Genomic DNA, 72089 nt, shown 5'->3' on the forward strand with positions numbered 1-72089 from the left:
CAAGGAAGAAGTTAGTTGAGACTGAGTGCATGATGCTGAGAAATACTTCTGGATCATGATACAGATCAGATCTGATGGTACGGTTTACTAGATATATTCACAGTCTGTTAGGTGCAGTATTGTGAATCCTCTTCTGACCCTGACTCAGCTTTTATTTTTACTTTTTATTTTTTCAGTTTTATTTTTATTACGCTACTCAAGTAAATTAATACTAAATTAATGAATCTGGGAAAATGAGAATTAGTTTAAATGAGTAAATAAGAAAATGTGAAATGTTTTTTATTGAAAGCATAGTGTCAAAATTATAGTTTTTAGCAGGGCATTTAAAATACATGCTTTTTAGAAAACCATTTATTTATTTCCTTTACAATCCTGTCTTCCCAGTAACCCACCATACAAATCTTCCCTCCATCACACTTTTCCTGAAATGGCAAAGCTTGTTTCGGGGTGTCAACGCCCATGAATGTTTTTTTTTTTTTCTTGAATTTTTTTTTATTAACTTGAGTATTTCTTATATACATTTTGAGTGTTATTCCCTTTCCCGGTTTCCGGGCAAACATCCCCCCCCCTCCTTCCTTATGGGTGTTCCCCTCCCAACCCTCCCCCCATTGCCGCCCTCCCCCCATAGACTAGTTCACTGGGGGTTCAGTCTTAGCAGGACCCAGGGCTTCCCTTTCCACTGGTGCTCTTACTAGGATATTCATTGCAGAGGCCCCAAGAAACAGTCATTCTGGTGTTGTAGTCCCTGCAGCAGCCCCCCACTATTGAGCACAGGGATCTGCAGTTCATAACTATCAGAAAAGAGGTGCTGTCCTCTGGGGAGTCTGTCTCCAGACCCATAAAAATAAGATGTCAGGAAGAAGCTGGAGAAGCAACAGCAAATGCACCTTGTGCATATGCTAAGCAAGGAGATCCATGAGTTGCAAAACAAGGGGGACGGTAGTGCAGAGGAGACTGACTGCCTGTGGACGCTTATGCTGGAGTGGCAGTTCCAGAAGAGACTTCAGGCCATATTTCTTGCGTTTCTCCCAGGTTCATTTCATAAAAATGTTCAAGAAGCACAACATTTGATGTTTCCATAGTAGAAATTTATAACAACAATGTTTTTGCCCTTCTGGCCTTAGACAGTTCTACAGTGGTGTCTATGGTTAAGTGCCAGGCAGTGAGAACCCAGGAGTGACATTCAGAGGTACACAGGATGACCAGCAGGTGAGGTGCTCCTGGAGCCCAGTGTCCTGAGTGCAGGTCCTCAACCTTACAGCTGCCCACTCCAGCTGTGCCTTGGATGGAGCCAGTGCTACCAACCTAGGAAGCAGCTCAGGGAGTGTGCTTAGTATGTGCCCCATTGCTTCAGTGCATGACAAGGTTAATCTGCAGGAGTAGCATGGATTTTAGCCAGCTCGCGTTCTGTATCTGAGGAAGAACATGTCTTTAAGAACATCAAGATGCTCACCTCTAGCACATATCAGCTTTATATATCAAAGATATCATAATAAAGCTGTTTAAAACATAAAAAGTTATAAGGTAGCTCAAGGGTAGGATTACTGACCCTGAGTATTGTATCTAATTACACACACACACACACACACACACACACACAAACACACACACACACACACACACACAGAAAGAGCTACAAAAGTTGGAAAAATAAACGAATCTTAAAAATATATAAATAAATGTATAATTATTAAAATCTATATGAGAGTCAATGTTTATCACCCAGCATTGAGGAAGGGGCTTAGAGAAATGAATTATCCCCCTCCAACCTCAAAAAACATACGCACACACACAATCAATGACATGTGTAATTATACCAGGAAATACCCGTATTTTATAGAATGCCATAATCGAAAGTAAGAACCATCTTTTTTGTTAAGGGTTGCCAATACATTCTTTTTCCAAGGTGTGTGCAGCTGTGCCAGTCTTGTTCACTATGGGATGGAAGAGGTCCCTGACCTGTGAGCCTAGAGGTGAGCAGGGGATCTTTGCTCCATTCTGAGACTGAGAAAGGCAGGATGCCCACTCAAGGGTCCATAGCAGGGAAGGTTTTCAAGCTATGACAGTGCTGGAAAAGCCTATACAAGGCACACAGTTAGCAGTGATGTGTTTGCAGGGAGTCCGATGAACCAGCTTTGTACTGATGCAGGTGGGCAAGCATTTATCATCCACCTCCCACTATGACAGCAATGAGAGTATTGCTTAAGTTTTATTTCATAGATTTGATCCCTGACCAAAATACCAAAAACTGCACCCTTAATGATGTAGCAAATAGAATAGTGGATGCTAGGCCAGGAACCTTTGACTCTTCTAATACCATTGTGTATTTCCGAGCAAGGAAGGAGAGGTATCAATGGACAGCAGTCTGTTTCCCCACGAGTACTCTACCACTGAGTTAGTAGCCTTAGCCCTCCTCACCTCTAGAAAAAGGGTGTCACTAAGTTGTCCAAGCTGATCTTAAACTCATGATGTAGACCAGGCTAGCCTTGAAGTTCTGATCCCCCTACCTACTGTGTGTCTTGAGTGTCTGGTATTACAGGCCCGTTTCTCTATGGATTAGTAGCCCATGGAAGAGTCCATGAACCCATGACCCTCTAGTTCTCACCCTGTGGAGCTATTGGCCTAAGGGGGAGATGGAGTCCATCTGAAGGGATGGGTCAACAAGACAACTCTGTAGAGCGGGGAACTCATCATTCATATTGGGTCCCTGCTGGGAAGAGGAGAAATCAAGAGGAGGGAGGAGATTGGTGTTGGGAAATCCTCCTCTTCCTCATCTTTCTCCTCCTCCTCCTCCTTCTGCTGCTAATGCTGCTGGTGCTATTGCTGTTTCTCCTGTTGGTGCTGTAGCTTTGCTGGTGTCTTTTCCTTGGCCATGTGTCTGAAATCACCTCTTGTTTATACTCAGGACATGACAGAATTTCAAGATGGCACTGTGAGAGAAAAAAAGTCAATTTATTCTAAGCAAAAATCTTATGCGGTAGAATACTTAGATTACCATTTGGAGCTTTGATTGCCTTATTATTTTATCAAATCTTCTCTTCTACTTCTCAGTTAAGATTTTTGAAAGAAATCATTTAGAAATGTTACATATATATATACATATATATATATCTATATATATATATATATATATCAATTGCTAGGTCTTAGGAATGAAAAAATCAGTATGCAAAACAATATGCATGCATGCAGGATTCTGACCATCAACAATAACCAACAAACTAGGTTGTTGATACTTATTCAGTGACAATCCTTGTTATTAATTTTAAGGCTTACAGGAGTGGGATGTTACATTTGAAAACATAAGACTCTGTTCTGCAGCACTTGTGATTGATGACCACATGTGCTAGAACCAGTAGCCCATGGATGAGTCCATGAGCCCATGAATCTCTAGTCCTCACCCTGTGGGAGCTATTGGCCTAAGGGGGAGCTGGAGTCCATCTGAAGGGAAGGGTCAACAAGAAAACTCTGTAGAGTGGGGAATTCATATTGGGTCCCTGCTGGGAAGAGGAGAAATCAAGAAGAGGGAGAAGGCTTGGTGTTGGGGAAACCTCATAAAAGAACTTAGAGAAGATACAAGGTAAGAATTGTGGGGAAAATGGAAACCAGAGACAGAGGAAGGACCAGCATAGAGCAAACTAGAAAGGACAAAGCACGAAGGTAACTGGGCTGTGCCTGCTGCTTGTTATCTGGACTCTCCCTGTGGCTCATTACTGGGGTGAGATTCTGTTCTGCCCCAGGCGAGGTATCTTTCTCCTTGGCAAGCAGCAACAAAGCTTTATCAGGGCATTTGCTATATTCCTGGTCCACCCCTTAAAACCTCTGTGCCGGACCCTGCTGGAGATGGGCTTATCCTCTAATGGGGCTCTGTGGGAGAGTAGATTATCTTCTTTTATTTCCTTGTTGCTACTCTTCTCACTGAAGATGCTTGTTGTTTGAATGTATGGGACACTCATGGCACATTTGTGATAGTGGTCCTGTGTAGGTGTCATCGGTAGTGGCCTGAGACGACCAGCCACAGTGGACCTTCTTCCTCCTTTTGTATGAACCTTCTGGCCATAATGAGATACGTGACCTTGGGAGAATGACACCTGCAAGGTGTCAAGGACTGGCAGGCTTCCACTCCTCTTTCTTTGTAATCTAAAAGCAGCAGCAGGATCAAGGCTAGGAAATGGGGCTGCAATGGGACTCACTTGCTGTGCCTGGGCTGTGCAGCCATACCCCGGGAGAGCCTGCTGTTGTAGGAAGCAATAAGTTGCCATTTCCTCATTCTATTTTCTTTTTATTAGGGAGTATTTTATTACAGAGGCTTGAAATCCCATGCATTTCATCGCACCCAAAATTTCAGGGTCTGGCCTGAGGGGAAGCATTTCTTCACAACGAACTGTGAACCCCTTCCCGTGTTCTTTGATCCAGGCGTGTTTCATCACCTCGCTGGCTGTTGGTCTATACATTGGATTTACTGTTAGTAATTGACTAAGGAGGTTCTCCAGTTCTTCTGAAACCCCACAGTGGGCAGGATACACCCCTGCAACAACTTGTTTTTGTAATTCTTGGATGATCACAGAATCAAATGGGAGCTTTCCCACTACCATATAATACAAGACCACTCCTATTGTCCACATATCATTCTTCATCCCGTCATACAGAAGTCCAAGGAAGCGTTCCGGGAAACCAAAAGAATACGCACCGCAGTGCTGGTTTAGCATTTGTCCAGGTTGTGTTTCGGTGCTAAGCCCAAAGTCGATGACTTTGACCTTTTTGTTTTTATCAATCATTATATTGTCCACTTTCAGGTCTCGGTGAACAATCCCCTTTCCATGGCAGTAGCTCACTGCTGACAATATCTGTTCAAATATTTGCCGGGCCTCATCCTCCTCTATGTGCCCTGACTCTCTGATGTACTGGTGGAGTTGTTGGCCTTCCACCAGCTCCATTATGAGGTATATTCTAGTTTTGTTTTCAATGACTTGTAAGAGAGAAACAATGTTGGGGTGGTTGATCTTTCTCATTATGTTTTCTTCTGTCATGGCTGGCTGGAACCACTGCTTGTTCTTTCGGAGAACTTTGACCGCCACTGGGGTTCCTGTGAGCTGGTGGTGGGCCAGGAGGACCTTGGCATGGCTTCCTTTTCCAATAGTCTTCAGTACTTTATATTGGGAATGAAAGGTTCCCTCCTGAGAGATACTGGGATCGGGCCTAGAAGGTGGTAACTCCTCCTCAGTCTCTGTAGGCATTTTATTAGTACTAATGCTACCTAAAAATAACAAACAAATGGAATCAAATAATGAAAAAGATGGAGCAATTCAGGAACTAAAATTACACATGTGGAACCTAAAAGAAACAAATGAAACAAAAAGAAAAAAATAATAACAAAGAAAAGACTAGACTAGAAAAATAGAGTAAAATTATGAACAGGGGGAAATATGAGGAATCATAAGTAAAAGCCACCCAAATAACCATTCCCAAAAGAGAAAGCCAAGAGCACACAAATACTAAACGTAATGATGAAAATAAAAATCGTTATACTACAATAGGATTGGGCGGCCAAAGCTGATCAATACTGTGAATGGATTGTTTGAAGAAAAAGGTCAGATGAAAGAAATGAGAGGAGAAAGACTGAGTATAAGACAAAACAAACAAATGTAAAAAGCCAACACTTAAGGGAAAACTCCATTGAATTTCGGGACCTAGTGGTCCACAAAAATCCACAACTCTCCAGAGCAAAATACTGAAAATTAAAATTAACCAACCACAAGGAATAAGGCAGTTAAATATCAGTGAATAGTAAACCTTAAACAAAGGCCGAAGAGTCAAAGTGTCACAAAGGGCAAATTTGTATCAAGTCTAAGCCAATGATTGCTTGTACTCAATAAATAGAGAAACAGGAATAATGTAAAAGGATGAAACCGCAGGGCATTGAAAATGGAGATAGAGTTAATCATCCGACTGCAGAACCGTAAATAATCAAAGCAGTAATATAGCATGTGAGAACATAGAAACCACCACCAAAATGAATCCAGCAATCCATAATAAATAAATAAATAAATAAATAAATAAATAAATAAATAAATAAATAAATAAATAAATAAAACAAAACCACAATAAGGAAATAGCCAGTGGTCTTGAGAATATATGGCCTAATTCTATCTCTTAAACACATAGAAAAAAAAATCAATCCATAAATAAGCAGCCAGCAGTCTACGTAGGCCTTTAATCTGATATTATGGGGTTGGCATATCAAATTCCTGGGAACCACTGGAGAGCCAAGACAGGTACTTGGGCAGCTGCAGGCCAGTGAGAGAGCCTGTCTTGAAAATGAGGTTGAGGACCTGCCTCAGGAACAGGAGCCAGGGTGACTTTTAGCCTCTACACTCTTTTGCACTGAGGTGCAGGTAATATAGATACAAGGGGCAAAAGGGGATGGGCACGTGCGTGCACACACAAACACACACACACACACACACACACAGGCACACACACAGACAAACACCCAGATTCATACAAAACACACTCACGTAGGAACAGGCACACACATACTTACACACAAGTAAACCTGGAAAAATGCACATCACAGACACACACACACACACACACACACACACACAGGGACACACACACACAAAAGAGGTGGTACACACATACAAACATACACACAAACAAACCTGTAAACTCACACACTCTACATATACTGACAAACACACAAGCGAAAGTGTACACACACTCACACACAGGCAAATCTGTCAGCACACACTCTCTTACACACACTGATACATACACATATACACAGTACAGTAAAATCCAATACAACCACACACAGCTCACAAGATACAAACAAGTCGCAGAGGGCTCCACTCCACACCTCCTCTCAAAGCACTCAAAGAAATCCAGGCCTGGCAACAGCTTAACATCTGTTGGCTGAGACACCTCACAGTCGCTCCTCATTAGGTCACAATAGGACCTGTCATGACATGGTTGGGAAGGGCTTCAAGGCTCTGGCTTCTGTGGGCTGTGGAGAGATTTAAGGCTTTTAGAAATCAAAGCCTGTAAGATGTTTACCTCTCCTCGGTTCTCTGTTTTGAATGTTTTCTATGCCTCCTGCTTCAAAGTTGTCATGTCTACACTCAGGGTGTCACTTTTTCATTGAATTCTGAATGATTAGCCTCAAACTGATGGTACACTGTTAAAAAAAATAAAAAAAAACAAAGCTGTGTTTCTAAACTGACCCATCAAGATGACACTGATTTCATAAATCCTCAGAAAGGCTCTAGGTTATCATCAAACACCTGAGACAAAGATGCAGGGATAGGCAGAGCACTTGCCTCCCAAGGGTAAGGAATTGAGTTTCAATCCCCCAAAACCCCCACGAATGTTGGGTGCATCAGAAAAGCCCATAAGCTCAGCATCTGTGGAGTGGGGAGGGATTGGGGCTTGAAGACAGGTGGTCTGACATGCAGGCGTGAGGACCTGTCAGAGGATGGCCTCTGACAGGACATGGGGTAGTGGTATGCATGGACACCTAGGCACATAAGGGGGTATGCATATACAGGCAGACACTTCCTATCACACAGAGGTTGGCATGATGTATAGAAAACCAAGTCCATCCTGAGTGTAGGGCTCACTTTAAATATTAAGGTCCAGTGATGGAACAGGCATGTATGAGGACAAGGAGCTCTGTGCAACCTGGGACCAGAAGGAACAGAGTGGCTATGCTGACACAGTTGAAATGAATTCTCAATCACAGTCTGTGACAGCCAGGTCACAGGACCCAGTCTGCTGTGTTATTTGTGAGCAGCCAGTGCAGCCAGAAGCTAACTATTGAGCACTGACTGGCCCAAGCCCAGAAAGGGTCTCTGTTTCTCAGAGTGCTGGGGGCAGTGCAGTGTGTAGCGCTTTCCTTCTGAAGACTCTTCTGGAGTTTGGAGTCCCCTGTAGAGGACTCTCATGGCTGCAGACACTAAGCCTGGGAGGAAAGATCCTCATCTGTAGAGTTCACTGAAAGGCCTGAGAGCAGAAAAGGAAAGAAACAGCAAAATGTGCCACCTCTGCTCACTGTGGTTCAGCTTCTGCCTTTGCAGCTGAGCTCAGGTGCCCTGGAGTCCTCCCTAGCCTGAGTCAGTGATCTCAAGTTTAAGTCCCTACACCCTAGTTTGTAGTATCAAACAAAGCACAGTTTCAGGCAAGAAAAGCTGTGAACACCATCTAGACATTGTTGTCTACATTTGAGGGGGACTGTTGAGCCCCAAAGGGAGCAAGGGTTACAAGGTCAGGTATTATAGGAATGGCCAGGGTTGGAATCCAAGTTCCAATCTCCCTTTGCTCTGGGCAGAGGGTAGGCCTGGCAATTGGTTCCTGCTGTGTACATGGGGAGAATCAAAGGGTCTTATGGGATCGCTGGCACAGACCTGCCCAAGCATGGCTTAGGGAGCCTCACACCAACTCAATATTTGATGTGTTCCCAGTTTTGTCTACCACCCTCAGCTGTCTGCCATTTTCCCTGCCTCCTGCAAGGGACCCTAAATATCTTCCTATAAAAGGCGATCAAGGAGGAGTTGCACAAGGACAGGTGGGGCTCTGTGGGGAGGTTCACATGGGCTAACACATTAGAGGGCCACAGTCCCTGGATTGATGCTGGATGGACACCCTCCTCTGACATCCAACAGAGAGATCTTCACAGAGATCAAGAGAAGGCTTCTCTGAATAGCTGTGCAGAGCACCTCCGATTCATGGACTTAGGACTGACACCCATAGGATGCTTTTGAGGAGCCGATTGTGATTCAAGGGCTCAAATGCCTGGGTCCATGTGCCTCTAGAGATGAGCCCAGGACTTGGCTGTGGCTGGTTATGGGGTCAGATCAGAGGATGGGAGGGGGCTTGTCCTTGGCTCGTGGGAGTAGAGCAATTTTTTTTCCCTGCCCCTACTTTTTTTGCTTTTCTTTCCTTGGCATAAGGAGGGACTGGAAGAAGTCTGTCTATGGGGAGTGAGGCTGGCTGGGAAACTGCTCGCTGTTCTACATTGTCATGCAGCTGGGGGCTTGGGGTTTTTGGCAGGATAACCTCTGCACCATTCCAGTCTGCTTCTCTCCACATTATCCATGCATCCCTGTCCCAGGGCTGGGAGACCTGGATACAAAAGTCCCACCTGTAGCTTCCAGTCCAGGGATGGAGTCCCTCAGTGAATGGATTCCAGATGGTTCTGTGTAAAGCTGCATCGAACAGGGTAGTTACTGAACATGTGGGTACATGGAGGAGGAATCTGCACTGCACCCACCCACATTTCATATAAAACCAATCCTCATGCTCTGGTACTAATTGGTTCTTTTTATACCTTTCACCATTTTTGCTATTCACTGTACTGTTAAGGGTGAATTTTCATTGTTTCACTTCTGCAAAAAGACAGAGTTTAGCATTGGAGACTCCCTACAGCCTGGCTGGAAGGGAGGCCTACACCCATGTGTCCTTCTAGGAAAAAGCTCTTTCATAGGATGCCTCCCTGAGTCCCAGGATGTGTGGAGGGCTCTGTGCCCTACCCAGGGTTGACCTCAGTATATTAACGGGAGCAGAGGCTTCTCTCTGATAGAACAGTACCACCCTCCTGCAAGATGTCTATGATGGTTTGTATATGCTTAGCTCAGGGAGTGGCAATATTAGGAGGCGTGGTCTTGTTAAAGTAGGTGTGTCACTGTGGGCATGGGCTTTAAAACCCTTTTCCTATCCACATGCAAGCCAATCTTCCCCAAGCAGCCTTCAGATGAATATGTAGACCTCTCACTTACTCTGGCACCATGACTGCCTGGATGCTGCCATGCTCCCAGCTTGATGATACTGGACTGAGTCTCTGAACCTGCAATCCTGTGTCCATTAATGTTGTCCTCATAAGAGCTGCATTGGTCATGGTGTGTCTGTTCTCAGCAGTAAACCCCTAACTGAGACAATGTCAATGTTCCCTGCTCCAGCTTCATGGCTATAGAAGCTTCACACATGAGCGGCATTCTCTTGGGATATGGGCCTAATAGGCTCTAGGCTGTCTGCTTGATCTGAGAGTGTTAGGACATCCTGCTCCTAAGGGCATTGTTACTGTTCCCATGCAATACTGTGAAAACATCAGCAGGCTCATGCTTTCTTACCCCCCTGAACACAATGCTGCCTTTTCCAGGAGTGGATCCAACAGCTCTCAGAACCTCCTCAGGAACTATGTGTTACCCAAGGATTACCTGCACTTGCTTACACACCCCTATTCTGTGTCCTGAAAACTTTTCAAAGCCCATTCATCTGAGACTGGTGAGTTCAGGACAGTAGTCCCAAGTGTCTTGTCCTACGCTGACAGTTCATTCTCATGAGGCATCACTTACCCTTGATAGAGGATTTTTCCAAGGGGCACTGGATGTGCAGGAGAATTGTGTGTGCTGACTCCTGTCAGATCAGCACAGGATACCATCAAGGCCCCATTTGCTCTTAATTTTGGAACTCATGGTCTTGGCACTGTCTTGTTGTTATTTAGGTCCCTGTCAGTCCCTAAATGAATTTTAGCTTGGGAACCCAGGGCAGTTGTCTTCAAAGATATTCCTAGTATGGGCCACATCTTCACCTTGCCAGACATAAAGCACAACAAAACACCAGGCAGGCAGAGAACCCTCAGGGGCTGGAACTGGCATGTTCAAACACTCTGGCTTGACCTTGGCCAGCACAGATTCAGAGAACATCTTCTATGTAGGAAGATCTCCTTCCTCCTCTCAGAGTTTAGGACATCTAGAGGTAGGCTAAGGTGCTGGCACAATGTGAGCAGAGGCAGCACTCTGGGCTTGTTCAGTGTCAAAGCCTCCCTGCCACCCCTGTATCACAGTCACAGCAGCCCATCTCATGAGAATTCTAGGGCTGCTGATATCCTGGATGAATAATCCATGTTCTGCTGCTAGTTTCTTTGCTTCCACATGGACAACTGAGAGAAGGGATTGATTAAGTGTAGGTGAGGAAGCCCTGCAAATATCTACTTGGTGTTAATAAAGACAATGGGTTCTGACTGGCAAGATCTTTGAATTAGATTTTGAAAAATGCCACCTAGGAACAGTTAGTAGGTACTCTCAGGAAGGTGCAGCATGGTGGGCACAATGGGACAGGATCCCTGAGGCTGGTGCAGTGGGACAGGGTCGTTGGGGCAGGTAAAACTGAGTAGGAAACGTGAGCCAGGAACAACCGGGCAGGGACCCTGATTCAGTTACAACAGAGCAGGAATCCTGGGGGAGATGGAAGGGGGCATGAGTCCTGGGGAAGGGATCTTGTAGTTGTGGCCCTGTGGCATGTGCAACTGGCAGGGACCCTGGGGCAGGTGCAGTGTGACGTGCACCCAAGCTGGAATGTTCAGACAGCTGTGTGTTTGCTTCATGCAGCTGCTGTCTGAAGTAGAGAACACTGGCAACTGCCCCAGAGGGGATTTTGGGAACTCCTTCCAAGAATCCCTTACCTCCTAACTGAGAAGCTATACATTCCACAGATGGACCTTTATTGAGATGAGCAGATTCTAAGGGAGCTGCCTTGAATGAACAGCCAAAGAAAGCAGAAATGAAGAACAAGCAATTGCAGCAGACATGTTCAGTGTGTTTTCGACCAGAAAAGTAGGACTGGAAGAAACTGATTAAGTCAAATCACTTCTCTGTCTATCCATCCATCCATCCATCCATCCATCCATCCATCCACCCACCCACCCACCCATCCATCCATCCATCCATCCATCCATCCATCCATCCATCCATCCATCCATCCATTTCCCTGAGGGAAGTCAGCTTTTATTTCTGAGAGGGTCAAAGCAGTGCTCCTTTGTGGTGACAATGAGGATTGCAGGCAGTGAGATAAGTGGGTATTCATTTATTTATTTATTTATTTATTTATTTATTTATTTATTTATTTATTTATTTATTTCATGATCTGCGATAGACTGCCACTTGTGGCCAGTCCCATCTGCATCAGCTGTACCATAAACCCAGTCTCAGTGTGACACAGAAAAGGCCTAATTGGAAAGTATGTCCTCTCTCTAAGCGACACTGTATAATAACATACTCTGGACTGCAGGTCAGTCAAGGCCTGTGTTTAGGAGACTTGTGGACAGATGAATGTCTGTGAGTCTGGACTTAGACTCTGTGGAGGGTTCAGGTCACCTGACTGTCCTGAAGCTTCCCACTGTGATTTATTTCCCTCCTACAGAGCCAGACACCTGAGCAACTGCATTTCCTGGTTATCCCCTAATCCTCTTACACTGTGTAGTGTGTTCAATCTCAGGGAGGGCCTGGGAATCTGAGAGACACCACTGAGCCCTCTGGGCCTGGCTGACTCAACCTGAGGCTACTCTGTGTGTCTTCATTTTGCTCACCCTCCAGAGACCTCAAAAGTCAGCGTTGAGCTTGCTGAGAGGTCAGGAACCTCCATATTGGCCCAAGAGCAACTGTCCTCTTTTACAGGTTCATCCACAGAGCTTGTAATTCTGATTGGTGCAACAGTCAGGAAGAGTGAAAGATGTCATCTCCCAAGGACAAGTGCTGTGCTAGTGGACACTGAGGAACTTCAGGGATCAAAGCCTTCCCCATTCTTCTCCAGCCTCTCTTGTTCTTCGTTGAGATGTTTCCTGCAGATCTAAAAGATCCAGGCAATCCATGACATGGGTTTGAACATAATCTCGACATTTTATTCATTGCCTGATAACTAAGACTAGGTAAAATTTATTTATTCATTCATTCATTCATTCATTCATTCAATCAATCATTCGTTATGCATACGTACAGGGTAGCTGTATTTAGAAAGACCAGAGAGGGCATCAGATGTCATTAGAGACATTTGTGAGCCTCCATGTGTTTGCTGGGATTTGAACTCAGGACCTCTGAAAGAGCATTCAGTGCTCTTAGCCACTTATCAATCTTTCCATTTTCCAGGCTAACTTTTTTACTTCCAATAATGTCTTCTTTATTCAGGTTACATCCTGATCCCAGTCACTCTCCCTCTTCCCTTCCCAGTCCCACCTTACAAATCCTTTCTACCATAATGCTCTCCCTTCTCTTTGGACAAGGGGAGAGTCCCTAGGTACCACACCACCCCGGGACATCTAGTCCCAGGTGGCCCGAGCACATTCTGCCCCACAGATTTACAATCAGGCAGTCCGGGTATGGGGAACAGATCCAATGGCAGGCAACACAGACTGAGACAGTCCTGGATCTACTTGTCAGATGACCCACATGGAGACCAACTGCAGATAGCTATCCCGGCTCTGGGGTTGGTTGCACAGGCTCTAGCATACTCCATGGTCCAAGGTATCTGACGGTAGGGGACTTCTTGTAGTGTTTTAACCCAACCAGTTTCCTTGTCACTCTCCCCCCACTCTTCCACAAGACTTCCTGAGCTCCATCTGAGGATTGGCTGTGGCTTTCAGCTGCTGAGTGAAGCCTCTGGAGACAGGTGTGCTACTTTTCTGTCTGCAAGTAAATCAGAAAGAATACCATAAATAGCGTCAGAGGTTGTGTCTGTCACATGAGACAGATCTCACTTTGTGTCAGTCATTGACTGGTTGGTCCCTCAATATCTGCTTTACCTTTATCCCTACACACTTATTGGCAAGACAGATTTCGAGTTGAAGGTTTTGTGAATGTACTGATGTCTCCTTCCTCTTCTAGAAGTGTTTCTTGTTACAGGAGGTGGCCATTTCGTTTTCATGCTCTGGTAAGCCTGCAAGGGAGGCTTTGTGTTGGGTCCAGTAGTTAAAAGCAAGACCTGGGAAGAGGAACGGCAGAGTTGTGATCTAGGACTTCCTGCAGCAGCCAGCTCTGGGTCCTGGGAGCCTAGGCAGGCTTTGCAGTCATAGAGCTCCATCCACTGCCCAAGTCCCATCCTGACACCTTCTCCATCTCTATTACAGACCATTGTAATTCTGGCATAGTCGCTCTGTCCTGGGCCCGATAGGCCATCCTACCCTGGAAGAACAGAGAGTTCAAGGACGGCCAAATTTCACTTAAGCAAACTTGTTCTCAGACTGTGTGGTTGCTCTGTCTTAGCTCTCATAACACACTTTCCTCTACGTTGCCTTAGGCTGTATCCTCCAAGCATCCCACCATGCATCAGCTCCATATCCTGACGAACCTACCTTAGGGTCCCTGATAATTCCAGATACTTTAATGTTCTCCCAGGATGGACTGTGGCCTCTGGTGTGGCTCACATTGATCCTAGAAGTTCTTGGGAGCCTCCATGCGATGGCTTAGGATGTCTCTGAATCCGCACTGGCCTGAGGGATTCCATCTGGCACAGGATTCTCTCCCTATTGTTGAATTTTGGCTCTTATGTTTTTCAGGAATGTGGTCAACACACACTACCCTGGAAGACCATCCATCCATCACTTAAGCAAACTTTTTCACAGAGTGTGTGGGTCCCATCAGCAGAGAGTAGCCTCCACATTGCAATGATGTGCAAACTTCTGCCTTTCAGCCATGATGGACTTTAGGATCTACCCTGAGGACCCTCCACAAGCCACAGGTGGGTGATGTGTAAATTGGGCATGTTATTGGGTCAGGTCTTCAGTGCAGTGCCTTAAGCTGACAGCCTTTTGGGAGGGCATATGCTTCTCTATTAAATGAACTGGTTCCACTGTTGGCCTGGACTCTGCTGTGTCTGCCGCTCATGCTCTCCTCCAAGTCTCTAACTGTCCCTAACTCTCCTTGACTGGCTGGTCAATCAGTCTTCATACCAGTCTAGAGCCATTCTATAAACACAGAGCCCAGACTGTCCTCTGCCGACGTTTAACAGGGCTGCTGGTTTAGTGTCCTGGGTTCCCTATGGGGGTGCAAACTCAAGTTTCTTAGGTCCCTATGTGTCTGACAAAAAGCCTTTAGAACAAGGTAGATGTGAAGAAATCAGGAAATAAACTCCTGCAGTACTTCATGTCTACCACTGGAGGGCTCTACACTTTTCCCTTCCTGGTGTGCTACTCAGCAAACCCTCTCACTGGAAGGCTCTGTGCCTGAAGCAGAGAACCTCTGCTAAACACAATGTTACCAAGAAACTGGCTGTATCTTCATGGCAGCCTGTAGAAGATTCTCCACCACCCTGAGGACCCAATTGGGAAAACTTAGGTAGGCAGGGTGTGGGAGCCACCAGGGCTGTATGGAGACCTTACCCAGAATTTAATCTCCAGCTGTGCATTCCGATTAACATGACCCACACTCCTATGAAGGTCTCTGGGTGGCTCCTGATATGAGTTGGGGGAGGGGGGAGGACAAGGAAGCTGGGTCAAGACAGAAGCACTGTCCTTACTCACTGCGTCTGGGCTTGTTCCTGCCCTAACTGGGAAGCAGGAACCAAACACCCCCTCCTCATGGGACTGTTCGTGATGAGGCCAGCTGAGGATCTGAACCCTCAGCAAGAAAGACAGGAGCTGTATGTGCCACAAACCAGAGCACAGTGTCCCGCATAAGCCCATCTCTCAAATGATGCCATCTCCTCCCCAGAGTGGCTCCAGTCTGGGTTAGGAGTGGGTCATGTATTCCGAGCTCTCTGATACTCCTGCAAACACAGCAATGGTGCCTTCTCATGCTCATCTATACTGAGCCTAGGGAGCAGCCAGAGGTCATACTCATGGGAATTCAGACTCAGTTCAATCTGCTATCCTGTAGCCCATGAGTCTGGACTCAACTTTAGTGGTCAAGGCCAGTGGTTTATTTCCTTGACAAGACTTTGAGAATGTTAGTGACACATTGTATGCCCTTGGCTGGCCTTCACTCTAATAGCCCTGAGTGACCATTCCAGCCTGCCCTCAGGGATTCAGATCAGCTACCTGTTCCTATAGCTCACCTCCACTGTAGTTCCATGTGTCCTGGCTGCTGCAGCTGCTCCAGAAGCTACCAGATGTCTTCCCACAGAATCCTGTAGTCCCTGTGGGCTCATCCACAGACATCTCACACTCTCCCTGCTGGGAGTTAGGCTGGATGCCTGCTGTGTGGGAGCTGCCTTGCCTTGTGGAGCAGAGTCAGAAGCAGTGGAGGAGATGTTGTCTGTTGCTCTTAATGTCCTCAGGGCCCAGGGCTTGCCTGTGGTGTGGTTGTCGTCCAGCTCCAGTTAATCACTGATATAAATTCAGCCCGTAGAAGCTGCGTACCCCATGTGGCACAGGGAGGACCATGACTGAGGGGGAACCATGCAATCCAGGACCCTGTTGGGATCAGGGAATATTCCAGGTCCCCTCTCACGCAGGATGCAAGGCTAGGAGCTCTGTGTGCCCTGACACAGGGGCATGGGACCGTGACTCCCATGAAATGCTCCTTCATACCTATTACATCATCAGCTTTGAGAAGGTCTTCCTCAGTAAGAACATTCCACACTGCTTGCCTCTGCCATCTGGCTCTCTTTTCCAGGGCTGCATGCCCTCAGGAACATTGACATGTCTTCTATGAAAATTAATATTCTGTTAAATCATTTTGATAAACAGTTCTCAGCATGATATCTGTGTCCAGAAGTAGTCATCAGCAATTCTCACGGGGACAGGGAATCAAAATCTTCCCCCTGCTCTTTATCCTCCTCTTTCTCCTCCTCTTCCTTCTCTTCCTCCTCCTCCTCTTCTTTCTCCTCCTCTCTTCATCTTCCTCCTCCTCCTCCTCCTCCTCCTCCTCCTATACTCCTCGTTCTCCTCCTCCTGCTGCTGCTGTGCCTAATGCTGCTTCTGCTATTGTTGCTACTCCTGTTGCTGCTGTAGTTTCTGCTGGTGTCTTTTCCATTGCCATGTGTCTGAAATCACCTACTGTTTATACTGAGGACATGAAAGAATTTCCAGATGACACTGTGAAATAGACAAGACAATTTATTCAAAGCAAAAAAGACAGTGAGGTAGAATTCTTAGCTTACCATTTGGGGCTTTGATTTGCCTTACTATATTATAACTTCTTTTTTCTACTTCTCAGTTGAGGTCTTTGAAAGAAACCATTTAGAACTACTACCTATAAAATTCAATAGATCACTAGGTCTTAGGAACAAAAAAAAAACCAGTATGCAAATCAATATGCATGCATGCAGGATTGTGACCATCAACTATAACCCACAAACTAGGTTGTTGATACTTATTCAATGACAAACCTTGTTAATTAGTTTTGAGGCTTAATGGAATGGGATGTTACATTTGAAAACATAAGACTCTGTTCTGCAGCACTTGTGATTGATGACCACATGTGAAAAGATCAGTAGCCCCTGGAGGAGTCCATGAGCCCATGAACCTCTAGTCCTCACCCTGTGGGAGCTATTGGCCTAAGGGGGAGCTGGAGTCCATCTGAAGGGATGGGCCAACTAGAAAACTCTGTAGAGTGTGGAACTCATCAATCCTATTGGGTCCCTGCTGGGAAGAGGAGAAATCAAGAAGAGGGAGAAGGCTTGGTGTTGGGGAAACCTCATAAAGAACTTAGAGCAGATACAAGGTAAGAATTGTGGGGAAAATGGAAACCAGAGACAGAGGTAGGACCAGCATAGAGCAAACTGAAAAGGACAAAGCACAAAGGTACCTGGGCTATGCCTGCTGCTTGTTCTCTGGACTCTCCCTGTGGCTCATTTCTGGGGGGAGATTCTGTTCTGCCCCAGGCGAGGTTTCTTTCTCCTTGGCATGCAGCAACACAGCTTTATCAGGGCATTTGCTATATTCCTGGTCCACCCCTTAAAACCTCTGTGCCGGACCCTGCTGGGGATGGGCCTATCCTCAAATGGGGCTCTGTGGGAGAGTGGGTTGTCTTCTTTGATTTCCTTATTGCTACTCTTCTCAGTGAAGATGCTTGTTGTTTGAATGCATGGGACACTCACGGCACATTTGTGATAGTGGTCCTGTGTAGGTGTCATCGGTAGAGGCCTGAGACGACCAGCCACAGTGGATCTTTTGCCTCCTTTTGGATGAGCATTCTGGCCATAGTGAGATACGTGACCATGGGAGGATGACACCCGCAAGGTGCCAAGGACTGGCAGGCTTCCACTCCTCTTTGGTTCTAATCTAAAAGCAGCAGCAGGATCAAGGCTAGGGAATGGTGCTGCAACGGGACTCACTTGCTGTGCCTGGGCTGTGCAGCCATCCCCCTGGAGAGCCTGCTTTTGTAGAAAGAAATAAGTTGCCATTTCCTCATTATATTTTCTTTGTTTTAAAGAGTGTTTTACTACAGAGGCTTGGAATCCAATGCTTTTCATGGCATCCAAAATGGCCGGGTCTGGTGTGAGGGGAAGCATTTCTTCATAGGGACCTATCAATCCGTTCCAGTGTTCTTTGAACCAAGGGTGTTTCATCGCCTTTCTTGCTGTTGGTCTAAAGTTGGGATTTACCCTCAGTAATTTACTAAGGAGGTCCTCCAGTTCTTTTGAAACCCCACAGGGAACAGGATATACCCCTGCCACTACTTGTCTTTGCAGTTCTTGGATGATCACTGAATCAAATGGGAGCTTTCCCACTACCATACAGTACAAGACCACTCCTATAATCCACATATCATTCTTCGGCCCGTCATACCGATGGCCAAGGAGGAGTTCAGGGGAACCAAAGAAGTACGTGCCGCAGTGGTGGTTTAGCATTTTTCCAGGTTGAAATTGGGTGCTAAGCCCAAAGTCGATGACTTTGACCTTTTTGTTTTTATCAATCATTATATTGTCCAGTTTGAGGTCTCGGTGAACAATCCCCTTTCCATGGCAGTAGCTCACTGCTGACAATATCTGTTCAAATATTTGCCGGGCCTCATCCTCCTCTATGTGCCCTGACTCTCTGATGTACTGGTAGAGTTCTTGGCCTTCCACCAGCTCCATTATGAGGTATATTCTCGTTTCCTTTTCAATAACTTGTATGAGAGACACTATGTTGGGGTGGTTGATCTTTCTCATTATGTTTGCTTCCATCATGGCTGGCTGGAACCACTGCTTGTCCTTTCGCAGAACTTTGACAGCCACCAGGGTTCCTGTGAGCCGGTGGTGTGCCAGGAGGACTTTGGCGTTGCCCCCTTGCCCAATTGTCCCCAATACTTGGTATTGGGAATGGAAGTTGCCCTCCTCAGAGATACTGGGCTCGGGTGTAGGGGTTGGTAACTCCTCCTCAGTCTCTGTAGGCATTTTATCAGTACTAATGCTACCTAAAAATAACAAAAATGGAATCAAATAATGAAAAAGATGGAGCAATATAGGAGCTAAAATTACACATGTGGAACCTAAAAGAAACAAACAAAAGAAAAAGAAAAAAAATAAAAACAAAGAAAAGACTAGACTAGAAAAATAGAGTAAAATTATGAAAAGGGGGAAAATATGAAGAATCATAAGTAAAAGCCACCCAAATGACCATCCCCAAAAGAGAAAGCCAAGAGCACACACATACTAAATGCAATGATGAAAATAAAAATCGTCATACTACAATAGGATTGGTCGGCCAAAGATGGTCAATACTATGAATAGATGATCATTGAATAAAAAAAAACAGATGAAAGAAACGAGAGGAGAAAGAATTAGTATAAGACAAAACAAACAAATATAAAAAGCCAACACTTAAGGGAAAACTCCATTGAATTTCAGGACCTAGTGATCCACAAAAATCCACAACTCTCCAGAGCAAAATACTGAAAATTAAAATTAACCAACCACAAGGAATAAGGCAGTTAAATATCAGTGAACAGTAAACCTTAAACAAAGGCCGAAGAGTCAAAGTGTCACAAAGGGCAAATTTGTATCAAGTCTAAGCCAATGATTGCTTGTACTCAATAAATAGAGAAACAGGAATAATGTAAAAGGATGAAACCGCAGGACATTGAAAATGGAGATAGAGTTAATCATCCGACTGCAGAACCGTAAATAATCAAAGCAGTAATATAGCATGTGAGAACATAAAAACAACTAAAAAATGAAACCATCAATCCATAATAAATAAATAAATAAATAAAACAAAAAACAAAACCCCAATAAGGAAATAGCCAGTGGCGTGGCAATATGTGACCTAATTCTTTCTCTTGAAGTCATCCAAAAATCAATCAATCAAGAAATAGGCAGCCAGCCATCTACATAGGCCTTTAAACTGATATTATGGGGTTGGCATACCAAATGCCTGGGAGCGACTGGTCAGCCAGCCCAGATACTTGGGCAGCTGCAGGCCAGTGAGAGAGCCTGTCTTGAAAATAAGGTTGAGAACCTACCTCAGGAACAGCAGTCGGGGTGACTTCTGGCCTCTACACTCTCTTGCACTGAGGTGCAGGTAATATAGATACAAGGGGCAAAAGGGGATGGGCACGTGCACACACAGACACAGACACACACACACACACACACACACACACACAGGCACTCACACAGGCACAGGCACACACACAGAAATACACAGAAGTGAACTTATACTCACACAAACTCTTACAAACACCCAGATTCACACAAAACACGCATAGTTACAGACAAGCAAAGCTGGAAAAACACACGTCAGACAAATACACACATACAGACAGGGATACACATACGCACAAGAAGACATACACACATACAAACACATACACACATACAAACCTGTAAACTCACACACTCCTACATATACTGACAAACACACAGGCAAAAGTGTACACGCACTCACACACAGGCCAATCTGTCAACACACACTCTCTTACACACACTGATACATACACATATACACAGTACAGTAAAATTCGACACAACCACACACAGCTCACTAGATACAACCAAGTCGCAGAGGGCTCCACTCCACACCTCCTCTCAAAGCATTCAAAGAATTCCAGGCCTGGCAACAACTTAATATGTGTTTGCTGGGCCGCCTCACAATCGCTCCTCATGAGGTCACAATAGGACCTGTCATGACATCGTTGGGAAGGACTCTGAGACCGTGGCTTCTATGGGCTATGGAAAGACTTTAGGCTGTTAGAAATAAAACCCTGTAAGATGTTTAGCTGTCCATAGTTCTCTGTTTTGAATGTTTACTCTGCATCCTGCTTTAAAGTCCTCATGTCTACACTCAGGGTGTCACGTTATCTTTGAATTCTGAAGGATTAGCCTCAAACTGATGGTATAGTTTTCTTTTTTTAAAGACAAAGCTGTTTCTAAACTGACCCATCAAGAGGACACTGTTCTCATAAGTCCTCAGAAAGGCTCTAGGTTATCATCAAACACCTGAGACAAAGCTGCAGGACTAGTCAGAGACTTGAGTTTGAATCCCCCAAACGCCTAATGGATGCATCAGCAAAGCTCATAAGCTTTCTCTGTGGAGAAGTTAACATGGACCAACAGATTAGAGGGCCAGAGCCCCAACCCATGCTGGGTGGACACTCTCCTCTGACATCCAACACAGAGATCTTTGTACAGAGATCAGGAGAAGGCTTCTCTGAATAGCTGTGCAGAGCACCTCAGGCTCAGGGACTCAGGACTGACACCCATAGAATGCTGTAGTGGAACCCTTTGTGATTCAAGGGCTCATCTGCCTGGGTCCCTGAGCTTCTAGAGATGATCCCAGGACTGGGCTGTGGCTGCTTATGGGCTCAGACAGGGAGGTGCCAGGGGGTTTGCCCTTGGCTCCTGGGAGTAGAGCAGTTTTTCTTTCCCTGTCCCTGCTTTTTGAACTTTTCTTTCCTTGGGAAAATGGAAGGACTGGAAGAAGTCTGGCTATGGAGAGTGAGGCTGGCTGGGATACTGCTCGCTGTTCTCCATTGTCATCCTGCTGGGGGTTTGGAGTTGTTGGCAGGTTAGCCTCTCCACCATTCCAATCTGCTTCTCTCCATTTAATCCATGCATCTCTGTCTCTTCGCTTCGTGACATGGTTGCACAAGTCCTACCTGTAGCTGCCACTCCAGGGCATAAGTCCCTCAGTGAGTGAATTCCAGATGGTTCTGTCTAGAGAGAAATTGTACAGGGTCGTTGCTCAGTATGTAGGTACATGGAAGAGGATACTGCACGGCATCCACACACATTTCATATAACATCAATCCACATACTCTGGTACTCATCGGTTCTATTTACACCTTTCGCGATTACTGCTATTCACTGTACTGTGAAGTGTGAATTTTTATTATGTTTCACTTCTGCAAAGGAAGAGACAGTGTTTAGCACTGGAGATCCAAAGGCCTAGCTGGAAGGGAGGCCTTGACACACAGGTGTGCTCCTGGGAAATAGCTCTTTCATAAAACACCCCATTGAATCCCATGATGTATGGATTGCTCTATGCCCTATCTAGGGTTGACCTCAGTGTATATATATATTAACTTGAGTAATTTTTATATACATTTCCAGTATTCCCTTTCCCAGTTTCCGTGCAAACATCCCCTTCCCTCCTCCCCATCCTCCCCCCATTGTCGCCCTTCTCCCAACAATCTAGTTCACTGGGGGTTCAGTCTTAGCAGGACCCAGGGCTTCCCCTTCCAATGGTGCTCTTACTAGGATATTAATTCTCCATGTTCCCTTCCCCAGCTTCCAGACTTTAGATGACTGGATGCCCTGACTGATTTTTACACAGGATAAAAGTCGGCTACATTTGTGTTTGATTATTAACAGTGCCTCTGGAACTAAACTCAGATCATCAGCTATTCCTTTCACCTCTGAACCATCTCAAAAGCTCACACTATATATTCTGTTCTGTCCTCAGTGTACCATGTATTGCTATAATCACCAGCATTGTTAAAGCAAGCCAAAGGAGATTTATAAAATCTTCAGATTTTGAAATTTACACATAGCTTGTGCTACACATCATTAATCCCCCTTTCATGAGAGAGAAGGTCTCTTTACTGTCCAAACCACCCTTGTGTACAGGGTGAGTTTTAGGACAGCTTCAGTTTGTGGTAACACTCTGTCTCAAATTAAGCACACAACAGCAACAACCCAACCACACTCACACAGAAACACATGCATGGAACATTCAGACACACACGCACACACACACACACACACACACACACACACACACACACACACACACCGAGCACTTTCCAGTTTCTACCCTTCCCATTCCTCAAGTGAGCATTCAGTGTAACTGTACTTTAATCTCACCTACCTCAGTTCCAGTCTGTAGGCTTCTCTTAAACCCTCAGGAATTGGCAACTGACATCAGGCCGGTTTCTGCTTGCTGGTGGGGAAATTGGGTTGTGTTGCTTTGTTAATCTGTACTCCCTTAGCCAACCTCCCCAGGCCCTGAGAAGTTTCCATTAACCTCCTTCAGAGTACTTCAGTGTTTTTAAGTCATACTCAACAAAGTAAGAAACCATTTGCTTTGATTGCAGCATTTAGGATTGTGTTGAGTAGGTACCAGCAGAATGTACACTGTTTATGAAGTAGGTCTGTGAGTAAGGGCTAGGTGTAATTTTATCTGCTGAGTGAGTGAGCGTTTGCTCCATATCGTTACCCATTTTGGCTTCTGTGCTATTTTTATTCCTATAGACTAAACGGTTTGAGTTTGTGTTGGCTTCTTCTGTGATTTCAGTATCCAGCACCTCTGGACTTATCCTATAAGTATGACCAGATTAACAGGGCTGTTGATTTTCCATGGAGATGCTTGTTTACATTTTTACTTAATCCACATCTTATGTTCAAGAGGAGGGAGAGCAGCTTGCTGGCTTTGCAGCAACACACATTGACCCAGAGTGAAGGTTCTCTCTGTTACTGATTCGAATTCCTGAATCAACATGACATTTTGCATGAGCTATCCTCCACTGTCTCGGGCATTTGAGTACTCCTTTCCCAGTTGCTGACTCTGTTTGGGAAGACTCAGGAGGTGTGCCCTTGCTGGAGAAAGAATGCCAGTGGGGCTGGGCTTTGAGGTTTTAGTGCTCTGCACCACTCCCTGTGCACTCTCTGCTTTGTACTTGTGATTCCAGATGTGAGTCCTCTGCTTCCTGCTCCTTCCACCGTGCCCTGTAGTCATAGAACTTAACCTATGATAACAGGTGGTCTGTGAAATAGGATCACTAATCGCCTACATGTTTTATAGTTTGCTGTGCTCATGGCATTTCTGTCACAGAAATACAAAGGTAACTAATGCAGAAGGGGATGTAATAGAGCGGACTCTTGCTCTGTGATACCTGACCATGCCAGTTTGTGCTTGTTACTTGTTTTGGAAAATATGCAAGAATTCAGAACTTTGAACTAGAAGTGGCCCAGTGCTCTAAGAAGAGTTTAATGGGGTATACTGGCAGGAGCTTGGGAGTCAGGAGTGCCAAGACCTATCCAGAATGTGGAAGCCCAGGACAAGGGGATTCAGAAGGCAATAATATTTGTAACTGGTCTGGGATAATTTGTATGATGCTTTTACAAAAATGTGGCTTCCTTCAGCCCACATCGTAAAAACCTACCTGAGGCTAAATTAAAAAGTAATAAACAAATTTCTTCGATGAAAATTTGAAGAGAGCCCAGTATGGCCTCTGTTATACTGAGGTTATAGGACTTCAATGAAAAAGAGCAAATGGGGCAAATAGAAATGCAAAATGTATAGTTTACAGAGAAAAAGACACTGGGAAGATTAATATTATAGCCAATGCCTAGGCCAGAAGAGAGCCTGCAATTACTTAGGAGATTAGAACCTTAATAAGAGGCCATGTCTCCTCAGGTGATGACATCACTCAATTAACCTCGTAATCTGTGGTAGAAAGTGACTTACTTAGGGTTTTCCTGCTATTAACAGACACCATGACCAATGCAAATCTTATAAGAAGAACACTGCTTTGGGTTTGGCTTACAAGTTCAGCAGTTTGGTTCATTATCATCAAGGTGGGAGCATGGCAGCATCTAGGCAGACATGGTACAGGAGGAGCTGGGTGTTCTACATCATCATCTGAAGGCCGCTAATAGAAAACTGATTTTCATGCAGCTAGGACAAGAAACATAAGGGTCACATCAACAGTGACACACTTCCTCAATCAAGGCTACACCTATCCAATGAGGGCTCATCTGCAAATAGTCCCACTCCCTGGGCTGAGCATATTCAAATCAATACAGGAACATTAGGCATTTTCAGTTCCTGAAATCACCTGTGATCAGAAGCTGCTGCTACTGTGGGTCATGGGGCCCAGGGCTTTCCAGAAATCAGGCATCTTCTCATGTACTCTCATCAGTCACTGGGAGTAAGGAAGCTCAGCAAAGGACTGCTGTGTGGGCTGAGAAAACTGAGAAAGTCTGCTTGGGAAGGTGTGTCAATCTTCATCTCCACATGGAGATAGCATGGGGGTTACCTGACCTTACCAAACCAGTTTTCATGTTTGGTACCCCTGGATCATATTCATTGTCAGGTAGGAAAGTATTATTTGGCACCCAGTGTCATGTTGTGCTATCATGTACCCAAAGTTGATAGATGACTTAGGAATGTAGGCTTGAAAGGTATCCAGTTTCTAATCTGGGAAGGAGAACTGCAGGCCTGAGAGGAACAGGCCTCATGTGCAGAGGGATGTACCATCTGTACATGGTTGGGAGAAGCTCAGAGAAGGTTAGTCAAACCTGTCTATCCAGTAGAGGTTAGTTAACTGTGAAACTATCACTAACAGTAAAAGTAACTTTGAACTCTGAGGAAGAGAAAGTTTGTTGCCATTGTTTGTGGACCATGCTTCAGAGGTGATGAGACACAGAGAAACTGTGTCTTGGGTTCATGCGACGAAGCGTGCTAGCTGAGCACTTCACATCTTAAGTTTTGTATGTCGTCAGGGCCCTTACACAAAGGTGATCTAGTGACAGTGTCTTGCTTTATTTGTAGCAATCACATGAATTTAAATTTCCTACTTGTTCTTGTTCTTAAAAACTCACTGATTAGTTTTAGCTGAGACTCCTGGGAGAATTTTCTCTCACATGCTGTAAGTTTTAAAGATTTGGTGATTAACATAAATAACTATTCATAGGTCAACACAGGGCCCACACTGACCTCACCTTGCTATCTGGAACTGTTACTCCTGAGCCAAGGGTCTCAAGGGTCTCTGCCTCAGAAAGAAATGTGGAAAAGTGATTTCATAATCTATTCACATTCCTTGTGTCATCCAGAACATCTGCTAGAATGAGAGGATCCTTCTCTGCTCAGGACAATGTAGCTAATGATTCCCCAGGAGGAAAGAAAGGGCCACTACCTGCCTCTGTGGGGCAGTCCCTGGTGTTCACGGTAATGTCACCCAACAGTCCCACCTTGAATCTGCTGTTCCACTTGAGCATGGAGCCTCCCTTTTATTCTGGGAGATAAACAGGAATCTCCAGCTAGGAACAGTGTTCCAAACATGAGGTTAAGTGAAGGCAGTTAGAATGGGGTATATACATTAAGGGTTTCTGATTGAATGATTCTGAACTTAATGTACTTCCTACTAGAGTCATCTGTAAGTGATATGTAAGCTTTGTATTAAAGTGTACCTTTAGGTCCAAGATTTCATGGTAGGTCAATGCCCTACACTCTCTTAAAGATAATTTAAGAACTGCATAAAGAAGAGAAAATACTGATTAGAAAATGTTCCTAGGTGTACAGGACTGGTTTACATGTGCAAGTCTCTGTGCTCAACTCCAAGAGCACACAATATGCATTAGAAAGTAGATGATAAGAACTCTCTTTCTCTCTCTCTCTCTCTCTACCTCACTTTCGATCTATCACTCTCTCATGGGTGTGTGTGTGTCTGTGTGTGTGTGTGTGTGCATGTGTTTGTGAAGCTGTGTCTGTGTGTCTGTCTGTCTGTCTCTCTCTCTCTTTCTCTCTCTCTCTCTGTCTCTGTGTGTGTGTGTTTGTGTTTGTGTGGGTGTGTGTGTGTGTGTGTGTGTGTGTGTGTGTGTGTGTGTGAAGGTGAGCTGAGGGTCTGCATGCCGAGTTGGAAAAATGATCCCATGTTGATTGACTCCCACCTTGACAAGTATCTTGTTGTTGGGATGACCAGCATGTGACTATTGGGACAAGATAGAAGTATTTACAAAGCCAACAGTTTTGACCGATTTATGCAAATTAGAGCAGATTTGAGAGTACACTTAAGAGTTTTAAACTTTGTTTGAAAAAACTAAACAGTGTTCTTGGAAGAGTTTCTTTGGAGTAGACCGCCAAAGGCCAAATTTTATCTGATTGTTGGTGAGCACCTGTGGGTTTTTGTGTTCCTTATGTAGTATCCCTTAGGTTTGGGTCAGACAATGTAAACCTTATCATTTCCACTGTTTTTAACATCTCAAATGATGTCCAACGTTCTAGGTGCCAATCCACAAATGCCCACTCCTACATCTTCTCCCTCCTCCCTCCATTTTGCCACTATGATGCTGCTCCTAAAATCACCCAACTTTTCGAAACCCACCACTCCAGCCTCCTCCTATGTTCGAGCATCACATCTCCACAGGACCAAGGGCCTTCCATCCCATTGGTTTCAAATAATGCCATCCTCTGATATATATTGGTTGGTGGTCTATTTTCTGGAAGCTCTAGGTCATCAGCCAGCATATATTGTTCTTCCTCTATTGCAGGACCTCCTCTGTCACAGGACATCCACTGTTTAAGCACCACCACTACCTCAGGAAGTCCACTGTCTGTGTGTCAACTCCACTGTTACAGGACCACAAGTGTCTCAGCACTTCAACTATCACAGCACTTCTACTGTTCAGGAGCTCAATAGTCTCAGCATCTCAAGTGTCACAGGACCTCCTTTGTCCAAGAACTGGACTGTCCAAGCAACACTACTATTTCAGGACTTCCACTGTAGGAGCACTACAACTGTCTCAGGACACCCACTGTCCTATAACCTCCACTATCCCAGGAATTCCACTGTCGTAGCACCACCCGTAGCAACTAAAGTGTTTCAGGACATCAACTGAAGCAAGATCTCCCATGATTCTGCAACTTCACTGCCACAGGATCTCTACAGTGACAGGAATACCCCTGTATCAGCAATTCCAATTTTGCAGGACCTCCACTGTAGCAGAACCTTCAATTGTGCAGCAGCTCCCCTGTAAGTAGATTGACCGCCACGATCTCAGTGCCTCCACTTTCAAAGGACCTTCACTGCCACAGAACCGGCGCTATTTCAGTGCCTCCACTGTCACAGGACCTACCTCTTCACAGGATCTGCACTGTTGCAGCAACTGTAATTTCAATTTTTCAAAGTCATTGCTGGTTATTAGATTTGAGGCTGAATGAAATGTGATGCTACTTTTGACAGCATAAGAATTTGTTCTATAGCTCTTGTGATAAATGCCGTGTGTGCTAGGACCAGTAACCTATGGAAGACTTCATGAGCTCATACCACTCTCCACCTCACTTTGTGGAAGCTGGTGTTTTTAGAGTGTGATAAACTTCAGGTGAATGGATTCATTCAGCTGCACCACGCTCTATAGTGTGCTATACAGCAGTCATATTGAGTCCTTGCTGGGAAGAGAAGAAATCCAGAAGAGGGAGAAGGCTTGGGTTGGGGGAAGAATCATCAAATACTTAGAGGATATAAGAAGGTAAGAATTATGGGGAACTGGAAAACAGAGCCAGAGGAAGAATGAGCACAGAGCAAACTGGGAAGGACCAAGTACAAAGGCACGTGGGTTTTGCCATCTGCGTGTTCTCTGGACAATCTCCCTTGGCCTCATTTCTGGGAGAAAACTCTTCCTCCACCCCCTTGTAATGTTTCATTCTTGAAGGAAAGCAGCAACACAACTTCATCAGTGAATTTCCCCATTGTAATTGGTTCATCCTTTAATGCCTCTGGGAAATCCCCAGCTGGGGAATGTCCTGCTCTCTGCTGAGAGACAGCCGGAAAGTAGGTTGTCCTCTGTTTTCTCATTGCTACAGCTCTTCTAAGTGTGGATGATTGTTGAGTGAAGACACAGGACACTTCTGGTGTGTATGTATGCTTTGTTCACTGTGGGTGTTGTCGGGAGTGTCCTGAAAAGAAGAAGGGCATGCCCAATGGCTCTTTGCTTCCTCTTTGACTAGCCTTATGATCATAGAGATACACTAGGCCATTGGAAGATGAGGAGAACAATGTGTCTATGTTGTGTTCACTTCTATTCCTATTTAGTCCTAGAGGGAAATCAGCAAGGGTAGAGAATGGGACCGTAACTGGACAAAGCTGCTGAGCCTGTGTTGTGAAGCAATTCCTGTGTATAACTTGCTGTTACATTAAGCAATAGGATGCCATGTTCTGGTTATACCTTTTTGATGCAATGAATCTATAATATTTTACCTAAAACCTCAATATATTACGTTTCTTCCTCTTTTGGAGTATCTGGTATGGGAGGGATCACTTCTTCATAAGGATTTGTGAACCTCTTCCAGTTTTCATTGACCAGGGGTACATCATCACCTCTGAGACTGTCAGCCCATAGTTTGGATTGACTTTTATTAAGAGACTAAGCTGCCTCTTCTGACACCCCACAGTGAGCAGGGTACACACCTGCTACAACCTGTCTTCTGAACTGTTGTATGCCAACAGAGTCAAATACAACAGTGAAATATAAGCCTACTCCCAAGATCCATACGTTGTTGTTGTTTATTTTTTTTACACCATCATAAAGTTGTCCTAGGAAGAGATCAGGTGCACCAATAGGGTAAGCACCATGCTGCCAGTTCAGCATTTGCCCAGGTTTGTCTTGAGTTGAAGGCCAAAGTCGATGCTTTTGACTTTTCCGTTCTTCTCTAACAGAATATAATCTGGTTTCAGGTCACTGTGAACTTATACAGTGCCCATAGCCATAGATAAAGCCTGCTAACATTTGCCTAAATATTTCCTTGGCTCCTTCCTCCTCTCGGTGGAAAGATTTTCAGATGTATTTGTAAAGCTCTAAAATTTCAACCAGTTTCACGATAAGTTATTAGAATTGTCTCAGACTCAATTGGAGAAGCAAGATGATGTTGGGGTGGATGAAAAACTTCATTATATTTGCCATGGTCATGTTTGGCTGGCACCATTGCTTCTTCTTTGCATGCATTTTGATAACCCCTGTAGCAGAACTTCCACTGTCCCAGCACCTGAACTATCCCAAGACCTCCACAGTCAAAGGACCAATATTGTGGTAGGGCGTCTGTGGTCAGGCAACTCCTCTGTCTCAGACCCTCCAAATTGCAAGACCTTTACACGCACTGGAAGTCACTGTCCATAAACTTCCACTGTTGGAGTACCTCAACTATAACAAGGACCTCTACTATTGTACAACCCCCTTGTCATAGCACGTCTATTGTTACAAAGTAGTCCACTGTCAAAGGACCTCCAGGGTCTCAGCCTCTCCACTGTTACAGGATCTCTACTGTCTTAGGACCACTGCTGTTGGAGGACCTCCTGTCTCTCAGCAACTTCAGTTTGTTGGAGCTCTCCTATCAGAGGACATTTACATTTTCTGTACTTCCAGTGTCACAGCTGTTATAAGAACCTCCATTCTCACAGGACCTCCAGTGCGTCAGTACCTCCACTGTCCAAGGACTTTTATATTGTAGGACCTCTACTGTCCTACAGAATGTCCACTGTCGCTAGATTTCCACTGTCACAACACCGCAACCATTACAAGAACTGCAATTTTGGCATGACCTCCAGTGTTCCAGCCCCTCCAGTGTCATAGGACCTCCACTATCACAGGACGCCCACTGTCTCACCAAGGCCAATTTAAAGGACCTCTACTATAACAGGATATCCACTGTAGCTGGACTTACACTGTTGCAGTACCTCAACTGTTGCAGGACCAACAAGGTTGCAGGACATAGACCCTCTCAGCAGCTAGAATTTGCAGGACCTCTACTGGCACAAAAATTCCACAGTTGCTGGAGCTCCACTGTCACTGCAAATGCACTGTCTCATGATATTCACTGTTGCTGGACCAGTAGTGTGGCAGTACATCCATTTTTGCCAAGCCCCTCCACTGACGCAAGACTTCCACTTTTGTAGCACCTTCACTGTCCAAGCAAACCAACTCCTGCAGGATCTCCATTGTCTCAGGGCATTCACTAATGCCAGCTCTCCAATGTTGTAGGATATCCACTTTCACAACAGCTAGAATCTTGCAGGACCTCTACTGGCAAAGACAGTCCACTGCTGCTGGCTCTCTACGGTCAGTGCCAATGCACTGATTCATGACCTCCATTGTCACAGGACCTCCACTTTTGTAGGACCTTCACTGTCCAGGCAAACTGCAGGATCTCCAGTGTCTCAGGACATTTACTGGTGCAGAGCCTCCCTTTATTCCAGACTTCAACTATTCCAAGGTCATCTACACTGTCTTAGGACCTCCAATATTGCAGGACCTCAAATGTCCCAGGACCTCAGGTGACATAGCACCTCCCTTGTCCCAACACACTTACTGTCCCAGAACCTCAATTTTCCCACGACCTATTCAGTTGCATGACCTCCAAAGTTGGAAGAACTGCACGGTATGAGAGCCTCAACTGTTGTAGGACCTCCAATGTTGTAGGAACACAATATTCCTACACTGGACCTACACTGTCCATCACCTTCACTTTCCTAGCACCTCCACTCTCACAGGACCTACACTGTTGCAGGAACTCCATTGTCTGAGCACCTGCATGTCTCAGGACCTCGAATGATCCAGAACCTCTAATGGTGCAGGACCTCCTCTGTCACCAGACTTCCACTGTCTCAGGACATCCACTCTATCACCAACTAGACTTTTGCAGAACTTCTACTGGAACAGGATCTCCATTGTGGCTGGTCTTACATTGTCTAAGGCCTCCACTATCACAGACTTTCAGATGAATTTGTAAAGCTGTAGAACTTCAAAGAGCTCCATGAGAAGGTAGACGTGTCTCAGACTCAATTCCTTGGTGAAGCAATATGAATTTGGGGTGGATTAATATCTTCATTATATTTGCCATGGTCTGGTCTGGGTGGCATCCTTGCTGCTTCTTTCCATGCATTTTGATAACCATTGTAGCAGTACTTCCACTGTCCCAGAACCTGCACTACCCTAAGAACTCCCTTCTCACAGGACATCCACTGTGGTAGTACCTCGGCTGTCAGGAAACTCCACAGACTCAGTACCTCCAAACTGCAAGATCTCTACTGGCACAGGAATTCTACTGTCCCTGAACATCCACTGTCACAGCACTTCAACTGTTTCAAGGACCTCTATTGTCGCAAGACCTCCTATATCACGGTTATAAGGACCTGCATTGTCAAAAGACCTCCATTGTCTCAGCCCTTCCACTTTCTCAGGACCTCCAAGCTACAGGAACTCTACTGGCACAGGTTATCCATTGACACTGCTTTTCCACTGTTGCAGGACCTCAACTGTTATAAGGACCTCTGCTGTGGCAGGACCTTCAGTGTCTCATCAACTTCACGGTGAGCAACACCAATGTGCAAGACCTCTACTAGCACAGTATATGCACAGTATCTATACTTAGACTGTTGCAGTACCTTAACTGTTGCAGTACCTCCAATTTAGAACATGCACTCTTTTAGTAGCCAGACTTTTGCAGGACCTCTACTGGCACAATAATTCCTCTGTTGTTGGACCTCTACCGTCAGTTCAATGGCACTGACTCATGACATCCACTGTTGCAGGACCTCCAATGTTGAAGGATGTTCACTGTTGCAGGGCATTCCCTGTCAAAGGACCTCTGTTGATGCAGGATCTCCACTTTCACTGTTCTAGCAAACCAACTATTGCAGAACCTACAGTGTTGGAACAACTGCATTGTATCAGGACATTTACTGTTGCATGACCTGTAGTGTGGAAACACCCCCATATTTACCAGATCTCAGCTGTCCCAGGCCCATCTCCACTGACTGAGGACCTCCAATAATGCAGGACATCCAATATTTCAGGACCTCAAATGTGCCAGGACCTCAACTGATGAAGGATCTCCAATATCGCAGCACCAAAACAGTCACAGGACCTCCATTGTCCCATCACCTTTACTGTCCCAGCACCTCCACTCTCACATGACCTACAATGGTGCATAAACTCCAATGTCCGAGCAACTGCACTGTCTCAGGACCTCGATTGTTCCAGAACCTCCAATAGTGCAGGACCTCCACTGTCACCAGATCTCCACTGTCTTAGAACATCCACTCTATCACCAACTCGACTTGTGTAGAACCTCTCCTGGCACAGCATCTCCATTGTGCCTGGTCTGACATTGTATCAAAACTTCAGCTATCACAGGAATTCCACTGTAGCAGGACCTCCTCTGTCTAAAGACAACCCCTATTGCAGGACCTTTACTGTGCAAGGAAGTCCACTGTTGCAGGACATCCATTCTTGCAACACCTGCATTGTCTCAGGACCTCCACTGTACCAATCCCATCTCCAATGTCTCAGGACGCCCACTCTTTCAGGACCTCCACTGTTGCATGATCTTGAATGTAAAAGGACCTTCGCTATCTCAGTGCCTCCACTGTTGCACGAACTACAATGTCTCTCAGTGCCTCCACTGTTGAAGGACCTACAATGTCACGGGTGCTGCACTGTTTTATCAACACCACTATCACTTATTACAAGGCTTTGCTGGTTATTTATTTTGAAGCTTAATGGAGAATGATGTTACTTTTGACAAAATAAGAATTTGTTTCAAACCGCTTGTGATTAATTGCCATATGTGCAAGGATCAGTTGCCCCTAGAAGATTGCATGAATCCATAGGCCTCTAGACCTCACCTTGTGGGAACCGTTTCCTGTTGGTGGTGATACCGTCCTGGTAAAGGCATGGGGTAACAGGACAACTCTGAAGTCTGGGGTACACATCAGTCATATTGAGTCCTTGTTCGGAAGAGGAGAAATCTAGAAGAGGGAGAAGAATTGGCGGAAGAATCATACAGTACTTAAAAAGTTTAGACAGAAACGATTTTGCAGAAATGGATACCAGAGACAGAGCTAAGCAACACAGAGCAAACTGGGTAGAACAAAGCACAAAGGTACCTGTCCTTGCCTGCCTGCCGCTTATTTTTTGGATGCTGTCTCCAGCCCTCATTTCTCAGGAGAGATACTGTCCTGTCCCAGGAGAGTTTTCTTGCTTGATTGAGCACAGGAACACTGCTTCATTTGGATATTCCTAATTTCTTGGACCATCCCTTGAATCCTCTTAGCCAGCCACTGATGGGGACAGACTCGCCCTCTCCTCATGCACAGAGAGATAATAGGTTGTCTTCTGTGTTCTCATTGATGCTTCTGTTCGGCCTGAGGCTGCTTGTTGAATGAAAGAAGAAGACACTCTGGCATGTATGTTTTGTCCAGGTCATCTGTAGTGGCCTGAGAAGAAAGCCAGTCCCAGTGGTTCTTCAGAAAGCTCTATGACTAGAATATGGACAAAGGCATAAATGAGGCCATGGGGTTGACAAGTCCAATGTGTCAATGGTGGGTTGGTTTCCACTCCTCTGCAGTCCAGTCCTAGATGGACGGCAGCATAATCATTAAGGGTAGGGAATGGAGCCATTACTAGTCTCACTGTCTGAGCCTGGGTATGAAGCCCGGCATCAGAATAGCCTGTCCTTCCAGTAAGCAGTTGGATGCCATGATCTGCTTAGACTTTCTTTGATGTAAAGAATCTTTGTCTTGTGTTTTGAATGGAACATGTTGCACTACATCCAAAATTCCAGGGTGTGGCCTGAGAGGTATCATTTCTTCATAGGGATTTGGGAAACACTCCCAATCTTCTTTGAAACAGGGGTGCATTATCATGTCTGAGACTGATATTTCTGGGTTTGACTGTTATTAAATGCTAAGCAGGTCATCTAGCTCTCTTGAAACCCCACAGTGGTCAAGATGCACACCTGCCACAACCTGTCTTTTCAGCTCTTATATTAAAACAGAGGTAACTTTTTCAGCTACCATAAAATGTATGACTAACATTCATATGTGGTTCTTTGGACCATCATAAGTATAACCCAGGAAGAGTTCAGGGGCATCAAAAGTGTTAGCACTGTAGTACAGGTTCAGCATTTGCTCTGGTTTGTCTTGGGTACTAAGCCAATGTCAATGATTTTGACTTTATTGTTCTTATCCACCATTTTATTTGTTTTGAAGTCCTGTATTTATTCTGTGCCCCTGACAGTAGATCCAGGCTGCTAATATCTGCATAAGTATTTCCCATGCCTTGTCTTTCACTATGTAGCCATACTTTCAGATACATTTATGAAGACATTGAGCCTCACACACCTCCATGACAAGGTATCTACTTGTTTTCGTCTCAATTATTGAAGATGATTTTGGAGTGGTTAACCACAATTGTCATCATTGCCATGGTCATTATTGGATGGCATAAGTGCTTCTTCCTCTCAAAGACTTGGAGGCCACTGTAGCAGGACATCCACTGTCTTAGCACTTGCTTTTCCCCACACCTCCACTGTGCTGACTGTCCAAGCCTATTTTCTGCTGTCTTGCCTGGGAACTTCCTGCCTTTGCAGAAGGAAGAAGGATGCCATGGTCTGGTTATAATTTTGTTCAGTTGAAGTTTCCTTAGTTTCCAGCACTTGGAATCCTATATATTCCATTGCTCTTATACTTACAGGGTCTGGCCTGAGGGGGATCAGTTGCTCATAGGGATTTGGGAACTGCGTCTAGCCTTAGTTGAACTAGGGTTGCATCATGACCACAGTGACTTTTGGCCTATATCTAGGGTTAACTGTCATTACGAGGCTAAGTAGGTCCTTCTGACACCACACCAGAGGCACCACACACTCCTGCTACAACCTGTCTTCTCAACTCTAGAATGAAGAGAGAGTCAAATGGAAACTGACTGCCATGAAATATAAAACTCCACCTAAGCGTCAAATTTAGTTCTTTGGAACGTCATAAAATTTGCCAAAGAAGAGTTCAGGAAAACAAAAAGTATAAGTACTGCAGTGCTGGTTCATCATTTACCCTGATTGGAATGGGATACTAAGGCCAAAGTTGGTAATTTTGACTTTCCCATTGATGTACAACACAATATTCTTTTGCTTTAGGTGCCTGTGAAATATTGTGTGCCCAAAGCAGTAGCTCATCACAGCTATTATTTACACAATATTTTGCTGGCCTTGCCTTGCAAGGTAGTCATACTTTTGGGTGTATTTGTAAAGCTGTTGCCCTTCAACCAGCTCCATGATTAAATGTATTGTTTTGGTCTAAATTACTTGAAGAATCGAGATGATGTTGGGGTGATCAACCATCATCATCACTTCCATGGTCATTGCTGGCTGGCATTATTTCTTCTCTAATACAAGGACTTTATGGACACTGTCACAGGAACACCAGTGTGGTAGAAACTCTGTTGTCAAATCAACTCCACATTCTCAGGGCCTCCAAATTGCAGGGCCTCTCCTGGCACAGGACATACACTTTCCCTGTACTTCTACTCTCACAGAGTCTCAACTTCTCAGGACCTGAACTATTGTAGGACCTTCACTGTTGCAGAAAATTGATTCTCTCAGCAACTAGTATGTTGCAGGACCTCAGCTCGCAGAGAAAATCCACTGCTGCAGGACCTGCAATGTCAATGTAAATCTAGAGTCTCAAGACCTCCACTGTTGCAGGAGCTCCAGTGTTGTAGGATGTCCAATTTTGCAGGGCCATCACTGTCAAAGGACCTCCTCTGTCACAGCCTAGACCTTCAGACTTAACCTTAAAACTAGTGGCATTCAAGTAGCACCATGACAAGGTATTATCTTGTCTCAGACTCAATTACTTGTGTAGTGAAATGAAGTTAGAGTGGTCAAAAATCATCATCGTTACAAGCACTTTGATGTGCACTATAGCAGGACATCCACTGTTCCAGTGTGGCTTCTGTCCCAGTACCTCCACTATCACTGGACCTCCAGTGTCATAGGACCTTCTCACTAACAGCGGCTGCATTGTCAGGACCCTCAATTTTCAGGACATCTACTGTCACAGTATGTGTACTGTTGCTGGACTTTCATTGTCACTGCACCTAAACTGTCACAAGGTCATCCAATGTCACAGAGCAGTGTCTCAGCACCTCTACTCTCCCAGGACCCCACAGTCACAGGACCTCCAATAACTCAGGAAATCCAAGTTCCATTACCTCAACTGGCACAGCGTGTCCACCCACTGATGTTGGACTTTCACTGTGGTAGCAACTCAACTATCACATGAAGCCCACTATTGAACGACCTCCACTTTTCAGGACATCTATTTCCTCTGAAACTAGAATTGGCAGGACCTCCTCTGTCACATTACGTCTACTGTCGAAGCACTTCCACTATCACAGGACCTCTAGTGCTGCAAGGCTTTCACTATTATAGCATTTCTATTGTCGCCACACCTCTACTGGCTCTCCTACACCTGTACTGTCCCATCACCTCCTAGGTCAAAGATCCTGACTCGTGCATCAATTGAAGTTTTTCAAGACCTCCACTGTAGCAGCATATCCACTGTCCCAGCTGCTACTCCACTGTCAAAGGACCTGAAATGTCTTAGGAACTCCACTGTTACAGGACCTCAACTGATGAAGCACCTCAACTGTCACAGTACCTCCACTCTTGCAGTACCTCCAAAAACTCAGCCACTCCACTGTCACAAGTCTTCCAATTTGAAGGAACTCGACTGTTGCAGCACCTCCACAGTTGTCGAAGCACCATTGATATGGCACTGGGACCTACATAGCTTCTACTCTATATTCTGAGGACCACAACTGTTGAAGCACATCCACTGTCCCAGGACCTCCATTGACAATGGACCTCATTGTGTCAGGAACACCACTTTTGCTTGGTCTGTCCCTATAACCTCTGGGCTGGCACTAGCTGAGGACAGACTTTCTCCCTACTGAGGCATACCAGGAGAGTAGATTGGCTTCTGTGTTCTTATTGCCATTGTTCTTCTCAGTGAGGCTGATTATTTAGTGTATTCAGGCGACACTGGAGGCATGGATGCATGTTTCTCCAGTGTGGGTGTCATCTGGGGTGGCCTGCAGAGAGAAGGGCAGCACCAGGTGCTCTTATGCCTAATCATGGACCAGTTTATGGCCGCAGGGAAACAGAAAGCCATTGGAGGATGATGAGACCAGTGTGCTTAGGGTGGGGTAGCTTCCACTCCTCTTGAGCCCAAAGGGAATGAATCATTATCATCAAGGGTAGGGAATAACTGAACTCAATGTGTGAGCCTCTGTTGTTCAGCCTTGCACCTGGAGAACTTGCCAGGACAGTAAGCAACATGATCCCATGGGTTGATTATACATTGTAATATCTTAGGCTCTGGACTCAATATGTTCCATGTTGTCCACAATTTCAGGGTCTTGTGTGATGGAGCTCAGTCCTCATAGGGATTTGAGAAAGCCTTCCGGTCTTCCTTTAACCAGCGGTACATCATCACATCAGTGACTGTCATCCTATATTTCATGTTGAGTATCATTAAGAGGCTAAGCAGGTTATCCATCTCTTCTAACACCCAACAGGTGGCAGAATACAATTGCCACAACAAGTCTTTTCAAATCTAGTATGAATACAGAGTAAAGATCTTAACTTTTTAAGTACCATGTAAAACTAAGGTCCAAATGTCATTTTGTGGACTATCATAAAGTTTGCTGGGCAAGAGTTCAGGAGTTCCAAAAGACAAAGCACCACAGTGCCAGTTCAGCATTGCCCTGGTTCAACTTGTGTTCTAAGGCGAAAGAAAGTCTATGATTTTAACTTATCCATTTATGTCCAACATAATCTTATATGGTTTGAGTTCACTGTGTACTATACCGTGCTCATGGCATTAGCTCACAGTTGCTCTAATTTGCCTAAATATTTGCCTGACTTTATCCTCCTCTACCTTACCCCCATTTTCTGGTGTTTTCATAAAACTGTTGTCCTTCAATGAGCTCTTACTTGGGGAAATAAGATGCTGTTCAGGTGGTCGACCATCATCATTGTCTCTGCCTTGGTCATGAGTGGCTGGCACCATTGCTTCTTTAGAAGCAGTTTGATGGTCATGGGGCTGCCAGGGAGCTGATGGTGTGGTATTGGGACCTTGGTGTTGCTCCTGTGTCCCATGGTCCTTAAGTCTTTGTATTGACAGTGGAAGTATACCTCCTCAGAGATTCTGCTCAGGTCTAGGGTGTTGTAACTCCTCCTTACTATGTGTAAGCATTGTAGTTAAAAACTACAAATATTCCCTAGAAATAACTTAATAAGAATAGAATAAAAATGATGAAAAAGATGTAGTGAAATTACTATATGTGTTAACTCAAAATGAGCAAAATGTCTTGTGGATTGCTCTTTGTATTTTTGCTTTCCCAACAAGGTGGACCTGTAGTGCAATAGATCACATATTCAGATGATGTCAGGTGAAATAGTAATTAGCCAAATAAAGGTTACTTCCTCTGATTGGACAATGGAAGGAAAAGGTAGAGCAGAATGCATTGGAAAAGGGAGAGAAAAAAATAGAGATGGAGGATGTGGGCAAGAAGTAGATGGAGGAGGAAGAGGTTGAAAATGGAGCACACCCCTGTGGCCTGGAGGAGCCACAAATAGCTAGAGATTTCATAAATGGGCAACAGAGTAGTGTAGAGGTGTATTTGTCCAATCTAATCGTACACTTTGTCGTTATATTATTGAGTTTTCTGTTCCTTCCATTGGCGTTTTTGGTTTGGAGATTTACCCATGTAAATCTGGTTAGTATAAACCTCTGGTATTTTCATTTCAAATGAAGAAGGCAAGTCCTGTGAGAGGAACTTTACCCAGCATTCTGCAGGCCAGCCAGAGGGTGTGGGTGGGATGAGAAATGCAACAGCACTCCAGGCACTTCAGTTAAAATTTGTTTGGTTAAAGTAGCAAACTAACAGCAGGAACCAAGACAAGATGGCTGCATAGAACTAGCCATGGAGGGTGAACCTAACCACTGATACCAGAGCATAGAATGAATTAGCATGGGTTTAATTTAAAACTACATGCAATAGATGACGTCGAATGTGGTAGTCTACAATCCACTAGGGAGTTAGGATTCTTGTCCTAGGGATGAGAGAATTAGATTCCTGAATGAGCAGAGATGAGTCAAGGGACTCCAGCACATGGGAATCTTAAACACAGGGATAGACAGACCCATATCAGGCTCTGAGTTCTCCTCCTGTAAAAAGAATCAGTATAATGAATGGCTCCAGGGTGAGAGGGAAAGTAAAGGGTACCTGCTTTTAATAAAGTTTGGTTTAGTTGTTGCTAATTTGGTTTAATTGGATAGAAGAGGACACAATTTTGGCCTCAGTCACCTGGGGCATTCCTCCTGAGGTTCAGAGCTAACTCAGGGAAAATGGGCCCAGATTATCTGGGAGCTCCTGCTGTGCAGGGAGAAGCTGAGCTAACAGAAAAACTACAACCTGCAAAGCAGACAACAGAGATTGGATGAGGATAAAATCCTCTAGGAAAGTCTCAGTGTCTCACAGCATGCTCCTGTTCTCTCAAAAGTGGGTTCAATATCCTGGCCTGGCAGATTAGAAAAGGCCGGAAAGAAAGGTTTCTACTGTGCTTGTTTGGTTTAGTTACTTTGTTGAGAAGTTAATTTTAAAAATGTGTGTGATTTTGAATTTTCTGGTTATTTTACTATTTTTCTGGGAAAGATGTCAAGCTAAAAATCTTTCTGGTTACTGGCTAAAGGACATGCTAGTTTGGGAGAAAGACCTTATGTTTCTGCTTATAGGAAAAGTAATTAGGCCCTGGACTCCTTCCAGAGTTCTCTGGATCAGAAAGGGCAGAGGGAGCCACCCTGAAGAACTAGAAAATTCTAGAGAACCAAACAAGAAAGGTAAAGATTCCTTATGCCATCCTTCACAAGGCATGAGCAAAGACTTATGATTGGTTATTATTAAATTTGGCTCATAAAAAGACTATCTTTTCACATGCTCAAACAAAGAGCAATTTCATCTTGAGTAGTCAAGGTATTTTATGTTAAACTGGTTCAAAATCGGTTTAGCAATCGAGCCTTAGGATGCAGAGTAACAAGTGCATAGAAGTAGCCATGGAGGCTGCATGAAACTCTGATGCCTGTGTTTAGCCAGATTTAGTGCTGGGTTATTTTAAAATTGCATGTAGCATAATGTGCTTGAAATGAACTAAAATCAAAGTTAGAAAAATAGAATATATATCATGGAAAGATATCAGGGAAAAGGCTAAAAACAAAAATCCCAAGTAAAATCCAAACAAATAACCAACTTTATAATCTGTTCAGCAGAGTCATGAAGCTCTCTAGAAGGAGACAAGAGAGGATGCAGCTGTTGGGCTATCTCAGGCAAACTCTGCACCAGAGCACCTGTTCAAAGAGATTAGGGCATCATTACTGTATCATGGATGTTTACTGGGAGAATTGAATGAATTAACAGCTGAGTTGTGGAATTCTATAGATCTATAAAATAATCTGCAGTGGATAATACAAAGTTATGAAATATCTTCCAGCTTCTTAATCAGAACTATAAATTTTCAATGTAGCCCATGGATGCTGAGGGTAACTGTGATTTCAAGGTCATTTCCAATCATCTATGTTAAGTGTTTTGACTCAAGGAAAGTGGCATTGCCATAGATGAAATCAGTTAAAGGCATATTTATTTCTGCTTTGCCAAGTAACTGGACAAAAGTCAGTTCAAAAAGTTGCCATTATTGAGTGTACTTTTTTCCTCTCAGTTACTTCATGTATTTTCTCACTTATTTAAATTTCCATACATCTATACAGTAAAATATGGTCTTATCAACCCTAACTTCTCTCCTCCAAATTCTAAAAGATTCCTCTCAGAATCCCCCTTTTGACTCTATAGCCCTGGTTAGTCTGGGACTGGCTGTGTAAATCAGATTAGTCTAGAACTCACAGAGGTCCGCCTGAATCAGATCCTGGGTTAAAAGTCAGCACCACTAAACCACCCCTCTGTGTGTGTGTGTGTGTGTGTGTGTGTGTGTGTGTGTGTGTGTGTGTGTGTACAGAAATACACATAAACACATTTTTTGTATCTCATTAAGCCCTGTTAGACCTGGTCAGGCTTGCATACTGTGTGTACAGCTGTTCACTGGGAGTCGTACCAATGGCCTTCCCCCAAGGAAGAATGAATTTCTATCAGCTGCTGTTAACTGCAGCTCCTCATTTGATGCAAGGACTTATAATTTCTTCTCCCACCCATGCATGATGTGCAGACAAATGCCACATCTGTCACTTTACTCGGTAAACATATACTAATAAAATGTTGTGGTGTTTTCAAATTTATATATATATATATATATATATATATGTATATATATATATTGTGCATGTATAATGACACATCGTATATACTCGTAGTGGCTATTCCTGGTTGTGAACTTGACTATAAGTGGAATGAACTACAACCCAGAATTGTAAAGCTCACCTTTGATCCTGATGTTGAGGCTGGGAGATACAAGTTTCTGAACTGCATCTTGGCATGGAGATCATGAGGCAAAGTGGCTAGGAATCTCAGGAGCTTAAGGCAAGGAGGTCTCTGAATTCAAGGTCACCTGGGACAAAGCAAGTCCCAGATCCAGCTGTGGTTGTATGCACCTTTAACCTGGGACACACCTTCTGCTGGGGATTTACATGAGGACATTGGAAGAAGGAAGAATCTCTCTTTTTCACCTACCTGTCTGCCTGCCTTGTGGGACTGAGCCACTGCTAGATCCTTGGACTCCCATACATACCTGCTGCTGATCATGGTTGGGGAGTTGGACTACAGACTGCAAGTCATCAACAAATTGTCTCTCTGTACAGAGATTACCCATAAGTTCTGTGACTCTAAAGAACCCTATATAAGACAATTCTCTTTTATAATATATAATTTCTATTTATATATTAATGTACAATATAATTTATTATTTTATTCATAATTTTATTACATACATCCATATATTTATATGTAAATAAAACACATGTTGTATGCCTATGAAACAGTAACACACTGCATACTTGATGACTGCTGCCTTGTCCCTACTCCCTACTGCTGGGGAGAAAATGGACCAGTCTCACCAATGAAAAAGGTAAACTAAAATGTTAACTACTGGGTGGAAATACAGATGGTGTGCATATAAAATAACATCTTCTTGATTACTTCTTTAGAAATTTTTCTTCATTTCTTGAAGTCACTTTTTATGATACATTATTATATGATATACTATCTCACAGTTATTATGGTAAGTTATTTTTATTGTTAGTACAAAAGTATACACATAATGTTGTGCTAATTCCAGTAATGTCCGGGTAAGGCTTCATGCACATGACTGCATTGTATAATATTTCCCTATGTGATCCAAAACTCTTTTGTTGTTATATTATGATCTCTAAGCAGAATATTGATGATCCTGAAATTATATACCATACCTAAGATTTTTCTCAAACATTTCATTAGCTTTCCATAGAATGCTATTGTAAGTGCATTTGACTGTTCAGTTCCAGGGTATGAATTCCAGTAGAGTACTTTCTGGATAATAGTTCCTTACAAAATGCTGTTAACTGCTTCCTCCAAGAAGTTAATTTCTTGTTTTAAAATTTATAAATTATGTTTAAATGGAAGATAGAGAAGGCAGATGCTGGATTATTTAGTACCAAGCTGGTTTTCTGTCCTGATGTGGGTAAGGGCTGGTCACTTGTTATGTTTCTCATTCCTTTAGATTTGTAGCTGTTTTAGACTTTATAAATAATCATTTTGAGTATTCCAAGTCCATAGGCATTTTCTGACCCAATTGTCCATTTTACAGGAGTATTTTTCTTAGAAGTTTGGAACCATAAAATAGAAATTTTCCTAACAAGTCAAGATTCCAGGGTATATGTGGGTAGGATTTTGCTCATTTCCTGCTGTGTGATTTCATTGTGCTGTTCTGACCTTGTTTTTGCATAGGGTGCTGGCCGGTATAAACTGGAAATGTATGTTAAGTCATTGTCCAAGGCAGTGTTGCAGATGTGGCCAGTATTTGTTTTAAAGGAATCAGTGAAGGGCATTCTGCACTCGAGCTTTGTGAAAAAGTATGCAGATGCTCATGGCTGTGGATGCTGTGTGGTGTGAAGAATACTGCAGTTCATTGAATATGGTGTGAGGAATGCTGCTGTGCACTGACTGTGTGGTGTGAGGAATACTGCTGAGCACTGACTGTGTGGTGTGAGGAATGCTGCTGTGCACTGACTGTGTGGTGTGAGGAATGCGGCTGTGCACTGACTGTGTGGTGTGAGGAATGCTGCTGTGTACTGACTGTGTGGTGTGAGGGATGCTGCTGTGCACTGACTGTGTGGTGTGAGGAATGCTGCTGTGCACTGACTGTGTGGTGTGAGGGATGCTGCTGTGAACTGACTGTGTGGTGTGAGGAATGCTGCTGTGCACTGACTGTGTGGTGTGAGGGATGCTGCTGTGCACTGACTGTGTGGTGTGAGGAATGCTGCTGTGCATTGATGCTGCCTTTTTTCCCCACTGTTTTTTTTTTTTTTATTAACTTGAGTATTTCTTATTTACATTTCGAGTGTTATTCCCTTTCCCGGTTTCCGGGCAAACATCCCCCTCCCCCCTCCCCTTCTTTATTGGTGTTCCCCTCCCCATCCTCCCCCCATTGCCACCCTCCCCCCAACAATCTAGTTCACTGGGGGTTCAGTCTTAGCAGGACCCAGGGCTTCCCCTTCCATTGGTGCTCTTACTAGGATATTCATTGCTACCTATGAGGTCAGAGTCAGGGTCAGTCCATGTATAGTATTTAGGTAGTGGCTTAGTCCCTGGAAGCTCTAGTTGCTTGGCATTGTTGTTCATATGGGGTCTTGAGCCACTTCAAGATCTTCCAATTCTTTCTCTGATTCCTTCAACGGGCTCCTATTCTCAGTTCAGTGGTTTGCTGCTGGCATTCGCCTCTGTGTTTGCTGTATTCTGGCTGTGTCTCTCAGGAGCGATCTACATCCGGCTGTCAGCCTGCACTTATTTGCTTCATCCATCTTGTCTAACTGGATGGCTGTATATGTATGGGCCACATGTGGGACAGGCTCTGAATGGGTGTTCCTTCTGTGTCTGTTTTAATCTTTGTCTCTCTATTCCCTGTCAAGTGTATTCTTGTTCCCCTTTTAAAGAAGGAGTGAAGCATTCACATTTTGATCATCTGTCTTGAGTTTCATTTGTTCTAGGCATCTAGGGTAATTCAAGCATTTGGGCTAATAGCCACTTCTCAGTGAGTGCATACCATGTGTGTTTTTCTGTGATTGGGTTACCTCACTCAGGATGATATTTTCCAGTTACACCCGTTTGCCTACGAATTTCATAAAGTCATTGTTTTTGATAGCTGAGTGATATTCCATTGTGTAGATGTACCACGTTTCTGTATCCGTTCCTCTGTAGAAGGGCATCTGGGTTCTTTCCAGCTTCTGGCTATTATAAATAAAGGCTGCGATGAACATAGTGGAGCATGTGTCTTTTTTATATGTTGGGGAATTTTTGGGGTATATGCCCAAGGGAGGTATAGCTGGATCCTCAGGCAGTTCAATGTCCAATTTTCTGAGGAACCTCCAGACTGATTTCCAGAATGATTGTACCAGTGTGCAATCCCACCAACAATGGAGGAGTGTTCCTCTTTCTCCACATCCTCGCCAGCATCTGCTGTCACCTGAGTTTTTGATCTTAGCCATTCTCACTGGTGTGAGGTGAAATCTCGGGGTTGTTTTGATTTGTGTTTCCCTTATGACTAAAATGTTGAACATTTCTTTAGGTGTTTCTCAGCCATTCGGCATTCCTCAACTGTGAATTCTTTGTTTAGCTCTGAACCCCATTTTTAATAGGGTTATTTGTCTCCCTGCGGTCTAATTTCTTGAGTTCTTTGTATATTTTGGATATAAGGCCTCTATCTGTTGTAGGATTGGTAAAGATCTTTTCCCAATCTGTTGGTTGCCGTTTTGTCCTAACCACAGTGTCCTTTGCCTTACAGAAGCTTTGCAGTTTTATGAGATCCCATTTGTCGATTCTTGATCTTAGAGCATAATCCATTGGTGTTTTGTTCAGGAAATTTTTTCCAGTGCCCATGTGTTCCAGATGCTTCCCTAGTTTTTCTTCTATTAGTTTGAGTGTATCTGGTTTGATATGGAGGTCCTTGATCCACTTGGACTTAAGCTTTGTACAGGGTGATAAGCATGGATCGATCTGCATTCTTCTACATGTTGACCTCCAGGAGAACCAGCACCATTTGCTGGAAATGCTATCTTTTTTCCATTTGATGGTTTTGGCTCCCTTGTCAAAAATCAAGTGCCCATAGGTGTGCGGGTTCATTTCTGGGTCTTCAAATCTGTTCCATTGGTGTATCTGTCTGTCTCTGTACCAATACCATGCAGTTTTTATCACTATTGCTCTGTAATACTGCTTGAGTTCAGGGATAGTGATTCCCCCTGAAGTCCTTTTATTGTTGATGATAGTTTTAGCTATCCTGGGTTTTTTGTTATTCCAGATGAATTTGAAAATTGTTCTGTCTAACTCTTTGAAGAATTGGATTGGTATTTTGATGGGGATTGCATTGAATCTGTAGATTGCTTTTGGTAAAATGGCCATTTTTACTATATTAATCCTGCCAATCCATGAGCATGGGAGATCTTTCCATCTTCTGTGGTCTTCTTCAATTTCTTTCTTCAGAGTCTTCAAGTTCTTATTGTACAAATCTTTTACTTGCTTGGTTAAAGTCACACCGAGTTACTTTGGTATTTGGGTCTATTATGAAGGGTGGTGTTTCCCTAATTTCTTTCTCGGCTTGTTTCTCTTTTGTGTAGAGGAAGGCTACTGATTTATTTGAGTTAATTTTATACCCAGCCACTTTGCTGAAGTTGTTTATCAGCTTTAGTAGTTCTCTGGTGGAACTTTTGCATCACTTAAATATACTATCATGTCATCTGCAAATAGTGATATTTTGACTTCTTCTTTTCCAACCTGTATCCCCTTGACCTCCTCTTGTTGTCTGATTGCTCTGGCTAGAACTTCAAGAACTATATTGAATAAGTAGGGAGAGAGTGGGCAGCCTTGTCTAGTCCCTGATTTTAGTGGGATTGCTTCAAGTTTCTCTCCATTTAGTTTAATGTTAGCAACTGGTTTGCTGTATATGGCTTTTACTATGTTTAGGTATGGGCCTTGAATTCCTATTCTTTCCAGGACTTTTATCATGAAGGGGTGTTGAATTTTGTCAAATGCTTTCTCAGCATCTAATGAAATGATCATGTGGTTTTGTTCTTTCAGTTTGTTTATATAATGGATCACGTTGATGGTTTTCCGTATATTAAACCATCCCTGCATGCCTGGGATGAAGCCTACTTGATCATGGTGGATGATTGTTTTAATGTGCTCTTGGATTCGGTTTGCCAGAATTTTATTGAGTATTCTTGCGTAGATATTCATAAGGGAAATTGGTCTGAAGTTCTCTTTCTTTGTTGGACTTTGTGTGGTTTAGGTATAAGAGTAATTGTGGCTTCATAGAAGAAATTCGGTAGTGATCCATCTGTTTCAATTTTGTGGAATAGTTTGGATAATATTGGTATGAGGTCTTCTATGAAGGTCTGATAGAATTCTGCACTAAACCCATCTGAACCTGGGCTCTTTTTGGTTGGGAGACCTTTAATGACTGCTTCTATTTCCTTAGGCGTTATGGGGTTGTTTAACTGGTTTATCTGTTCCTGATTTAACTTCGGTACCTGGTATCTGTCTAGGAAATTGTCCATTTCCTGCAGATTTTCAAGTTTTGTTGAATATAGGCTTTTATAATAACATCTGATGATTTTTAGAATTTCCTCTGAATCTGTAGTTATGTCTCCCTTTTCATTTCTGATTTTGTTAATTTGGACACACTCTCTGTGTCCTCTCGTTAGTCTGGCTAAGGGTTTATCTATCTTGCTGATTTTCTCAAAGAACCAACTTTTGGTTCTGTTGATTCTTTCTATGGTCCTTTTTGTTTCTATTTGGTTGATTTCAGCTCTGAGCTTGATTATTTCCTGCCTTCTACTCCTCCTGGGTATATTTGCTTCTTTTTGTTCTAGAGCTTTTAGGTGTGCTGTCAAGCTGCTGACATATGCTCTTTCCTGTTTCTTTCTGCAGGCACTCAGCGCTATGAGTTTTCCTCTATACCACAGCTTTCATTGTGTCCCATAAGTTTGGGAATGTTGTACCTTCATTTTCATTAAATTCTAAAAAGTCTTTAATTTCTTTCTTTATTTCTTCCTTGACAAGGTTATCATTGAATAGAGCATTGTTCAATTTCCACGTATATGTGGGCATTCTTCCTTTATTGTTATTGAAGACCAGTTTTAGGCCGTGGTGGTCTGATAGCACGCATGGGATTATTTCTATCTTTCTGTACCTGTTGAGGTCCGTTTTTTGACCAATTATATGGTCAGTTTTGGAGGAAGTTCCATGAGGAGCTGAGAAGAAGGTATATCCTTTTGCTTTAGGATAGAATGTTCTATAAATATCTGTTAAGTCCATTTGGCTCATGACTTCTCTTAGTCTGTCTACGTCTCTGTTTAATTTCTGTTTCATGATCTGTCCATTGATGAGAGTGGGGGTGTTGAAATCTCCTATTATTGTGTGAGGTGCAATGTGTGTTTTGAGCTTTAGTAAGGTTTCTTTTACGTATGTAGGTGCCCTTGTATTTGGGGCCCAGATATTTAGGATTGAGAGTTCATCTTGTTGGATTTTTTCTTTGATGAATATGAAGTGTCCTTCCTTATCTTTTTTGATGACTTTTAGTTGAAAATTGATTGTATGTGATATTAGAATGGCTACGCCAGCTTGCTTCTTCCGACCATTTGCTTGGAAAGTTGTTTTCCAGCCTTTCACTCTGAGGTAGTGTCTGTCTTTGTCTCTGAGGTGTGTTTCCTGTAGGCAGCAGAATGCAGGGTCCTCGTTGCATATCCAGTTTGTTAATCTATGCCTTTTTATTGGGGAGTTGAGGCCACTGATGTTGAGAGATATTAATGAATAGTGATTATTGCTTCCTGTTATATTTATATTTGGATATGAGGTTATGTTTTTGTGCTTTTCTTCTCTTTGTTTTGTTGCCAAGACGATTAGTTTCTTGCTTCTTCTAGGGTATAGCTTGCCTCCTTATGTTGGGCTTGACCATTTCTTATCCTTTGTAGTGCTGGATTTGTAGAAAGATATTGTGTAAATTTGTTTTTGTCCTGGAATATCTTGGTTTCTCAATCTATGTTAAGTGGGAGTTTTGCAGGATACAGTAACCTGGGCTGACATTTGTGTTCTCTTAGGGTCTGTATGACATCTGTCCAGGATCTTCTGGCTTTCATAGTTTCTGGTGAAAAGTCTGGTGTGATTCTGATAGGTCTGCCTTTATGTGTTACTTGACCTTTTTCCCTTACTGCTTTTAATATTCTTTCTTTATTTTGTGTGTTTGGTGTTTTGACTATTATGTGACGGGAGGTGTTTCTTTTCTGGTCCAATCCATTTGCAGTTCTGTAGGCTTCTTGTATGCCTATGGGTATCTGTTTAGGTTGGGGAAGTTTTCTTCTATGATTTTGTTGAAGATATTTACTGGTCCTTTGTGCTGGGAGTCTTCATTCTCTTCTATACCTATTGTCCTTAGGTTTGATCTTCTCATTGAGTCCTGGATTTCCTGTATGTTTTGGACCAGTAGCTTTTTCCGCTTTACATTATCTTTGACAGTTGAGTCAATGATTTCTATGGAATTTCTGCTCCTGAGATTCTCTCTTCCATCTCTTGTATTCTGTTGGTGAAGCTTGTATCTACAGCTCCTTGTCTCTTCTTTTGGTTTTCTATATCCAGGGTTGTTACCATGTGTTCTTTCTTGATTGCTTCTATTTCCATTTTTAATTCCTTCAACTGTTTGATTGTGTTTTCCTGGAATTCTTTCAGGGATTTTTGTGACTCCTCTCTATGGGCTTCTACTTGTTTATTTATATTTTCCTGGAATTCTTTCAGGGATTTTTGCGATTCCTCTCTGTAGGCTTCTACTTGTTTATTAATGTTTTCCTGTGTTTCTCTAAGGGAGTTCTTCACGTCTTTCTTGAAGTCCTCCAGCATCATGATCAAATATGATTTTGAAACTAGATCTTGCTTTTCTGGTGTGTTTGGATATTCCATGTTTGTTTTGATGGGAGAATTGGGCTCCGATGGTGCCATGTAGTCTTGGTTTCTGTTGCTTGGGTTCCTGTGCTTGCCTCTCGCCATCAGTTTATCTCTAGTGTTACTTTGTTCTGCTATTTCTGACAGTGGCTAGACTGTCCTATAAGCCTGTGTGTCAGGAGTGCTTTAGACCTGTTTTCCTGTTTTCTTTCAGCCAGTTATGGGGACAGAGTGTTCTGCCTTCGGGCGTGTAGTTTTTCCCATCTATAGGTCTTCAGCTGTTCCTGTGGGCCTGTGTCTGGAGTTCACCAGGCAGGTCACTTGCAGCAGAAAAGTTGGTCTTACCTGTGGTCCTGGGGCTCAAGTTTGCTCGTGGGGTGTTGCTTATGAGCTCTCTGCGGCGGCAGCAACCAGGAAGATCTGCGCTGCCCTTTCTGGGAGCTTCCGTGCACGAGGGTTCCAAATGGAGTTTGGTGTTTTCCTCTGGCGTCAGAGATATGTGCAGAGTGCAGTCTCTTCTGATTTCCCAGGCATGTCTGCCTCTCTGAAGGTTTAGCTCTCCCTCCCACGGGATTTGGGTGCAGAGAACTGTTTATCCCGTCTGTCCCTTCAGGTTCTGGTGGTGTGTCAGACGCAGCGGTCCTGCTGAACCTGGGCCCTCCTCTGCGGGAACCCAGAGGCCTTAAACAGTTTCCTATTGGGCCAGGGATGTGGGCAGGGGTGAGCAGTGTTGGTGGTCTCTTCTGCTCTGCAGCCTCAGGAGTGCCAACCTGACCAGGCAGTGAGGTCTCTCTCCCACAGGGTTTGGGAGCAGAGAGCTGCTGCGTTTCGGGATCCGCGGGTTTGGGACTCTCGGTAAACCCTGGAAGTGCCTGGTCCTGGAGGATTTTTGCCTCTGTGTGTCCTGAGTTCACCAGGCAGCTCTCTTGCAGCAGAAAAGTTGGTCTTTCCTGTGGTCCCGAGGCTCAAGTTTGCTCGTGGGGTGATGCCTATGAGCTCTCCGCAGCGGCAGCAACCAGTGACGCTGCCTTTTTTCTTTTCTCCCTACACTCTTCTGGTGGCTCAGGTTGGACAACTAGGTGCCCATGACCAACTCCTCATAGTGGATGAATTTAGTCTGGTTGGACTTTCTCAGGAAAGGTATGACTAATTGGTCACTTAAACGCATCAACTAATTGGTTAGTTTTAGTGTACTGAAGTGATAGTTTGCATTTAATTTTGAAATTTCAATTCAAAAAGAAGTGAAGTAAAAGCTCTTTGTGAAGGTAAAAGCTTACCTTCACTATAACCCTATTTCTTAGAGCACATGAATCTCATTTTGGGTTCACTCATAAGAATGTATATTACTATATAACATTTCATTAAATAATTATATAAATATGTACACATATACTTAGAGCTTGTAAAATCTTTAAATATCTTAATGTTAATGTTATAGAATAGAATATATTTACCTGTTTTATAATTAATTATCATAAGTGATGTGGACAGGACATAATCTTCTGAAAGTCTGGTTTATTTCCCCAAACAGGAACCAGGCTGAGGAACCTAAGCACAAGTATTCTGAACATAGACTCCTCTATGACAGTGACCTCTGTTTCTTTATATTTCCTTCCTAGGGCAGCAGAACTCATGACTACAACCAGTTCCATGGTTACACTGGAAGTTGCAAATCAAGGCATCCTCTCTCACTGCCTGTCCACCTTTCTTACCCAGCCATTGTCCTCCATGGTGCAGAGAGGTAAGAGCTAGTGACTCAAGCCAGGTTAGCCAACATATAGTAATCCTGTATTGAGATATGGCTCCTCCTAAAAGTTATCAAAATCTGGGGCTGGAAAGATGGTTCAGTATTTTACAACACCAGTGTTAGCTCACAACTGCCTAAACCTCTAATTTCAGGGGATTTGAAACCTTCTTCTAAGTTCTTTGGACACCAGTCAAGCATTCATGTGCACACATGCTGGGCAAACACTCATACACATAAATTATTTTTATAAAGTGAGACCCTAAAAGTCCCATGTAATAGCTCCTACCACAGCTCTTGCTCAGCTTTTCAAGGAAGAAGTTAGTTGAGACTGAGTGCATGATGCTGAGAAATACTTCTGGATCATGATACAGATCAGATCTGATGGTACGGTTTACTAGATATATTCACAGTCTGTTAGGTGCAGTATTGTGAATCCTCTTCTGCCCCTGACTCAGCTTTTATTTTTACTTTTTATTTTTTTCAGTTTTATTTTTATTACGCTACTCAAGTACATTAATACTAAATTAATGAATCTGGGAAAATGAGAAACAGTTTAAATTAGTAAATAAGAAAATGTGAAATGTTTTTTATTGAAAGCATAGTGTCAAAATTATAGTTTTTAGCAGGGCATTTAAAATACATGCTTTTTAGAAAACCATTTATTTATTTCCTTTACAATCCTGTCTTCCCAGTAACCCACTGTACAAATCTACCCTCCATCACACTTTTCCTGAAATGGCAAAGCTTGTTTCAGGGTGTCAACTCCCATGAATGCTTTTTAAAAGATTGTAAAACAGATACCTGAGGAAAAAGTTTGCCTTTTATGCAGTTTTAAGCATCTGATTGTTTACTTCTTTACATTTCACAAGAAATGACCCCTCTACATAGACCTGAAGTTAGGAGCTAAATTTCAGGAGTGACAATGCCACAAACAGCATGCATCAGTGTATAGAAAAAATCTTTTTATTCCTTTGTAGACACAGGAACAGCTGGCTACTTGGCCAGTGAGCCATAAAGCAGTGTCAGGTCTGGTTATATAACCATTCTCCAGTTTTTGTTACCTCTTCTGTGAGGAAGAAACATGCATGAAATTTTGCTAATATCTCTGGTGAGTCCCTGAAGTAGTATAGCTTCCTCTTTTCTTTTCTCAGCCTCTTACCCCTTCCAAGGAAGAGCTTCAGGAAGTTTTACCTACTTGACCTCCATTGAGTAGAGACTGGCAAGGGTCTCTAGTGTGACAGTGATATGTGGATCCATAGGTCCTCAGTGGAATCTAGCACATGCAGCCAGGAGCACCTGAACTCTTCCTCCAAGTCAGTTGCCCCTGCTTCCACTCTGACCAAGAGTGGTCCTGGCCATTGGGAAACCCCAGCAGAGGTGCTGCCCACCCCTGTGACTGTCTCCCAGCCCATAAGAACAGACCTCCCTCCACCACCTCCTCTACCACAGGTCCAATACACCAGATATTGGTGGCATTTCAGTGGATTTGCCACTCCCCCCTCCTTCTGCAAACAAGGCAGCATCCCAGTCTGCACAGGTGGCTGGGAAAAAAGAGTGAGGAGCAGCAGTGGTGGTCTGAGATATAGAAGGCCTGTCTGGACAAGGAAGCAGAGAGGAAGCACAGGGATCAGGAGAGGAAAGGGCGACAGACGCACTCTCATTCCCTGAACTTGCTTCCTTCTCATCTTTGACCACACCGACCAAACCAGGAAAACCTTCCACACTGCAGAGGCCCCAAGAAACAGTCATTCTGGTGTTGTAGTTCCTGCAGCAGCCCCCCACTATTGAGCACAGGGATCTGCAGTTCATAACTATCAGTAAAGAGGAGTTGTCCTCTGGGGAGTCTGTCCCCAGACCCATAAAAATAAGATGTCAGGAAGAAGCTGGAGAAGCAACAGCAAATGCACCTTGTGGATATGCTAAGCAAGGAGATCCATGAGTTGCAAAACAAGGGGGACAGTAGTGCAGAGGAGACTGACTGCCTGTGGACGCTTATGCTGGAGTGGCAGTTCCAGAAGAGACTTCAGGCCATATTTCTTGCGTTTCTCCCAGGTTCATTTCATAAAACTGTTCAAGAAGCACAACATTTGATGTTTCCATAGTAGAAATTTATAACAACAATGTTTTTGCCCTTCTGGCCTTAGACAGTTCTACAGTGGTGTCTATGGTTAAGTGCCAGGCAGTGAGAACCCAGGAGTGACATTCAGAGGTACAAAGGATGACCAGCAGGTGAGGTGCTCCTGGAGCCCAGTGTCCTGAGTGCAGGTCCTCAACCTTACAGCTGCCCACTCCAGCTGTGCCTGGGATGGAGCCAGTGCTACCAACCTAGGAAGCAGCTCAGGGAGTGTGCTTAGTATGTGCCCCATTGCTTCAGTGCATGACAAGGTTAATCTGCAGGAGTAGCAAGGATTTTAGCCAGTTCTCGTTCTGTATCTGAGGAAGAACATGTCTTTAAGAACATCAAGATGCTCACCTCTAGCACATATCAGCTTTATATATCAAAGATATCATAATAAAGCTGTTTAAAACATAAAAAGTTATAAGGTAGCTCAAGGGTAGGATTACTGACCCTGAGTATTATATCTAATTACACACACACACACACACACACACACACACACACACACACACACACACACAGAAAGAGCTACAAAAGTTGGAAAAATAAACGAATCTTAAAAATATATAAATAAATGTATAATTATTAAAATCTATATGAGAGTCAATGCTTATCACCCAGCATTGAGGAAGGGGCTTAGAGAAATGAACTATCCCCCTCCAACCTCAAAAAACATACGCACAGACACAATCAATGACATGTGTAATTATACCAGGAAATACCTTTATTTTATAGAATGTCATAATCGAAAGTAAGAACCATCTTTTTTGTTAAGGGTTGCCAATACATTCTTTTTCCAAGGTGTGTGCAGCTGTGCCAGTCTTGTTCATTATGGTATGGAAGAGGCCCCTGACCTGTGAGCCTAGAGTTGAGCAGGGTATCTTTGCTCCATTCTGAGACTGAGAAAGGCAGGATGCCCACTCAAGGGTCCATAGCAGGGAAGGTTTTCAAGCTATGGATAGTCCTGGAAAAGCCTATACCAGGCACACAGTTAGCAGTGATGTGTTTGCAGGGAGTCCAAGGAACCAGCTTTGTACTGATGCAGGTGGGCAAGCATTTATCATCCACCTCCCACTCTGACAGCAGTGAGAGTATTGCTTAAGTTTTATTTAATAGATTTGATCCCTGACCAAAATACCAAAAACTCCACCCCAAAAACTGCACCCTTAATGATGTAGCAAATAGAATAGTGGATGCTAGGCCAGGAACCTTTGACTCTTCTAATACCATTGTGTATTTCCGAGCAAGGAAGGAGAGGTGTCAATGGACAGCAGTCTGTTTCCCCACGAGTACTCTACCACTGAGTTGGTAGCCTTAGCCCTCCTCACCTCTAGAAAAAGGGTGTCACTAAGTTGTCCAAGCTGATCTTAAACTCATGATGTAGACCAGGCTAGCCTTGAAGTTCTGATCCCCCTACCTACTGTGTGTCTTGAGTGTCTGGTATTACAGGCCCGTTTCTCTATGGATTAGTAGCCCATGGAAGAGTCCATGATCCCATGACCCTCTAGTTCTCACCCTGTGGAGCTATTGGCCTAAGGGGGAAATGGAGTCCATCTGAAGGGATGGGTCAACAAGACAACTCTGTAGAGTGGGGAACTCATCATTCATATCGGGTCCCTGCTGGGAAGAGGAGAAATCAAGAGGAGGGAGGAGATTGGTGTTGGGGAATCCTCCTCTTCCTCATCTTTCTCCTCCTCCTCCTTCTGCTGCTAATGCTGCTGGTGCTATTGCTGTTTCTCCTGTTGGTGCTGTAGCTTCTGCTGGTGTCTTTTCGTTGGCCATGTGTCTGAAATCACCTCCTGTTTATTCTCAGGACATGACAGAATTTCAAGATGGCACTGTGAGAGAAAAAAAGTCAATTTATTCTAAGCAAAAATCTTATGCGGTAGAATACTTAGATTACCATTTAGAGCTTTGATTGCCTTATTATTTTATTAAATCTTCTCTTCTACTTCTCAGTTAAGATTTTTGAAAGAAATCATTTAGAAATGTTACATATATATATATATACATGTAACAATATATATTAATTGCTAGGTCTTAGGAATGAACAAATCAGTATGCAAAACAATATGCATGCATGCAGGATTCTGACCATCAACAATAACCCACAAACTAGGTTGTTGATACTTATTCAGTGACAAACCTTGTTATTAATTTTAAGGCTTACTGGAGTGGGATGTTACATTTGAAAACATAAGACTCTGTTCTGCAGCACTTGTGATTGATGACCACATGTGCTAGAACCAGTAGCCCATGGATGAGTCCATGAGCCCATGAATCTCTAGTCCTCACCCTGTGGGAGCTATTGGCCTAAGGGGGAGCTGGAGTCCATCTGAGGGATGGGTCAACAAGAAAACTCTGTAGAGTGGGGAATTCATATTGAGTCCCTGCTGGGAAGAGGAGAAATCAAGATGAGGGAGAAGGCTTGGTGTTGGGGAAACCTCATAAAAGAACTTAGAGAAGATACAAGGTAAGAATTGTGGGGAAAATGGAAACCAGAGACAGAGGAAGGACCAGCATAGAGCAAACTAGAAAGGACAAAGCACGAAGGTACCTGGGCTGTGCCTGCTGCTTGTTATCTGGACTCTCCCTGTGGCTCATTTCTGGGGTGAGATTCTGTTCTGCCCCAGGAGAGGTTTCTTTCTCCTTGGCAAGCAGCAACAAAGCTTTATCAGGGCATTTGCTATATTCCTGGTCCACCCCTTATAACCTCTGTGCCCGACCCTGCTGGAGATGGGCTTATCCTCTAATGGGGCTCTGTGGGAGAGTAGATTATCTTCTTTTATTTCCTTGTTGCTACTCTTCTCACTGAAGATGCTTGTTGGTGAATGCATGGGACACTCATGGCACATTTGTGATAGTGGTAGTGCCCTGAGAGGACCAGGCACAGTTGACCTTCTTCCTCCTTTTGGATGAACCTTCTGGCCATAATGAGATACGTGACCTTGGGAGAATGACACCTGCAAGGTGCCTAGGACTGGCTGGCTTCCACTCCTCTTTCTTTGTAATCTAAAAGCAGCAGCAGGATCAAGGCTAGGAAATGGGGCTGCAATGGGACTCACTTGCTGTGCCTGGGCTGTGCAGCCATACCCCGGGAGAGCCTGCTGTTGTAGGAAGCAATAAGTTGCCATTTCCTCATTATATTTTCTTTTTATTAGGGAGTATTTTATTACAGAGGCTTGAAATCCCATGCATTTCATCGCACCAAAATTTCAGGGTCTGGCCTGAGGGGAAGCAGTTCTTCACAACGAACTGTGAACCCCTTCCCGTGTTCTTTGAACCAGGCGTGTTTCATCACCTCACTGGCTGTTGGTCTATACATTGGATTTACTGTTAGTAATTGACTAAGGAGGTTCTCCAGGTCTTCTGAAACCCCACAGGGGGCAGGATACACCCCTGCAACAACTTGTTTTTGTAATTCTTGGATGATCACAGAATCAAATGGGAGCTTTCCCACTACCATATAATACAAGACCACTCCTATTGTCCACATATCATTCTTCATCCCGTCATACAGAAGTCCAAGGAAGCGTTCCGGGAAACCAAAAGAATACGCACCGCAGTGCTGGTTTAGCATTTGTCCAGGTTGTGTTTCGGTGCTAAGCCCAAAGTCGATGACTTTGACCTTTTTGTTTTTACCAATCATTATATTGTCCACTTTCAGGTCTCGGTGAACAATCCCCTTTCCATGGCAGTAGCTCACTGCTGATAATATCTGTTCAAATATTTGCCGGGCCTCATCCTCCTCTATGTGCCCTGACTCTCTGATGTACTGGTAGAGTTGTTGGCCTTCCACCAGCTCCATTATGAGGTATATTCTAGTTTTGTTTTCAATGACTTGTAAGAGAGAAACAATGTTGGGGTGGTTGATCTTTCTCATTATGTTTTCTTCTGTCATGGCTGGCCGGAACCACTGCTTGTTCTTTCGGAGAACTTTGACCGCCACTCGGGTTCCTGTGAGCTGGTGGTGGGCCAGGAGGACCTTGGCATAGCTTCCTTTTCCAATAGTCTTCAGTACTTTATATTGGGAATGAAAGGTTCCCTCCTGAGAGATACTGGGATCGGGACTAGAAGGAGGTAACTCCTCCTCAGTCTCTGTAGGCATTTTATCAGTACTAATGCTACCTAAAAGTAACAAACAAATGGAATCAAATAATGAAAAAGATGGAGCAATTCAGGAACTAAAATTACACATGTGGAACCTAAAAGAAACAAATGAAACAAAAAGAAAAAATAATAACAAAGAAAAGACTAGACTAGAAAAATAGAGTAAAATTATGAACAGGGGGAAATATGAAGAATCATAAGTAAAAGCCACCCAAATAACCATCCCCAAAAGAGAAAGCCAAGAGCACACAAATACTAAATGTAATGATGAAAATAAAAATCGTTATACTACAATAGGATTGGGCGGCCAAAGCTGATCAATACTGTGAATGGATTGTTTGAAGAAAAAGGTCAGATAAAAGAAATGAGAGGAGAAAGACTGAGTATAAGACAAAACAAACAAATGTAAAAAGCCAACACTTAAGGGAAAACTCCATTGAATTTCAGGACCTAGTGATCCACAAAAATCCACAACTCTCCAGAGCAAAATACTGAAAATTAAAATTAACCAACCATAAGGAATAAGGCAGTTAAATATCAGTGAACAGTCAACCTTAAACAAAAAAAGAGTCAAGGTGTCACAAAGGGCAAATTTGTATCAAGTCTAAGCCAATGATTGCTTGTACTCAATAAATAGAGAAACAGAAATAATGTAAAAGGATGAAACTGCAGGACATTGAAAATGGAGATAGAGTGAATCATCCGACTGCAGAACCGTAAATAATCAAAGCAATAATATAGCATGTGAGAACATAAAAACCACCACCAAAATGAATCCAGCAATCCATAATAAATAAATAAATAAATAAATAAATAAATAAATAAATAAATAAAACAAAACCACAATAAGGAAATAGTCAGTGGTCTTGAGAATATATGGCCTAATTCTTTCTTAGACACATAGAAAAAATATCAATCCATAAATAAGCAGCCAGCAGTCGACGTAGGCCTTTAATCTGATATTATGGGGTTGGCATATCAAATTCCTGGGAGCCACTGGAGACCCAAGACAGGTACTTGGGCAGCTGCAGGCCAGTGAGGGAGCCTGTCTTGAAAATGAGGTTGAGGACCTTCCTCAAGAACAGGAGCCGGGGTGACTTATAGCCTCTACACTCTTTTGCACTGAGGTGCAGGTAATATAGATACAAGGGGCAAAAGGGGATGGGCACGTGCGTGCACACACAAACACACACACACACACACACACACACACACACACACACACACAGGCACACACACAGACAAATGCCCAGATTCATACAAAACACAATCACGTAGGAACAGGCACACACATACTTACACACAAGTAAACCTGGAAAAATGCACATCACAGACAAACACACACACACACACAGGGACACACACACACACAAAAGAGGTGGTACACACATACAAACATACACACAAACAAACCTGTAAACTCATACACTCCTACATATACTGACAAACACACAAGCAAAAGTGTACACACACTCACACACAGGCAAATCTGTTAGCACACACTCTCTTACACACACTGATACATACACATATACACAGTACAGTAAAATCCAATACAACCACACACAGCTCACAAGATACAAACAAGTCGCAGAGGGCTCCACTCCACACCTCCTCTCAAAGCACTCAAAGAAATCCAGGCCTTGCAACAGCTTAACATCTGTTGGCTGGGACGCCTCACAGTCGCTCCTCATGAGGTCACAATAGGACCTGTCATGACATGGTTGGGAAGGGCTTCAAGGCTCTGGCTTCTGTGGGCTATGGAGAATTTTAAGGCTTTTAGAAATCAAAGCCTGTAAGATGTTTACCTCTCCTCAGTTCTCTGTTTTGAATGTTTTCTATGCCTCCTGCTTCAAAGTCGTCATGTCTACACTCAGGGTGTCACTTTTTCATTGAATTCTGAATGATTAGCCTCAAACTAATGGTACACTGTTAAAAAAAATTAAAAAAAAAAACAAAGCTGTGTTTCTAAACTGACCCATCAAGATGACACTGATTTCATAAATCCTAGGAAAGGCTCTAGGTTATCATCAAACACCTGAGACAAAGCTGCAGGGATAGGCAGAGCACTTGCCTCCCAAGGGTAAGGAATTGAGTTTCAATCCCCCAAAACCCCCACGAATGTTGGGTGCATCAGCAAAGCCCATAAGCTCAGCATCTGTGGAGTGGGGAGGGGTTGGGGCTTGAAGACAGGTGGTCTGACATGCAGGCGTGAGGACCTGTCCAGAGGATGGCCTCTGACAGGACAGGGGGTAGTGGTATGCATGGACACCTAGGCACATAAGGGGGTAGGCATATACAGGCAGACACTTCCTATCACACAGAGGTTGGCATGATGTATAGAAAACCAAGTCCATCCTGAGTGTAGGGCTCACTTTAAATATTAAGGTCCAGTGATGGAACAGGCATGTATGAGGACAAGGAGCTCTGTGCAACCTGGGACCAGAAGGAACAGAGTGGCTATGCTGACACAGTTGAAATGAATTCTCAATCACAGTCTGTGACAGCCAGGTCACAGGACCCAGTCTGCTGTATTATTTGTGAGCAGCCAGTGCAGCCAGAAGCTAACTATTGAGCACTGACTGGCCCAAGCCCAGAAAGGGTCTCTGTTTCTCAGAGTGCTGGGGGCAGTGCAGTGTGTAGCGCTTTCCTTCTGAAGACTCTTCTGGAGTTTGGAGTCCCCTGTAGAGGACTCTCATGGCTGCAGACACTAAGCCTGGGAGGAAAGATCCTCATCTGTAGAGTTCACTGAAAGGCCTGAGAGCAGAAAAGGAAAGAAACAGCAAAATGTGCCACCTCTGCTCACTGTGGTTCAGCTTCTGCCTTTGCAGCTGAGCTCAGGTGCCCTGGAGTCCTCCCTAGCCTGAGTCACTGATCTCAAATTTAAGTCCCTACTTCCTGGTTTGTAGTATCAAACAAAGCACAGTTTCAGGCAAGAAAAGCTGTGAACGCCATCTAGACATTGTTGTCTACATTTGAGGGGGACTGTTGAGCCCCAAAGGGAGCAAGGGTTACAAGGTCAGGTATTATAGGAATGGCCAGGGTTGGAATCCAAGTTCCAATCTCCCTTTGCTCTGGGCAGAGGGTAGGACTGGCAATTGGTTCCTGCTGTGTACATGGGCAGAATCAAAGGGTCTTATGGGATCGCTGGCACAGACCTGCCCAAGCATGGCTTAGGGAGCCTCACACCAACTCAATATTTGATGTGTTCCCAGGTTTGTCTACCACCCTCAGCTGTGTGCCATTTTCCCTGCCTCGTGCAAGGGACTCTAAATATCTTCCTATAAAAGCGATCAAGGAGGAGTTGCACAAGGACAGGTGGGGCTCTGTGGGGAGGTTCACCTGGGCTAACACATTAGAGGGCCACAGTCCCAGGACTGATGCTGGATGGACACTCTCCTCTGACATCCAACAGAGAGATCTTCACAGAGATCAAGAGAAGGCTTCTCTGAATAGCTGTGCAGAGCACCTCCGATTCATGGACTTAGGACTGACACCCATAGGATGCTTTTGAGGAGCCGATTGTGATTCAAGGGCTCATCTGCCTGGGTCCATGTGCCTCTAGAGATGAGCCCAGGACTTGGCTGTGACTGGTTATGGGGTCAGATCAGAGGATGGGAGGGGGCTTGTCCTTGGCTCCTGGGAGTAGAGCAATTTTTATTTCCCTGCCCCTACTTTTTTTGCTTTTCTTTCCTTGGCATAAGGAGGGACTGGAAGAAGTCTGTCTATGGGGAGTGAGGCTGGCTGGGAAACTGCTCGCTGTTCTACATTGTCATGCAGCTGGGGGCTTGGGGTTGTTGGCAGGATAACCTCTGCACCATTCCAGTCTGCTTCTCTCCACTTTATCCATGCATCCCTGTCCCTGCGCTGGGATACCTGGATACAAAAGTCCAACCTGTAGCTTCCAGTCCAGGGATGGAGTCACTCAGTGAATGGATTCCAGATGGTTCTGTGTAAAGCTGCATCGAACAGGGTAGTTACTGAACATGTGGGTACATGGAGGAGGATACTGCACTGCACCCACCCACATTTCATATAAAACCAATCCTCATGCTCAGGTACTAATTGGTTCTTTTTTATACCTTTCACCATTTTTGCTATTCACTGTACTGTGAAGGGTGAATTTTCATTGTTTCACTTCTGCAAAAAGACAGAGTTTAGCATTGGAGACTCCCTACAGCCTGGCTGGAAGGGAGGCCTACACCCATGTGTCCTTCTAGGAAAAAGCTCTTTCATAGGATGCCTCCCTGAGTCCCAGGATGTGTGGAGGGCTCTGTGCCCTACCCAGGGTTGACCTCAGTATATTAACGGGAGCAGAGGCTTCTCTCTGATAGAACAGTACCACCCTCCTGCAAGATGTCTATGATGGTTTGTATATGCTTAGCTCAGGGAGTGGCAATATTAGGAGGCGTGGTCTTGTTAAAGTAGGTGTGTCACTGTGGGCATGGGCTTTGAAACCCTTTTCCTATCCACATGCAAGCCAATCTTCCCCAAGCAGCCTTCAGATGAAGATGTAGACCTCTCACTTACTCTGGCACCATGACTGCCTGGATGCTGCCATGCTCCCAGCTTGATGATACTGGACTGAGTCTCTGAACCTGCAATCCTGTGTCCATTAATGTTGTCCTCATAAGAGCTGCATTGGTCATGGTGTGTCTGTTCTCAGCAGTAAACCCCTAACTGAGACAATGTCAATGTTCCCTGCTCCAGCTTCCTGGCTATAGAAGCTTCACACATGACCGGCATTCTCTTGGGATATGGGCCTAATAGGCTCTAGGCTGTCTGCTTGATCTGAGAGTGCTAGGACATCCTGCTCCTAAGGGCATTGTTACTGTTCCCATGCAATACTGTGAAAACATCAGCAGGCTCCTGCTTTCTTACCCCCCTGAACACAATGCTGCCTTTTCCAGGAGTGGATCCAACAGCTCTCAGAACCTCCTCAGGAACTACGTGTTTCCCAAGGATTACCTGCACTTGCTTACACACCCCTATCCTGTGTTCTGAAAACTTTTCAAAGCCCATTCTTCTGAGACTGGTGAGTTCAGGACAGTAGTCCCAAGTGTCTTGTCCTACGCTGACAGTTCATTCTCATGAGGCATCACCTGCCCTTGACAGAGGATTTTTCCAAGGGGCATTGGATTTGCAGGAGAATTGTGTGTGCTGACTCCTGTCAGACCAGCACAGGATAGCATCAAGGCCCCATTTGCTCTTGATTTTAAAACTCATGGTCTTGGCACTGTCTTGTTGGTATTTAGGTCCCTGTCAGTCCCTAATTTAATTTTAGCATGGGAACCCAGGGCAGTTGTCTACAAAGATATTCCTAGTATGGACCACATCTTCACCGTGCCATACGTAAAGCACAACAAAACACCAGGCAGGCAGAGAACCCTCAGGGGCTGGAACTGGAATGTTCAAACACTCTGGCTTGACCTTGGCCAGCAGAGATTCAGAGAACAGCTTCTATGTAGGAAGATCTCCTTCCTCCTCTCAGAGTTTAGGACATCTAGAGGTAGGCTAAGGTGCTGGCACACATGTGAGCAGGGTCAGGACTCTGGGCTTGTTCAGTGTCAAAGCCTCCCTGCCACCCCTGTATCACAGTCACAGCAGCCCATCTCATGAGAATTCTAGGGCTGCTAATATCCTGGATGAATAATCCATGTTCTGCTGCTAGTTTCTTTGCTTCCACATGGACAACTGAGAGAAGGGATTGATTAAATGTAGGTGAGGAAGCCCTGCAAATATCTACTTGGTGTTACCAAAGACAATGGGTTCTGACTGGCAAGATCTTTGAATTAGATTTTGAAAAATGCCACCTCGGGACAGTTAGTAGGTACTATCAGGAAAGTGCAGCGTGATGGGCACTATGGGACAGGATCCCTGAGGCTGCTGCAGTGGGACAGGGTCGTTGGGGCAGGTAAAACTGAGTAGGAACCCTGAGCCAGGAACAACAGGGCAGGGACCCTGGTTCAGTTACAACAGAGCAGGGATCCTGGGGGAGATGCAATGGGGCAGGAGTCCTGGGGAAGGGATCTTGTAGTAGTGGCCCTGTGGCATGTGCAACTGACAGGGACCCTGGGGCAGGTGCACTGTGACGTGCACCCAAGCTGGAATGTTCAGACAGGTGTGTTTGCTTCATGCAGCTGCTGTCTGAAGTAGAGGACACTGGCAACTGCCCCAGAGGGGATTTTGGGAAGTCCTTCCAAGAATCCCTCAGCTCCTAACTGAGAAGCTATACATTCCACAGATGGGCCTTTAGATGAGCAGATTCTAAGGGGGCTCCCTTCAATGAACAGCCAAAGAAAGCAGAAATATAGAACAAGCAATTGCAGCAGCCATGTCCAAGGTGTTTAGCTCAGAAAAGTAGGACTGGAAGAAACTGATTAAGTCAAATCACTTATCTGTCTATCGATCCATCCATCCATCCATCCATCCATCCATCCATCCATCCATCCATCCATCCATTTCCCTGAGGGAAGTCAGCTTTTCTTTCTGAGAAGGTCAAAGCAGCGCTCCCTTGTGGTGACAATGAGGATTGCAGGCAGTGAGATAAGTGGGTATTTATTTATTTATTTATTTATTTATTTATTTACTTACTTATTGCATGATCTGTGATAGACTGCCACTTGTGTCCAGTCCCCATCTGCATCACCTGTACAACAAACCCAGTCTCAGTGTGACACAGAAGAGGCCTAACTGGAAAGTATGTCCTCTCTCTAAGGGACACTGTACGATAACATACTCTGGACTGCAGGTCAGACAAGGCCTGTGTTTAGGAGACTTGTGGACAGATGAATGTCTGTGAGTCTGGAATTAGACTCTGTGGAGGGCTCAGGTCACCTGACTGTCCTGAAGCTTCCCACTGTGATTTATTTCCCTCCTACAGAGTCAGCCACCTGAGCAACTGCATTTCCTGGTTATCCCCTAATCCTCTTACACTGTGTAGAGTGTTCAATCTCAGGGAGGGCCTGGGAATCTGAGAGACACCACTGAGCCCCCTGAGCCTGGCTGACTCAACCTGAGGCTACTCTGTGTGTCTTCATTTTGCTCACCCTCCAGAGACCTCAAAAGTCAGCAGTGAGCTTGCTGAGAGGTCAGGAACCTCCATATTGGCCCAAGAGCAACTGTCCTTTTTACAGGTTAATCCACAGAGCTTGTAATTCTGATTGGTGAGACAGTCTGGAAGAGTGAAAGATGTCACCTCCCAAAGACAAGTGCTGTGCTAGTGGACACTGAGGAACTTCAGGGATCAAACCCTTCCCCATTCTTCTCCACCCTCTCTTGTTCTTCCTTGAGATGTTTCCTGCAGATCTAAAAGATCCAGGCAATCCATGACATGGGTTTGAACATTTTCTCGACATTTTATTCATTGCCTGATAACTAAGACAGGGTAAAATTTATTTATTTATTTATTTATTTATTTATTTATTTATTCATTTATTTATTTATTTATTTATTCATTCATTCATTCATTCATTCAATCATTCGTTATACATACGTACAGGGTAGCTGTTTTTAGAAAGACCAGAGAGGGCATCAGATGTCATTAGAGACATTTGTGAGCCTCCATGTGTTTCCTGGGATTTGAACTCAGGACCTCTGGAAGAGCATTCAGTGCTCTTAGCCACTTACCAATCTTTCCATTTTCCAGGCTAACTTTTTTTTTATTAACCTGAGTATTTCTTATATACATTTCGACTGTGACTCAGGAGGTGTGCCCTTGCTGGAGAAAGAATGACAGTGGGGCTGGGCTTTGAGGTTTTAGTGCTCTGCACCACTCCCTGTGCACTCTCTGCTTTGTACTTGTGATTCCAGATGTGAGTCCTCTGCTTCCTGCTCCTTCCACCGTGCCCTGTAGTCATGGAACTTAACCTATGGTAACAGGTGGTCTGTGAAATAGGATCACTAATCGCCTACATGTTTTATAGTTTGCTGTGCTCATGGCATTTCTGTCACAGAAATACAAAGGTAACTAATGCAGAAGGGGATGTAATAGAGCGGACTCTTGCTCTGTGATACCTGACCATGCCAGTTTGTGCTTGTTACTTGTTTTGGAAAATATGCAAGAATTCAGAACTTTGAACTAGAAGTGGCCCAGTGCTCTAAGAAGAGTATAATGGGGTATACTGGCAGGAGCTTGGGAGTCAGGAGTGCCAGACCTATCCAGAATGTGGAAGCCCAGGACAAGGGGATTCAGAAGGCAATAATATTTGTAACTGGCCTGGGATAATTTGTATGATGCTTTTACAAAAATGTGGCTTCCTTCAGCCCACATCGTAAAAACCTACCTGAGGCTAAATTAAAAAGTAATAAACAAATTTCTTCGATGAAAATTTGAAGAGAGCCCAGTATGGCCTCTGTTATACTGAGGTTATAGGACTTCAATGAAAAAGAGCAAATGGGGCAAATAGAAATGCAAAATGTATAGTTTACAGAGAAAAAGACACTGGGAAGATTAATATTATAGCCAATGCCTAGGCCAGAAGAGAGCCTGCAATTACTTAGGAGATTAGAACCTTAATAAGAGGCCATGTCTCCTCAGGTGATGACATCACTCAATGAACCTCGTAATCTGTGGTAGAAAGTGACTTACTTAGGGTTTTCCGGCTATTAACAGACACCATGACCAATGCAAATCTTATAAGAAGAAAACTGCTTTGGGTTTGGCTTACAAGTTCAGCAGTTTGGTTCATTATCATCAAGGTGGGAGCATGGCAGCATCTAGGCAGACATGGTACAGGAGGAGCTGGGTGTTCTACATCATCATCTGAAGGCCGCTACTAGAAAACTGATTTTCATGCAGCTAGGACAAGGAACATAAGGGTCACATCAACAGTGACACACTTCCTCAATCAAGGCTACACCTATCCAATGAGGGCTCATCTGCAAATAGTCCCACTCCCTGGGCTGAGCATATTCAAATCAACACAGGAACATTAGGCATTTTCAGTTCCTGAATTCACCTGTGATCAGAAGCTGCTGCTACTGTGGGTCATGGGGCCCAGGGCTTTCCAGAAATCAGGCATCTTCTCATGTACTCTCATCAGTCACTGTGAGTAAGGAAGCTCAGCAAAGGACTGCTGTGTGGGCTGAGAAAACTGAGAAAGTCTGCTTGGGAAGGTGTGTCAATCTTCATCTCCACATGGAGATAGCATGGGGGTTACCTGACCTTACCTAACCACGTTTCATGTTTGGTACCCCTGGATCATATTCATTGTCAGGTAGGAAAGTGTTATTTGGCACCCAATGTCATGTTGTGCTATCATGTACCCAAAGTTGATAGATGACTTAAGAATGTAGGCTTGAAAGGTATCCAGTTTCTAATCTGGGAAGGAGAACAGCAGGCCTGAGAGGAACAGGCCTCATGTGCAGAGGGATGTACCATCTGTACATGGTTGGGAGAAGCTCAGAGAAGGTTAGTCAAACATGTCTATCCAGTAGAGGTTAGTTAACTGTGAAACTATCACTAAGAGTAAAGGTAAGTTTGAACTCTGAGGAAGAGAAGGTTTGTTGCCATTGTTTGTGGACCATGCTTCAGAGGTGATGAGACACAGAGAAACTGTGTCTTGGGTTCATGCCACGAAGCGTGCTAGCTGAGCACTTCACATCTTAAGTTGTGTATATCGTCAGGGCCCTTACACAAAGGTGATCTAGTGACAGTGTCTTGCTTTATTTGTAGCAATCACATGAATTTAAATTTCCTACTTGTTCTTGTTCTTAAAAACTCACTGATTAGTTTTAGCTGAGACTCCTGGGAGACTTTTCTCTCACATGTTCTTACAAGTTTTAAAGATTTGGTGATTAACATAAATAACTATTCATAGGTCAACACAGGGCCCACACTGACCTCACCTTGCTATCTGGAACTGTTACTCCTGAGCCAAGGGTCTCAAGGGTCTCTGCCTCAGAAAGAAATGTGGTAAAGTGATTTCATAATCTATTCACATTCCTTGTGTCATCCAGAACATCTGCTAGAATGAGAGGATCCTTCTCTGCTCAGGACAATGTAGCTAATGATTCCCCAGGAGGAAAGAAAGGGCCACTACCTGCCTCTGTGGGGCAGTCCCTGGTGTTCACGGTAATGTCCCCCAACAGTCCCACCTTGAATCTGCTGTTCCACTTGAGCATGGAGCCTCCCTTTTATTCTGGGAGATAAACAGGAATCTCCAGCTAGGAACAGTGGTCCAAACATGAGGTTAAGTGAAGGCAGTTAGAATGGGGTATATACATTAAGGGTTTCTGATTGAATGATTCTGAACTTAATGTACTTCCTACTAGAGTCATCTGTAAGTGATATGTAAGCTCTGTATTAAAGTGTACCTTTAGGTCCAAGATTTCATGGTAGGTCAATGCCCTACACTCTCTTAAAGATAATTTAAGAACTGCATAAAGAAGAGAAAATACTGATCAGAATATGTTCCTAGGTGTACAGGACTGGTTTACATGTGCAAGTCTCTGTGCTCAACTCCAAGAGCACACAATATGCATTAGAAAGTAGATGATAAGAACTCTCTCTCTCTCTCTCTCTCTCTCTCTCTCTCTCTCTCTCTACCTCACTTTCGATCTATCACTCTCTCATGGGTGTGTGTGTGTCTGTGTGTGTGTGTGTGTGCATGTGTTTGTGAAGCTGTGTCTGTGTGTCTGTCTGTCTGTCTGTCTCTCTCTCTTTCTCTCTCTCTCTGTCTCTCTCTCTCTGTGTGTGTGTTTGTGTGTGTGTGTGTGTGTGTGTGTGTGTGTGTGTGTGTGTGTGTGTGAAGGTGAGCTGAGGGTCTGCATGCCGAGTTGGAAAAAGGATCCCATGTTGATTGACTCCCACCTTGACAAGTATCTTGTTGTTGGGATGACCAGCATGTGACTATTGGGACAAGATAGAAGTATTTACAAAGCCAACAGTTTTGACCGATTTATGCAAATTAGGGCAGATTTGAGAGTACACTTAAGAGTTTTAAACTTTGTTTGAAAAAACTAAACAGTGTTCTTGGAAGAGTTTCTTTGGAGTAGACCGCCAAAGGCCAAATTTTATCTGATTGTTGGTGAGCACCTGTGGGTTTTTGTGTTCCTTATGTAGTATCCCTTAGGTTTGGGTCAGACAATGTAAACCTTATCATTTCCACTGTTTTTAACATCTCAAATGATGTCCAACGTTCTAGGTGCCAATCCACAAATGCCCACTCCTACATCTTCTCCCTCCTCCCTCCATTTTGCCACTATGATGCTGCTCCTAAACTCACCCAACTTTTCGAAACCCACCACTCCAGCCTCCTCCTATGTTCGAGCATCACATCTCCACAGGACCAAGGGCCTTCCATCTCATTGGTTTCAAATAATGCCATCCTCTGATATATATTGGTTGGTGGTCTATTTTCTGGAAGCTCTGGGTCATCAGCCAGCATATATTGTTCTTCCTCTATTGCAGGACCTCCTCTGTCACAGGACATCCACTGTTTAAGCACCACCACTACCTCAGGAAGTCCACTGTCTGTGTGTCAACTCCACTGTTACAGGACCACAAGTGTCTCAGCACTTCAACTATCACAGCACTTCTACTGTTCAGGAGCTCAAGAGTCTCAGCATCTCAAGTGTCACAGGACCTCCTTTGTCCAAGAACTGGACTGTCCATGCAACACTACTATTGCAGGACTTCCACTGTAGGAGCACTACAACTGTCTCACGACACCCACTGTCCTATAACCTCCACTATCCCAGGAATTCCACTGTCGTAGCACCACCCGTAGCAACTAAAGTGTTTCAGGACATCAACTGAAGCAAGTTCTCCCATGATTCTGCAACTTCACTGCCACAGGATCTCTACAGTGACAGGAATACCCCTGTATCAGCAATTCCAATTTTGCAGGACCTCCACTGTAGCAGAACCTTCAATTGTGCAGCAGCTCCCCTGTAAGTAGATTGACCGCCACGATCTCAGTGCCTCCACTTTCAAAGGACCTTCACTGTCACAGAACCGGCGCTATTTCAGTGCCTCCACTGTCGCAGGACCTACCTCTTCACAGGATCTGCACTGTTGCAGCAACTGTAATTTCAATTTTTCAAAGTCATTGCTGGTTATTAGATTTGAGGCTGAATGAAATGTGATGCTACTTTTGACAGCATAAGAATTTGTTCTATAGCTCTTGTGATAAATGCCGTGTGTGCTAGGACCAGTAACCTATGGAAGACTTCATGAGCTCATACCACTCTCCACCTCACTTTGTGGAAGCTGGTGTTTTTAGAGTGTGATAAACTTCAGGTGCATGGATTCATTCAGCTGCACCACGCTCTATAGTGTGCTACACAGCAGTCATATTGAGTCCTTGCTGGGAAGAGAAGAAATCCAGAAGAGGGAGAAGGCTTGGGTTGGGGGAAGAATCATAAAATACTTAGAGGATATAAGAAGGTAAGAATTATGGGGAACTGGAAAACAGAGCCAGAGGAAGAATGAGCACAGAGCAAACTGGGAAGGACAAAGTACAAAGGCACATGGGTTTTGCCATCTGCGTGTTCTCTGGACAATCTCCCTTGGCCTCATTTCTGGGAGAAAACTCTTCCTCCACCCCCTTGTAATGTTTCATTCTTGAAGGAAAGCAGCAACACAACTTCATCAGTGAATTTCCCCATTGGAATTGGTTCATCCTTTAATGCCTCTGGGAAATCCCCAGCTGGGGATTGTCCTGCTCTCTGCTGAGAGACAGCAGGAAAGTAGGTTGTCCTCTGTTTTCTCGTTGCTACAGCTCTTCTAAGTGTGGATGATTGTTGAGTGAAGACACAGGACACTTCTGGTTTGTATGTATGCTTTGTTCACTGTGGGTGTTGTCGGGAGTGTCCTGAAAAGAAGAAGGGCATGCCCAATGGCTCTTTGCTTCCTCTTTGACTAGCCTTATGATCATAGAGATACACTAGGCCATTGGAAGATGAGGAGAACAATGTGTCTATGTTGTGTTCACTTCTATTCCTATTTAGTCCTAGAGGGAAATCAGCAAGGGTAGAGAATGGGACCGTAACTGGACAAAGCTGCTGAGCCTGTGTTGTGAAGCAATTCCTGTGAATAACTTGCTGTTACATTAAGCAATAGGATGCCATGTTCTGGTTATACCTTTTTGATGCAATGAATCTATAATATTTTACCTAAAACCTCAATATATTACGTTTCTTCCTCTTTAGAGTATCTGGCATGGGAGGGATCACTTCTTCATAAGGATTTGTGAACCTCTTCCAGTTTTCATTGACCAGGGGTACATCATCACCTCTGAGACTGTCAGCCCATAGTTTGGATTGACTTTTATTAAGAGGCTAAGCTGCCTCTTCTGACACCCCACAGTGAGCAGGGTACACACCTGCTACAACCTGTCTTCTGAACTGTTGTATGACAACAGAGTCAAATACAACAGTGAAATATAAGCCTACTCCTAAGATGCATACGTTGTTTTTTTGTTTTTTTTTTTTTGCACCATCATAAAGTTGTCCTAGGAAGAGATCAGGTGCACCAATATGGTAAGCACCATGCTGCTAGTTCAGCATTTGCCCAGGTTTGTCTTGAGTTGAAGGCCAAAGTCGATGCACTGAATTTTCCGTTCTTCTCTAACAAAATATAATCTGGTTTCAGGTCACTGTGAACTTATACAGTGCCCATAGCCATAGATAAAGCCTGCTAACATTTGCCTAAATATTTCCTTGGCTCCTTCCTCCTCCCCTGGAAAGATTTTCAGATGTATTTGTAAAGCTCTAAAATTTCAACCAGTTTCACGATAAGTTATTAGAATTGTCTCAGACTCAATTGGAGAAGCAAGATGATGTTGGGGTGGATGAAAAACTTCACTATATTTGCCATGGTCATGTTTGGCTGACACCATTGCTTCTTCTTTGCATGCACTTTGATAACTCCTGTAGCAGAACTTCCACTCTCCCAGCACCTGAACTATCCCAAGAACTCCACAGTCAAAGGACCAATATTGTGGTAGGGCGTCTGTGGTCAGGCAACTCCTCTGTCTCAGACCCTCCAAATTGCAAGACCTTTACGGGCACTGGAAGTCACTGTCCCTAAACTTCCACTGTTGGAGTACCTCAACTATAACAAGGACCTCTACTATTGTACAACCCCCTTGTCATAGCACGTCTATTGTTACAAAGTAGTCCACTGTCAAAGGACCTCCAGGGTCTCAGCTCTCCACTGTTACAGGATCTCTACTGTCTTAGGACCACTGCTGTTGGAGGACCTCCTGTCTCTCAGCAACTTCAGTTTGTTGGAGC

The 72089-nt window shown here is 44.1% G+C and overlaps 2 pseudogenes; both read right to left on the minus strand.

Moving 5' to 3' along the window:
• Window positions 1-3710: 3710 nt before the first annotated feature.
• Window positions 3711-15925, minus strand: LOC148007126 (sperm motility kinase Y pseudogene; annotated as a pseudogene).
• Window positions 15926-17559: 1634 nt separating this feature from the next.
• LOC148007127 (sperm motility kinase Y pseudogene) lies at window positions 17560-38756 on the minus strand (annotated as a pseudogene).
• Window positions 38757-72089: the final 33333 nt, after the last annotated feature.

This window comes from Rattus norvegicus, chromosome 1 (assembly GCF_021556685.1).
Source record: "Rattus norvegicus strain SHRSP/BbbUtx chromosome 1, alternate assembly SHRSP_T2T, whole genome shotgun sequence".
NCBI classification, from domain to species: domain Eukaryota; kingdom Metazoa; phylum Chordata; class Mammalia; order Rodentia; family Muridae; genus Rattus; species Rattus norvegicus.